A 58,829-nucleotide genomic window follows, 5' to 3' on the forward strand; every position below is an offset into this window, starting at 1 on the left:
GGGGGGGGGGACCGAGACCACGGTGAAGAGGAGGAAGAGCAAAACAAAGTGTCCTCTCACATCATCTCCAGAGAGCGAGTCATTCTTCAGAAACATCGTCGCCCTTTAGACGGCGCACGGCGTCGCTCTCCGCAGACGTTGGTTCCCTTTGTCCCTCTGCAGCGCTGCTACTAGTTACAGTCTAAAGCCATTTAGAGCCAACGAACAGGAACGCTTCGTACCGAAGGAAATTATCTTTCACAAAACGAGTTCGGATAAAAATCTATGCATGGAACAACAATGTTAAGAAGGAAACAAAGAAAAAATAAATAAATTCACAGAATATATTGCTTAGGAACAAATCAGTTATATACACAAGTCATTAATGATATAAACCAGCAAATTAACATCAGAACTACATGAGGTATGTTTCGCCATTTAGACCAAATGAACAGGAATCAAGTAGTGCAGCGTGCGAGCAGCTTCTTTACATTAATCTGCACCGGATTACTCGAAAAAAATAACAAAAACAAAACACAAGGACGAGTCTGACATGGGCTCTGAATGCCACAGACGGGCTCACATCGACATCTTACAGTTAAATCTGAACACGCCACTCACGATTATAAATGGGAAAAAATAAAAAACAAAGACGTTCACATTCCTACGTTGACGGTGAAAGAGCGTTTTTTTTTTTTTTTTAACGAGACGAGAACTCTTAAACAAAAAAAACTTTAAACTACTGGACAAGATGCTCTTAAAGTGCAGTTTGACGCATAAAGAATTCAAGAGGTATGGTTTGAAATTGGCTTCGGTGTCGGCTGGCTGAGATTTCCGCCGCAGATTTACAGCCTATCGCAGATGACGGTCTCGACCACAAAAGTATTTTCGAAGTGACGGATCCGGTGACACTTCTTTGTCTCGCGCCTCTCGATACCTGGAAGAGGAGACGAGACACTTAGAGAAAAAGAAAATATGTATGTACACACACACATAAAAGGAATCCGCACGGCACTGAAACTGCTCGTACTATTTGCTTTGACTGCTGTCCTGCCTACGCGCGGCGCCCGCTTTGAATCAGCGGCAGAGGTTCCCACAGCTTCATCCAAATATGTTCTCAGAGGCGGCGGGGGGGGAGTTTACTGCATCATTTCTGGAGCTCTAGCGCCAATCGAGGACGGCGACGACACCGCTATCATTCATGCGCATCACTACCTCCTCCACAGTGTGTGTGGACTGCGAGTGACTCACACAGGAGGATGTTCCCGGGCTGCACCCACACACACACACACACACAAACAAACAAACGGACGCCACCGTCAAACTGTTACGGCAGCTTCCCCACGCCGAAGCGTTCACCAGGAAGTCCCTATTTGGTTCTAGCTGTCACCGCCGTCCACACGCCGAACCCTGAGCTCACGCTGACACGTCACATGACTCAACTTCTCATGCGGGCTTTGGTGTGAAAGAGAGAGTGACGGTGGGCGGAAGTGACCCAGCTGGAATCGGGGCCGTAAGCGAGCATTATCGCGTGGGGGGGTGGGCGGCGGGCAGGGAGTTGCACTCACGTTGGCGCTGGCTGCGGCGTCTGAGGCGGTACGTTTCCTTGCCGAAGCAGAGCCGGTGGATGAACGGGCCCAGCTGCCTCATGTTCCTCACCCTTCCGGTCACCACCATCTCCTCCTGAACCATGTACGTCTGAGGCAGGTACGTCCCTCTCTGTGACAAAGAGGCACAAATTAATCACCCGGCGAAAGGAGCGCGCCGTCCTCCCACCCCCACCCAGGTGTCTGACTGTTTTAGAGAACGTCCCCGGTGTTATTAAGTGCCTCACCTTGACGTTGATGAGCAGCTCCCACAGGCTCCGCGGGGGCATCACCGAGGTCGTGTTCAGCTCAGTGATGTAGCATTTGTCCAAGGCAATGTCGTGATAGGCTGTGAGGCCCTGGAGCGAACCAATAAAGACGGAGCGTTAGGTCAAACCCTTTAGAACACAAAGGCGGAACAAGAGGACAACGGAGTCAGAGCTTACCCTCTGGAAGTCATGGACGATGTCAGCGGGGTCGGTGCCTCCAAAATGGGGCACGGGCACGCTGATCTGCTCGTAGTTGTCCTCAAGGTAGATGCCGACGTTCTCCTCCAGCTCCTGCCGTCCCCTCAGGGGAGCGTACACGGATTCCTCGAAGACCACCCGGCAGTGGAACAAGCTGTCCTCTGGGATCTGCTTTTTGGGACGAGATGAGAGCAGAGTCAGCGCGCTGTGTTTCGGTTTGCGCGTGCTTAGGGGAGAACGGTGCGCTCAACTAACCTGAGGTATAAAGTGGGAGCGGTAGATGTAGACGGAGGCCAGCACCAGTCCTGCCAAGAAGACCAGGAGGCTGAGGACGAGGCAGCACAGGCCCAGAGGAAAGGGCTTTTTAGGCCTCATGATAGGAACCACCAGCCCCTGTAAGGAAAGGAAAAGCCACTTTGTTAACAATCACATCTGGATCATCACAGTGACCTAAAATAACCTGCATCATTCTGTTCATGGCTCTGACTAGTATTATATGTAAATGCAACTAATTGTTTTGACTGTTCCACTTTAAGGCCCTCGTGTCAATCGAGGCAGCAGCCGTGTCAGAGAGAGAGCCGCGCTTTCCTTCACCAAGCCTGGAAACGTAACAGCGTAAAATCTGACGGTAGGGCCGGCTGCCAGGCTGTTAGTCAGGCGAGGAGATCTGGTAGACGTAGGACGGAGCGGAGCAAGGCGCGCCAGCTGCCCGCCCACAGTCTCTCGGTCGATCCGATGCCTCGCTCTACTATGGTTTCCATGGAGAGCGGAAGCGGGGAGAACAGATTGTGCAGGGGCTCTGACGAAGAATGCTGGCACGTGGCCGTCTGGGGTCTATTCTTGGAGGGCCCACTTCCACGCTCCATATTTGCTCATATTGAATCCCCACCTCTCCGAGTGGGTTGGAACAAGGACAATTGCGTAAAGCAGGAGTCCCTCGGCAGAGGCGGACGTATTAATAGAAATACACACGCGCTGGCTCTGACGCCTCAGATCTCATTTTGGCCAATCAAAATCCACGCAGCCTCTGACAGCCTTCTACTGACGTAGCAAACAGATGAAAATGTATGTTTCTGGAGACGTCATCAAGTGGGTTTTTTAAATTTATTTATTTTTATACTGTGTACGCTACAGTGTCGGAACAAGGATGAAGCTTTGACAGGAGCCCATCTGTTGAGTGACAGATATATAATTAGGTTGTACTCCTGGGAAGTAGATAATCTGATGTGCATCGAATCTACAACCATCACTTCTTTGCATGTGGATATTGGCACAATATATAATATATATCCATATTTTCCTCTTTAAATGTGTCAAATACTACACAGGTGTTTATCCTTGCAGTTCCTGACTGTAACAGCTCATTTTGGGCTCAGATGTCTGTTTCATTGAGCTCATTTGAACTGCCAGTCATGATAACGCGCCCTGACGTCCCCTGCAGGACGCGGGCGGTATTACACCTCAGCTCGTCTTCTCCCCCTAAATGACCCCACATTTCTGCAGGTGAATGCGCACCGACACGGAGAGGCTGGACGAGTTCCTAGTTGTGTCATGATAGCGTTTATTTATTTATATTTTTTTGTGTGAAGTACTTGCAAGCAATAAAATGTACAGAAATCCCAAAGCGCACCTATAGACGGGACCACAATCTGCAGTGGTGCCATCATTGCACAAAACACTTTAATGCAACCTCGCATAAAAGCCAAACCAGCATATTTTTAAAGGACATTTTATAATTCACTTGTATAAAAATGCGTTTAAAGAACAACAAAACAACTTCTGCATTGGAGTAAACCCTATTAGAGGTACACAAAGACACTAAGACGAATGCCACAGCAGAGGGAACAAAGAAATAAGAGGAATAAAAGTGTGCAAACTCACATGATGAGGCTGGGGAACAGTGATCTTGTCCGGGTGCTCGTTGTCTTTTTCGGGCTTCTGCGCCGCCACCGGCTGGAAGGTGATCTTCACCATGTTTGTGAGCTCGGTGTGCGGTTTTTCTCTCTTTCTTTTTGTCTCCTGGCTTCTTCGGGCCGAGCTGCTTTTCGGCCACGGCGCCCGGCAGGGAGACTTTATAGCGGCGCGGCGGCGTCGCCCCCGGGGATGTGTGACCTCAGAGCGGCGTACGCTGTGACGAACGAGCGCTGCGTGGGCCCGAAGGGAAAAGGGGCCTCCCCGGCGCCTTCAAAATAAAAGCGGGGGGAGCTTCGCGAGGGGCTCAAATCCACACACAGGCGGCTCGTCGTGCTTCAGACGGAACCAGCTGAGCTACCGAAGCTTTTCCGTGCGGAGAAAACCATTTAAAAACCCCCTCGTGGGGCTCTTGCCACGCGCCGCGCTCTTATTTTGAAGTCGAGTTCCAAATATGGAAGCGTTTTCCGCATTTTATTTAAAGCTGAAAATCCTCCTCTCAGTCGAGTCCCTAACACTATCATCCGGAAATGTTGGGATGTTTCAAATTGGCTCAGACAGCAGCTACGCTGCATTAAAGTTATCAGCAGGTTACTACCACCAAGGAGAAATTATAATGTTTGGGCCAATCTGTATGAAAACAGTTCAAACTAATAGATAATTTAACAATAGATAATTTAAATTTTCAAAGAAATCTATCCAATTTTTATGCAGTAAATTTAGGCTAGAATGGTGTTTTCTGTTTCCACCTATTTATTTAACCCATGAGCACACGCCCTACAACAGCTCCCTGCAAACTAACAATACAGACATATGATTACAAAAAGCTCTGTCACTGTTTGTGAAAAGGTCTTAAGAGTAATGATATGGTTTATGTTTCATATAGGCCTTATAATGTGTAAGATTTGGATTAGAATATAAATAAATGGCAAACATCGGCTAAAACAGGGAGATCTGTAAAGTGCAAACACTGTTGGGTTGTTTATTTTGTATGCTGCATGTGATTTACACCTTTTAGACATCGGACTGTTCTATTACTCCACCGTGAAGCAAATGTCTGTCTTCATAGAGTTCTTTTAAGTGGTCATTGGTCACTTATCAGAAAGACTTGCAGTTTGTGTCCTTTTCATAAAATCTAAGGAGGACATGTTCTTACAAGAAAAAACTAAGATCTAACACGTAGCTTGAAGGCTGCATCAACTGCATGTTTGCCCCAATACACTGTTTTATGCAAACAGCATTTTCTTTTCAGCAAAATCTAAAACAAACAGTGTTTTGTAGCAAACTAGGTCCAGTAAAGTAGTCTGCATATTGACTACCACTTCTAATAATTTGGCTTCTTGGACAAAAAAAAATGAAATAAAATAAAAACAAATACAGGCTCAGGACTTTTGCACACGGCTAAACTGTGGTACAAGTACCACTGGTGGTACTCGAAAGATACTTGAATAATGCAAATAAATAAAAAGCTAATTAACTAGGTCTTTAAAGACAGAGAGGCAAAAGGGCGAGTGGTTCACGTACATTAGATTCTGAAACGAGCTGAAACAAAATGTGCAGTGGAGGCCATTTTGAGAACCCCCCAAACTGGAAACAGTGGTACTAAAGCAGCGCCAAAAGGTGCAAAACAAGGAGTTTCATTCACACGGGGGTTCTGTGGGTCAAAGACAGAGCTAAACGATAAATGGCCTGTGCTTGTATAGGTGTTTTATCAAGTCATGCTACAATCAGTCATTCACCCGTTCATCCACACATTTACACACTGATTGTGGTGAGCTATGCTGAATGAGGCTGCCGTCCAGTTGGCGCCACCGGGCCCTCCAACCACCACCAGCAGGCACGGCGGGTGAAGTGTCTTGCCCGAGGACACAACGCCGGAGGCGGATGGAATGCCAGCCCACCGGCTACAGGATGAAGCTCCTACCCCACCTGAGACGGTGGTGTCTGTGGTGCATGAAGCCATCACTTCTTCATTAAACTGCGGCCACAGTTCATTCAGTCATATCAGATACGGTGGGGGTTTGTCCAGACTACCACAATAGGCCGTACTTGGACAGCTGAGTACTTTTAATTCACTTGAATTGACATTAGCTCCTGTTTTTAAAGTGGGGAGACCTGGTCCAGATGTGAGCTGATGGTTCCCAATTAAAGCTGAAATGGGAGGAAAAAAAAAAAAAAACAACAACTAATGATCCAATGTGAGAAGAGGCAGATATATGAGCCACAGTGGGGTGATGTTAACCAACTTTACTGGGTGTTTCAGGTTCAGGCCCCCCTCCTCCATTTGTCTGTCATTCACATGTAAATGAGTGGACATATATGTCCCACCCGCCTCAGACCATCTGTCACATCGGTCACAGCCTCCAGCCTGAACCTCGGTCCCGCATGGCTCCAGACAGGACGGAAAGAGGCGGCTCGTGGGTCAGACCCGACCAGAAGGTGAGCCCAGGTGGACGGGGTCCCTGCGCCATGACGGCTCCCGGTTCGACGAGAAAACCTCTGGTCGAGAAGAGGAGGAGGACCCGCATCAACGAGAGCCTGCGGGAACTCAGGGTTCTCATCACGGACTCAGATGTAAGATAACTCGAAATTTATTTATTTATTTTCTTAGACAATAAAACTCGTTAATTGAGGTAAGTTAAGCTTGACGCGTTTCGTCATCCGCCGCAGGTACAGTCGAAGATGGAGAACGCCGAAGTGCTGGAGGTGACGGTGAAGCAAGTAGAGAGCATCCTGCAGAACCGGGCTCAAGGTAATTTTTTAATTCACGTCTGCTTCTGCTACCATTTATGAACGTTTGAAAAAGTGTTTTAACAGAAAAAAGTGTTTAACCACACAAACAGTCCAAAAGTATTCCCTCCGCCTAAAAATATAGTTCTTTAAGACGTCCAGCGGATTAATATTAAACCGCTTAAATGATGCCAGAGCGGGTGCGCTTGGACCGGAGCTCAGCCAATCAGAGCAGAGTTCGGCTACGCGTTGGCTAACGGTTTAGTTTTTAAAATAACGGCGCTTTCTCTTCGTCTCTTCCTCTTCCCCCACCAGAGGTGGACGCCCTGAACCGGGAGGCCAGTGAGCGGTTCGCCGCCGGCTACATCCAGTGCATGCACGACGTGCACACGTTCGTGTCCGGCTGCACGGGAATGGAGCCGGCGGTGGCGGCGGAGCTGCTGAACCAGCTGCTGGAGAGCATGCCCCTCAACGACGAGCTCCGGGCTGACGGCTGCACCGGGCCCGGGCCCCTGTCCCCGCACACGTCCCCGGTGTCCCCGGCGTCCCCGGCCCCGTCTTCCGCCTCCACCGACGAGCTCGCCTCGGACCTGGAGGAGGCGGACTCGGAGCCGAGCCGGGGTTCCTCCTCAGGGGAGTCCGACAGGCAGCCCAGCCTCACTCTGTCTCCGTCACCATGGAGACCCTGGTAGCCTTTTGAGTCCCCAAAGGCCTGAACTCGTTTAATAGTTGAATCAAAATGTGTGGGAAAAGGTCTGCTGACAAGCACCTAGGAAGCTCTTTGTTATAAATCACTGAACTATTATTAAACTATTTAATGAGTAAAATGTGTTTTTGTTTTTAAATAATTCACATACTGAATCTGGCTTCAGTGCAAACAAATCTGTAAATATGTACTTATTGACTAGTCTCAGTTCCACTAGAGATTTGTTTTTGTCTTGTTAGTTGCTTATAAATTATTTCCAGCAGCAATACTTACTACAACCCTGTACTACTACTACAACAGAGTACTTCCTCTATAAGTACCAGGCAGTATTATGGACGTATTGCTCTTATTTTTGTGTTTCGAAGGTGTATTTCTGTATTTATAGATGTTAAAAACTATCAGTGAGCTACCTCGTTTGACTTGTTTGTGCTTCAGCTTTTCAATAAACACCTATCTTTTTATAAACACATAGTTTAAAGTTCTATTTTTTGCTACAATAAATAATAAAACTTCCATTTCGGTGTGCAAGGATCCTACTGGTCACCCACGCTGGCGTGCTCCAAAGATGGTTAGTCTTGTCGTTTGTTAGCACGTCGTAGGCATGTGTGAGGTGTGAGGTGGTGAGTAAGCGCTCCTTTTATAGGCCTCCTTCAGAACTTGCAAAATCTTCCTTTTTTTGCAGCATTTTAAGGCTTTAAAATAATGTGTGGGGCGTTTAAGTTGCTCAGTCATGAGTCTGAGTTTCTCAGATGCACTGGTATGCAGGTACTCACTCAATGTAAACAAAGCCCCCTTCATCTGCATATTTAACTTTAACAAACCTGAGCATAAATGCATATTACATTCATATGGTCAGACTTCTCCTTCTCAAACAGCTCTTTCGTGTCATTTCGGCTGTTTATTTCATTTTTGGTGGAGTTTAAAGACCCATTAACCATCAATGTTAACATAAACCCTGAGCAGATTTTGTTTCTTTTGGATTTTTTTGTTATTTTGGTTGGGTTTTATAACATTGGAATGAGTATCTTTTTAAAGTTGTCTTATACTGAAATAACATCACATCACATGACTGAAAGAGGAAATCAAGCTCTGTCACATATCTAAAGACCTTTTAAACTCTTTATTCTTTGCAGATGGTGTAGTTTTTTTCCCCCCTCGTTGCATATGAAAGAGAAACACGTGTAATTCCTCGGAGCTGCAGTAAACAAACCAAGAAGAAAAGGGGACTTCTCTATAAAGGAGGTCTGCTTTGCAGGAGGTCAGAGATGGAAATGACCGCAGCACGAAGACACTTTGGACTTTGTCCCCTCCGAACCTCACTACATGTGTGAACAGTGGCCGGGACGGGATCCTGCACGACTCTATTTAAATATTAGCTTAGAGATAAACGACCGATTAGATATTTATTGGAGTGACATTTGGGCCAGCTCATCTGAAAGCACTTATAAGTTATCCCTCCGCCGTGAGAAATAGGTCCGCGAACGCGAGCTGTTAATTCGCATTTCGCACCTGTGTGGACGGAGGAAAGGGGTGCGGGGGTCTCTTTGATCCGGATCTGTCTGATCCCCACAGAGAGGATCTCAGCTTCAGACATCATTTGCATCAGGAAGAAAACCACCACTGTCTTGGCTTCACATTTAAATGTAAAACGCGGAAGTTTGACACCCTCCGCCGAATGGCGACGTGCTTTCATGTTTGCGCGTTTGGAGTCGAGTTAGCAAAATATCTCATGAATCGTGATTACATTAAAACTTCCTGCAGGTAATCATTGGATGCACGTCAAACTGATTATCTTTGGCAATTCAAGATGGCCGCCACAGCTAATCAATCTTAGGCTACAACTCAGCAGATTTTACAGGTATTGAGCTCAGATTTGGTGTGGTAGTAGTGTGGTAATATAAAATATATTTGGTGTGGTAATATCTCATGAACCACTGGAAGAAACTTTCAGGATGTAATCGCTGTGCATCTACAAATTTATCCAACACAAAAATGGCTACAGTTTACAGATAATAGGCTAAATATTCGGGTGGTAGTAGCTGAGCGTTGTGCAACTTTTTTTTTTTTTTTAACTAAAACGTTGACATTAAATTTCAGGGACATGCCCATTTGTCTGTTAGCAAAACATCTCATGAACCACTGGACAAAGTGTAATAAAACCCTCAGAACGTCATCACTGGGTGTGTATTTACAACTGATTTTGGAGTCACCCCCATAATCAAGATGGCCGCCTCAGCTTATCAACATTTACAGACACCGAGCTGAAGCGTGGTAGTAGCTGAGGAACTCTAGTTACTGTGAAAATAAAGAACCAGTAACGTAGATGTGAAAATTAGACAGTTTTATTATAATAAATTATCTTCATTAAAATAAGGACAAATAACCAAAGGTGCTTTTTTTTCTCGTCTGAGTGTGCTGGTGCAGAAAGCTGAAAGGACAAAGTGAGGAAATGTTCACAGAAGTGGTGTCGTTTCACATCAAATCACAGCGTAAACTCCAGGCACACGCTGTCTACAACATTCCTCCATCGGCCTTTTTGAATCGGTCACTTTCAAACCACATCGAGCTTCGAAACAAATGTGGATTACATTACAGTGTCCATCACTTCTTTTGGTCCTGTTTGGTTTAAAAGCAAGACTTTTTCTTTAAGCTTTAAAACATATAATCGTTTTTTTTTTTTTTTTACCCCAAAATATAATAAATTTGTAATTACATAAATGGCTACAAACATTACCACAGAAACACAGCAGCTTCTTTAAACACGAGGCAAAAAAAAAAAAAAGAGACGCCTTTTGTTTTTGTTTTTTTCACATTTGACACAAATGCTGCGTTTTTCCAAAAGCTGAAAGAAAATATGACCACATTAAGCTTTATTTGGTAATACGTGGCTCCAGACGGGGGGGAGGGAATTAAATAATAAACAGTTCACTGTGACTCGATGAAACTGTCCGACTGGGTTATCAGGTAAGTGAAGGCAGCACACGTGTGATCAGTTCAGGTGCAGCGGTCTACACCGTCGCTGCATCCCTGTGGGAAACTCTGCACGTTTTTTTCCTCCTCTGCACCCCCTGACAGCTCAGATCAGACGTTTACATTACGACCGCTGTGCACCAGTTCGGCTCCGAGAGGTAAAATGTGCTTCACATGTAGTTTAATAGCGCGCTTTGCTTCCAAAGAAAGCTGGGGTTTAAAACCGGTGACAGACACCTGGAGCCAGAGTGTAATTGGCAGAAATATAAATTAGTTTATGCAAAATGAGGATCCAATTCAGAAGTTTCTAAACTTTTTCCGTTTTCATCCATTTCGGCCCACAAAGTGCACTTGTGCTCATTTGGTACTGATTTGTTCAGTGTGTATAAACGGCAGAACCGACTGAAACTAATCTGTCTTTGTAAACCTCCCCCCTGCTGCCACTGTTCTGATGTAACCGAGGAAACTTCCTAAAGTTCAGACTTTATTAGAGCGCCGTCTGGCCGCTGTTCGAGCGCATGCCGTTCCCTCATCGGCTCCTCCGTCTCCTACTCAGTGCAACTAAATGCTTTCTAGGTGCGACGCTGCGATGTGCTACAAAGAGACAAATGAATAAATATACAAGGTCACCGAGCCCAGCGAGCAACAGAACAATCCTGCTGGGTGGAACGTAGTTTGACGTTCAGCACGTGTATTTACATCTTACAAAAGCACGGACTGTCCTGTGAGACAGAGAAGGCAGCTTCCTCTTTTAAAGTTTGCTCTTCGCAGTTCGGCCGAGACACAACCCCGTTAGAAATCTGCTCCTCGTCTTGTTTCGTCTGCCTGGGCGCCGAAGCTTAGAGGGGAGGCGTGGTGGGAGACGAGGGCCGAGTTCAGGGCCTCCTCTCCAGCTCGTCTCTCTCCTGTCTCCGTATCGCCGAGGTCCAAGTCGGGCTGAGTCTCTGCTGCTCCTCTTCCTCCACCTCCTGCTGCTGTCTCCAAGGGGCTGTCACACCAGGAGCATCCCTGCAAACCACACACAGGAGATAGAGAAACTGCCTTTTCTGCTAAATGACTTTTTTGGAGTTTTCTGAAGAGGCTGAAAGTTATTAAAGCTAAAAGCAGCCAAACAGCAGCTGAAAGTAGCATAAGAAGACAGAAACTGAGCACGTACGCTGAGCCAGATATCAAACTATGTAATTCTATGAGGAAAATATTTGAAAATAAAGTGAAATATGTTGTAAAGTTACAAAAACCAGAAGCTGTAGCACCCATCTCCTCACTGAGTGGAGCAGTTTCATACTAGAATGGCAGTAAATCAAGATTAAGTGTTGCATTGAAGCGAGAGTTGTTGTTTTTTCTTATTCTACCTTGACGTCTATGGCTTTGGGTAAGCCTCCCTTCTTGAACCAGGGGTGGACCTCGCTCAGCTCCTTCTTCTGGTCGTCAGAGAAGCGGGGCTGGCACCCCTGCAGCAGCCGCATCTTCTCGCCGTCCTCCCTGAGCACGCTCTGGATGTCACTGCAACGCACAGACAACACGTTTCAGGAGAGGCTGCAAAAGATGGGCTTCGAATCAACCCCTCGGGGGGAAAAAAACAAAACCTATTTGACTCGTGTTTCATGGTTTTAGACAGAACAAACACCTGTGGGGCGTTGATGTTCCTGTCAGGCTGCTTGTGTTCAGAAAATATTTGAAATGAGGGCGCCACCAAGTGGTAAAAAGATCTCCCTACAGCTGAATCTAGAGCTGTGTCACTGGAGGCCTCAGTGTTTGTGTCATCCAGGCTGAAACTTTTTAGAAAAAGAAAAATCCAGCCTCGACAAGACTAGAACAAAAAGGTGCAAGTCTACTTTTATTACGGGGCTGGGGGGGCATTAGGTAAAGAAAAATCATGTAAGAACTGCCATTTTTGCTAGAACAGCAAAGAATTCTGAACACATTTATAGAAGCTCGGTGTTTCCCAGCGTTAGTGGCTGCAGTGAGTTTATTTCCACATTATATCTTCTTAAAACAACTAACTAAATTGTGGAGATACGGCATGAAATATCAAACGCCCTTCATTTGTGAGGGTAATGTCGTTTTATCGCAGCATTACTGCTTTATTGTTCATTGATAGTCATTTTTAGGACATGCTGTCACACAAATTTGCTGTAATTCCATAAAAAAAGCATTTTTGTCTATTTTTTTATTGTTTAAGCTGAAATTGCATCAGTCATTACATTTTAGGTTGAAACATTAATTCTGTCTACAACAGTAAAACAAGAAAAGTCAGCAGGGAGGATACGCCTCTCCTCTGCACGCCCAGTTTTAAGGAAAGGACATCCTACAGTCTGAAAATCAGCGAGTTACACAGACAGTAAAACTACCACACCAGTAGGATCAGAACATTATTTTAAATGAGACACAACCATGAAAAGAGATTTTTATTTTAGCCCAAACAACAAACGCTGCAGTGCCAGTGCAGGAGGTAATGTGGGCACGGCTGATCGATCAGAGAGTGGTTTATAACACGGAAGCAGAAACAGATACGTCCGTCCTCCTTTAGGACACGCTCAGCAGCTGGAGATTCGCTGCGACTGCAGACTTTGTTTATCAGATGCTTTAGTTCAGATGTGTAGAAGAAGAAGATGGACGGGAGGGGAAACGAAAGCAGACTTTGGGGGTTGTTTACCTTCACACTCGCTTAGCCCCAACCTTTCACAAACAAACATGGCCGCTAACACATGAAGCCACGGCTATCTGTTCCCCTCGTTGGCTGCGTCCGCGCCCTCCCACTCACCGCGACGGCAGCTCGTAGGTCATCATGACCTTCTCGTCGGCGTTGGCCATGAGCAGCCACATCGGGTCCTGCAGGACGCACTTCACGAAGCGCTCGCTCCGCTCCGCCTCCGCGGGGCCTCCCTCGATGCCGCGCGAGTGACCTTTGACCTTCTGGCTGCTCTGAGACGAGTCCACGCTGCCGAAGTATTTACTGCTGTTGTTGCTTCCTGACAAGAGGCAAAGAGCGGACGTTTCTACAGTTAAACATGATGTCGGAGAATATGTAGCTATATATATATATATATCACTTTTTTTATTCAGACAAGCTTATAAATGTCTTCTAGACAGAATTTTAGAAAGCCTGTACCAGTAATCAAGCTATTAAAGCATAACAGAGAGAGAAAATATGCACAAAACCTTAAATCAAGCAGTTTAGAGAAACAGTTTATTATTTCCCTTTAATGTTTTCTCCTGTTTATGCTGTTTTTTAGCAGTCCAGTAAGAATAAACGTGGACGTTTGGGTGATGATGAAGGTTGCGTGCCGACCTGAAAAGCTGCCTGATGTCTGACTGGTCGACGTCCTGCTCTTGGACATGCCGCTGCCCGATGTCCCACAGCCGTTGGACCCCGAGCCCATGGACCCAGAGGTGGCTGAGCCGGTGCCCGAGCAGGAGTCCTCCTGGAGGATGATGTCCAACATGTCGCTGGACGTCGAGTTGGCGTCGCTGTTGTTGGTTCCGTCGTGTGAACTCCTCTGCAGAAACACACACACACACACACACAGGATGGACGTGACATCGTTATCAGTTTTGCTTTTTGGGAATAAATTTCTGTTTGTCCATGAAGTGTCGGCGGCAGCAGAACTGACGGTGCAGGTCCAGTACACACAGTACTGATAAAAGTCTGAGGTCGTTTCTTTACGCTCTCCTGTAACCTGTTAAAACGGTTTTCTGCAGGATTTCTGCTTTTTCGCTCATTCTCTGCATGAGACATGACAAATTTCAGAGGACTATTTTTTATTTTTTTGTTAAGCCACTTCGACTCAGACAACTTAGCAAAAAATATATATACATAAATTAGATTTTTAGGTACGTTGCTACCAGCAGTCTGTCACATTTCTTCAGTTCAATCAATGACAGATACCAAAAATAACACAGTTTGACAGAAAACAAAGCTATTAGCAGAAAACCTGACATGCAGTAGATGATCAGCAGGATGATGCATCTCTCAGCTCCTTTGTCAGGTCTCTGCTGGATTTCTTTTTAATTATTTCAGATACTGCTCATCTGCAGTCATGATCAGGCACAAGTTCTGCCAAATCGATACATTCACAACACTAAGGAACACATACTGTCTGTATTATTGACACAGATATTAATGCTTACTTTTACTGCCATCATTTTAGTTCATGTGTTTTATTTTGCATATTTATTGTGTCATAAGGACAATTATTTAGAAAAGTTCTAGGTAGGAACTAATATGCGGGATGTTGGTTTGCTGGTGCACATAAGGGTGATGCACCCCCTGGTCAGGCATGAAAAAGCTTAACAAGTGGCAGCAGGAAAGGCCTATTTAAGTTCAAAGAGAGTTTGTGAATGTCTAAAATGTTTATAAGAACATCAATTCTACCTCTTAATAAGGGTCAGCCAGCGAGGTATGCTTTCATGTTATGTATATCATTTGTCTTTATTTTATTCATTGCAGTATCTCATTTACGTTTATGTTGTATTTTAGTTCGACAATGGCGTAATGTTGGCAACAACATGGTACTGTAATGATACAAGTCTAATCTTCTACACTCCATAATAAAGCCGACTAAATACCATCAGTGAAAGAACTCCTTACTGATGTCAAGAGGAGGTGGAAACAAAACTTACTGTGTTGACACTGAACACATTGGGGCTAATGAGCATCGAAGAAGTTAAACTGCAGTCATGTGTTTTATATAAAGTCTTATAACTGTGTCGGAGCAAACTACTCAAACAGGCAGCGGAAACTGAATACAGTCTCTGCTCATAGAAGGGCCAGGAGTAAAATGACTGCCAACGCATAAAAACATCATGCCCAATGTCAAGCACGGCAGAGGAAGCATCATGGTGAATGCTCCAGCCTGAGTCCCGACCTCATTTAAGACAGAGGCATGTTGTCTCGTCACCTCAACTAAAAATAAATTAAAATGCTTTGAGACTATTGATGACAAACCTCACTGCTGCCTGTATTTGTAATTTAGATTTAAGACAGATGTTATGAATAATTTCAGTGGCTGTGTGTATTCCTGCAAGTATTCACGCCGAATATTTCCCTTGTTGCCAGCTCCTTAATGTTCCCCAGCCTGGGAGGGTAACGTAAACCCACGCCGGCCTCATCTTAACACTGAAAGTGCAGGTTGAAAATGCAAATCGAAAGGTGAATATAGAAAAGAGAAACGTGTGTTTTTTTGGAAGGAATGGGATTTGACACAGGTGGAGCTTTTCGGGTGATTTGCCTACCTTTTTGCTGCAAGCCCCCGGCCTAGACCACACTTTATCCCAAGACAAACCCTCACAGACACAGGATGTGGGCTTGAAATACAAGGGTCCTGGTGGACCAAGGAGACTGAGAGAGGGCTAAAGGGTGTAAGGGATAACGATATCATTAACACCCAGGGCCACATTTTTACCTAAGGAGTCTTGACTGACTTTAAGTTACACATGGCATTGCAAATCAACAACAAAAGGAACCTGTAGCTTAAAAACGTGCAGATTTGGTTTCAAACCGTGTAATGATGGGACTAAAACCCCAAATGGCTGAGACATTCGACTGAAAGTCCTGGGGAAATATATCCCAACCTGTCTAACCAGGTTCAAACAGCCAGATCGGTACATTTCAGTGTTTTTTGGTCACTGTGGGTGAAGGAGAAGGAGAAGAAGAAGTGAGGGAGGGTTAGTTCATTTCTTTCTTTACCTGCTTAAGTTCCCTTTCCTTGGCCTGGATGCCGCTCGCTCCTTTCTCCCTCTCGGCCATGATGTTCCCTTGTCCTCCTGCAGAGAGCGCCATGCTCTCCTGCCTGTCCACGGACAGCTCCAGCTCCAGCAGGTTGAGGGGCGAGCTGCAGCGCGAATGAAACAGGGGCGGGGACGCCGGGCCTCCGCTCTCACCGGACTGCGGCGTGGAGGAGCGCGAGTGGCTCTCCATGTGGGGCTTCGGGGTTTCAGACGGCGCCGGGAAGTAGAACGGCGGCGGCAGGTAGCTCGCTACAGGAGTAAAATGGTTCTGAGTGCTGAACTGATTCGGACCACTGAAGAAGGAAGGCGGAGACGTGAAAGGACCTTGTTCTGGATCAAAAGGCTGCATTTGGGTGGGGATGCCCCCCAGCTCTGGCACTGACGGCGGTGATGGATGCCCGGGGCTCATTAGAGGATATAAATAATTGGGGAGCACTAACACCACAACGGGGGTGACCATATGAGGGGTGTACGGAGCAGAATGAAGGGACGGGAGGCAAGGAGGGTCTTGGGTACCCGGGTTATCCCTAAAACCTTGTGGAGTGGCTTCTGCCTGGGGGGACGTGGAGTCAGCTCTGGGGGGAACCTGCAGGGGGTAGCCTGGCATCACGACGGGATACGGCATGGGGAACGCGGACTGTGAGGCATCGGAGGGAGACCACAGGCTCTGTTTGAGGCCGGGGTTCGGCTGAGGAGGCGGAGGCGGAGGCGGCTGCTGTCTGTGATGGGGCGTTGCGCTGCTGGCGGACGCGTTGAGCTTCGCCCTCTTTGACTTGGTCTTCCTACTCCGGGACCCTCGACGCGCGGCCGGCTCTGTGCTCGGTTCTTCCTGTTTGCAGGGAGGAGCGGCAGGTGCAGCTGGAACGTCATAAAGAAAAATTAGGAAACGCTGAATAACCTTGATTCTCCTGTACAATGACAGCTACAAAACCAGTGTAATTGCAAAGTAACATATGTGACCTGGAAATTTGCTGAAATATCAGGTAATAAATACAGTTCTGTTCAGGCAGCTCGTACAGAAATTAGGAAGGTTTAGAGTTTAATTGGATCAAACTGTCCGGTAAGAGAGGCCTATCAAGACAGTCAGAGTGTGATAGGTGTCTTAAGTCCTTAATGTGCAGAAATATGAACGTCACATCGCTATTTAGTTCCTGTGGGTTAATAGGGGAGTGGGAAATTAAAGTTGAAGTGATAAGCCAGCAGACTGGCGTGTAGTGGTACCATCGGTGGTGATCTCGTCTCTCTGGTGATCCAGAGTCTGAGAGCAGTTTGCCTGGAAGGCGGCGAGTCCCCGAAGCTCTTTGATGCGATACAGAAAGGCCTGCTCCTCCTTCTGCGTGTGAGCCGCCAACACCTCCTTAGTCAAGCCCAGCTTCTTGTAGGGCTCCCGCTCCTGACTGGGGGGTGACACGGCTCGAGGGGGAGCGCCGAGGTTGTGGATGGACTCCGCCGCCTCGCCCGCGCCCGCCACGTCCTCCGTGATCTCTGCGAGGGACACAGCGAGACAGAGGGCGTCAGCGCGTCGTGACGAGTGACGCAATGCAGGTTAGAGGCTCGCATCGAAAAAAAAAAAACAGGCAGCGGCTCCAGACGCCCCATTTTAGTCATTTAGCAGACGGATGTATCCAAAGTCACAGATGAGGAGCGGCGTTCAAGCAACAGAACAGTAAAAACTCTGCTGTTAGCTGCGAGTCTGCGTGTGTTTCAAAGACAGCGGGTAAGTAGATGCAGGACAGATGCGAGTTAGACAGACGCTAGAGATCGAATGAGCTTGAAACAAGTTTATCCCCACACCCAAACACATTACATTATAATCATTTTCTTATACTGAGTGGAGAAACGTGAGCCAGATGCCACTTTTTTCTAAAAAAATGTATCAAAATCAGACTATAAAGTGAGTACTAATCATTTAATATGCAGCGCCCTGCAATGAGGAGCAGATTTCTGTAGTATTTATATTTTAGATTTAAATTTAATACATTCTGATTTACAAAAATAAATCCATACAGCCATTTGTCTTTCTATCCATCGCTGTCGGAAACCGTTAATAACATGTTGTGGTTTAGTAAAAATGTGAAACTAAATCATTCAGTAGGTATTTCAAGGCTGTGGCTGTTTGACAAACAGTCCATTAAAACACTGATAACTGATGTTTACAGTCCAAAGCCTGCAGCTGCGATCATGTAGTCAGTTTAGTTATTCTACGTAAAAATATTAAGCTTTGCTCCGTATTCTTACAGTTTTAGGTCAAAATTCGAAGCTTATAGGCTAACTCTGGAAATCCTGCAACTGTCTGAGCGCAACAAGTAGAGCTGAAGAAAAAAACAGAAATAAAGGTTTGAGGTACCACTTGCCAAGCAAACAAATATGCAAACATAAAGGCGCAGACACATAAACATGGAAATTACAGCGCTGTGAGAAACCATTTGCCTCTTTTTAAAATTTTTTTTTGGTAATTTCATTCTTTGATATGTTTCACACTGATTTAGGTCCCCAAAATATAGCATGAAGACCGGGAAAAGTACAATTAGGTTTAAAGATCCTTTCCAATGACTTCATTATGAGCAAATAAGAGCCAAAAGGTTTTCAAGTTGCCACATAAGAGCACCTGCATTTTGTTTGCCACCAGTGTTTCAGTATAAATAAAAAAAACATGAAACAGTAGAGAGATTCAGACAGGAGGTCAGTATTTTGCACACCTGACTCTGGCTGAGGTTTCTTGTCCCCAACATGCACTATAGTGCTACTGTAGCTACACTGGCTGGTGATGGACACCACACTTTCTGGTTTGTTCGGAACGGGTAGGGGCATCGAGGTGCCCACTACCGCAGAGGGCGCATCACCGGACTTTTTTTCAGGGTCATCCAAAGCGGAGAGACCAGACTGATCCTTCAATAAGGCTGGTTCTGCCAAAGAGAACAGAGAACAAGAGCTACTGATAAAAAAAAAACTGGCACGTCCAAGTGTGAGAGAGAGAAGTTGAAAAAGGGAAGACTGTGAATGCTTTATGAGACGGTAAGTTTTCTTTGAGAAGATAAAATAAAACAAAAAGGAAAACACGTCTCTGTTTTACTTTAAGCGCGTGATCTGCGGCGTCGCGTACCTTCAGACGCCTGCACGCCGCTCGGGTCTTTCTGTTTGTCCTCGTCCGAGTTAGAGGAGGTGGTGTTGGAGGACGACTGGCACTTCCTCTTCATGATGCCGGGAGTGTTGTAGCTCTCCAAGTACCTACAGGAGCCAGTCACAACACAGACGTCAGCTGAAACTACTACTGCAGTTACACAAAAGAGCGCAAAATAACGCTTTCAGTCAAGTCTACATGTTTCGGATTACTGAGAAAAATTTCCAATAACTTCAAATCTTAGCTCTGCTGCTCAGACAAAGAGGTTTATTCTAATTTTGCTGATCATTTGTCTGATAACCAGGCAAAAAGGTAGTTTTATCCACACAATTAAAACTATAAAAGCTTTTTAAGAGATGCTTTCTAGTTAAAATATACATTCTGGTACTAAAAGTTCTGCTCACATTGATTAAAAAGCAGTAGTGCTTCTCAAAAACAGTTCAGTCTTTATCTGTGTACCTGATAACACTGTCCAGACAGCTGATCTGCTGGTAGGAGTAAACCGTCTGATCATTGAGGGACAGCTCTTCCTGGAAGGAAGCTCTCCTCTCCTCCACAGATGCCTCCCTCCAGTTCAGAAGATGGGCCGAGTCTTTGGGTCGCACCACCGCTTGGCTGTTCTGGACAGACTCTACTGGAAGAAAAGAAAAGATCAGGATTTAAGATCTGAAAACAGAAGCGAATGTCACAATAACAGGGATATTTCAAAAATAAAATAAAGGACTTACTACCGCTGCTTTTCTTGTTTTCTGACTTGATCATCTGCTGCTCCTGGCTCTTCTGCAGGTGGATTCCCTTACAGATTTCCTGAAATGTCCGCTGCGAAACAAAGAAATTCGGGACATTTAGTTGCGAGGTTCAGACAAAGGCGTGCTGCGATTTCGGACGCGTTCCACGTGTTCCCTCACAGGTCTGCTTTTGCCCCTTGGTTCTCCGTCTTCCTGCTGCATGCTGCTCCCGTTGCCATTGTTCAGGCTCTCACTGGAGGAGGTCATTCCCTGAAGGTGGTCGTTGCTGTTCAGACTACTGTAGCCGCTGGAGCCACTGTTATGAACCGGCTGATTGCAGATACAAACAGGGGGGGGAAGGGGTTTAATAATAAAAAAACAGATGGAGACATGTCTATTTCCCACTCAAATGAGTTATTTTACTTTGATTTCTACGTTTATTTTTAAATTCTAATCTCTTTACTGTAAATTAAAGCCTCTCTGACTGATTTATTCGCTCTTCGCTCCTCTATGAGTTGTTTCATTTTGATCTTGTCTGACCTGCAGCAGGAGCCGATGAATCTGCTCGGATATCTCCTGGATGTCAGAGTCCATGGTCTTCATTCGGCCAACGGCTGAGACGGGGGGCATGAAAATGTCTTCATTCATTGGTCCCCTGGTGGGGGGAAAAAAACAAAAGAACACAGGAAGACGCATAAAAAAGTTTCAACGTTTAAAATGCCTTCACTTACTGGATGCTTTAGGTGTTGAACGGAGATATTTTATGTATATAATTAAACTTGAAGGGGTAAGAGCCTGAACTACTGATCCTTAAAATGGTGGATCACTACTCGGTTTTGGTGTTGAAAGTACTCAGGAGTAAAACTCACATGCGGACTTTGTGCCTCCCGATAACAAACGAGACCTTTCGGCTCCAGGGATTCACAAAGCTGGACCAGCTGGTGTCTAGGATGATGTATTCTCCGTTTTGTGCGCAGAAGCGGATGGACGAGTGGTCAAACGGCTGCCCTGCATACTGAAGGACTGCAGAAAACAAATAAAAAGAAAGTGAAACAACAATAACGTGTGATAAACACGGATTTCTCCCCGTTCGATCTGGTCGACTCACGCTTTCTGTGAATGGCCAGCATCACCTGGCGGTCGTTGGGATGCAGGTGAAGGAGGACCGGGGTTCCGATGAGATCCTGGGGCAGATACCCGAGGAGAGGGACCGCCCTGGTGCGTAAAGATCGCATCACGCCCGTTAGCCTCGTGCATGCAGGAAACGAGCGACAACACGAGGAATTGAACGCCTTACCTCTCGTCTACATCCTGGAACACACAGCTCGGAGTGTGTGTGGTGGTGAAAATGCGTTTGTCTGTCGGAATTCTGGGAGCTGTGAGAAAGGTTTTAAAGAAATATTCCTGAATATTTCACATTTCTACTGTTTATATTGGTGCTACTAGTGAGCTACAGTAATTATCATGAAACTGTTTGCAGATTTTTATCAGACAAATAAAACAAATGTTACTAAATAACATTTTTCCTGTTATTTTTAAATAGCCTCACCGTCATATCCAGAATGAACCCTCTCAGCCAGGAGGAGGCAGCAGAACTGGTCCTCAGCGTGAACCGTGTCCTGGACCTTCATCAGGTAAGGTGTCATACGGAAAGGGTAATACCGCAGCTCACCCTCACACTCCTTACCCCCGCTGAAGAACAGACAGGAAGATACATTTAACCCAAGGAAGCCAGAAAAGTACATCTTAACCAAGTGTGTATAAATAGTCTACAAATTGAACAAATAGGGGCACTCTTTAGCTATTTTTTTAAATACTAGATCTGAAGATAATAAAAGAAAGTGATGCATGTTGATGGGTTCTGCTGGGAGAACAAAACAAGCTGAGGCAGATCATTTAATTTTACATTAGGTGACAAAGACAAATAAAATCTGTGTAGCGCCTGAACGAATGCGATGCGTACTTTTAGTTTGTGCTTAAATGTATAACACCGACCTGGAAAAAGCATCCAGTTACAACTTTTACGCTTATGATGTCACAAACCAGTTTAAAAGACCTCAGCGCTGGAGTGAAGGCATGAATATAAACGAGCAGCAGGTGGCCCGACGGCGTGCACGAGGCAACACAGACCCACCTGATGCGACAGAAAAAGGACTTTTCCTGGATGCAGTCGGAGGGCGATGACTCTGAAATGGGAAAAGAAATGTTTTCATTCAAAGGCAGGAAGGCTGTCAGGATCTGGGCTCCTATAAGTGAATGAGGTTTGAATAATTTCATTAACAAAAACATCATTTCAGAGGGTCAGACCTGCACATCCTGTGTAAGCAGTGAATTTAAACAGAGTCAGGTTCCTAATTTGGTGCGTTTGATCGTAGTATTTCCAAGAAGGTCAAGGCAACAAGGGGAAAACGCAGCTCCAGCTGTGTTAAAAAGGTAAATACTGACGATACCGAACATTAGTTGTTATAAATAATTCTTTTCCAGTTGTGTCCATCTGTTCTTTCAGGCTAAACTAAAGAGGTTTTATAAATAAACTGGACGTAATGTGCCGTACTGAAGGCAGGAGGAGACGTGTTTTTAAGCAGATTTTAGAAAATTGATCTAAGTGTCATCTGACTCAGTGCTCACTCTGTGATTTCACACAGTGGGCAACAAAAAGCACTTTTCCTGTTTGTTCTCATATCCCAAAAAGAAAAGAAAAAAAAAAAAGCCATTAGCATTCCTTAAAATAAAAATGCATATCCCCGCCATTTTGCAAGCTAAAGTTTTAAACAGAGTAGGAGCTGAGGATGACTCTCACCTGCTACCACACCAAATTTGAGCTTGTTATCTTTAAAACTAATTGAATTATAACGATTTTCTGTCTGCTTTCCAAGGTCAATTAGCTGCGACGGTCACCTTGAACTGGGTTGAGTCAGTATCTAGTTGTGGTACCTGCTCCGGTGCACATGCTCCAAGAGGGCAGGCGGTAAGGAGTCGTGAAGCTGTAGAAGACGCTGATATCCTGCGGTATCAGAAACTCCACGAACTTCGAGTCCTGGAACACCTCCCGCTTGCAGTTGAGGATGGAGGCGGCCTGGTCAGAGATGTAGACGATCCTTCCGGTGATCAAAGATACCGCTACTGCGAAAATATCCTGTGGATGGCACACGCATTTCGAGTTGAGCACGGATATTTGCTGTGCCTCAGTTCGCCGTTAAATAGAAAAGACGACTCTCACGTTGTTTTTGAGGGTGTATTCAGAAGTGATGCTGTCTATTTCCTCTATCGTGTAGGAAGAAACGTCCAGGCCTGGAGGCTGGCTGTCGTTGATCATCAGCAGCTGGTAATACTCCTCATTGGCTGCAAGAAAGGAGATACGTTTTGTTTCAATTTGGTCAATACACGACACAAAAACAAGGGGTATTTAAAAGAAAATCAATAAGTAATAATCTAACTACAAAGACAACACACTCAGACAAATGTCAAAGACACTTTTAGCTGGAGAAACTGTGTTTTCTGCCAAAATGCAGTGAGTTCTGAGCGCTGAACGACTTTGCTGAAGAAGCTGAAAGGAGCAGAACGCTGCCTAAAAGCTAAAAAAAAAAGAGCCAAGCTTATTCCAAACAGAGCAACGTTTCTGAAGGAACTGAAGAGCTCCTAATGTATTTCTATGGGGGAAATATTTGTAAATGAAGTTAGATATTTTAAAAAGTATAAAAAATACAAAAACCCAAAAGAGTCATCCCCCTGTCTCCTGAATGAGCTGAATGTTTTGATATACAAGTGGCTAAAATAGCATAATGTTTTAGAGGTAATTAGATTGCAAATAATAGAAAAAACAGGAAAGCAACAGTGTCAAAAAACATCTGAGTGACATTAAGATATTCCCCATTTTGTAAAGCCACGTTTTCCTGTAGTACTGAAGCTCCAACCACCTGTTTACATCTGCAACCAACCAGAGAGTCCTAATTAAACATTCAATGTTTCTTCTGGCTCAAGGTTTTTCTGTGAAGCAGCCTTGAAGGAAAAGACACTTTAAGGTGAAGTCAGCTAAATCTGGAAAAGATCGACTAAAAATAGATCGTCAGAAGGCACTACAGACCTTCCACCTGTTTGACGCAGCGGAGGGCATACTTCAGGGTGTTCAGGGTGGTGGACTTGTTGTGTTTCTTGTTAGCCGGCACGTGACGCTTCAGCTCTTTCAGGATTTTAATCACCTCCTTCTGCGTCTTGGCTTTCGCGGACTCCTCGCTGCTGCAGGGCAGACACGTGGACAAGTCAGAGTGTCAGTTTGTGGCGCGGAGGGAGACAAAAGCTGAAACGTGAACGACTGTGACGCGGGCTGACCTGCAGCCGCTGGTGGACGGGTTGTCCTGCTCCGAGCTCAGCAGACTGTAGGCGTTGGAGCTGCTCGGCGGAGACGGACTGTGGGAGTTTGAACTGTGCAAGGAGAGAAGAGAAAAGATGAATGAGCGTCTGCAGTGACGAGTAAAATGGCTTCTATTCCAGGCTAAAAAATAAAAAGAGAGAGCCACAGGTTTTCATTCAGCCAGCCTCCTTTTGAGGCCGTTTTCACCACATTAACCAGCGGTAGAATAAAAAAAGACAAAATGTTCACACCTTTTTTTTTCTTTCTCTGAAGCACAAATCCGTCACATGGGTTTGACATGCATCTGAAATACAGAAGACGACAAGTGTGCCCACTCTTGCACTTTGGAGTGCAGCTAAAAAACAACTAATAATAAGTTGTTCTTTTTGTGTCCCTTTGTGACAGCGGAGTGGGAACAGCGTGTGTGGACGTTTTACGTCTCATTTAGGGGCCGAGTCACAAAAGAAACCCCTGCCTTCAGCCTGAAGTCTGCCTCGCCTTCTTGAAGGGCCGAGGCTCAATGGGCGCGCGGCGTGAACGCATGAAAAAAAAAAAAAACACAAGGCAAGAGCGAGGGGTCAAAACACAACCGGGGGCCAAGGCAGCTGCAGCTCTCAGCTCCCAACTCTCGGATTTAGAAAACAAATTAGCAGCTACTTGACTGCTTTTCCTCCCGTCTGACTCCAACTGCTCGACAGCTCCAGATAACAGGAGATTAATAAAATAAAAACGGCACTGAGTCAGCATAAAAAGTATGGATAGAGTATTTTTAGTAGTAATGGCAGTAATGGTTTGGCCTGTGTCCGTCTGTGTCTGCCGTGTTAGCAAAATATTGATAAACCACTGGACGGATTTTAACATCCTGACCGAATTTTTTCCAAAATCATCAAAACTGAGTCAAAGATTTGCAAGAAAAGTTCATTTTAAACCCGTAGAGATGCTATTTAACCTAACTCCTGGAGTGCCTAAATACCAGCTGCGTGGAAATTCTTACATTTAGGCCATAGTGAGCAACTTGTATCTGCTGGGAAAGTTTTGGAAAAGGCCTTAATGCAGACCAAAACGTTATTAAATTAATAAAACCTTGCAGTAGAGGTTTAAAAGGCCCAGCATGTTTCCGTGTTGGCCCGGTGATCGTAAGAGCGTGTATCTGATCCAAGGCATTACCTAGAAAAGCTCAACACTTCGCTGGAACGCGACAATCATTAGCCTTCAGAAACACTGACTCACTTTAACGCAGCTTAATGTCTATAACAAGCTTACCGGGTCTAAAGAAAACCTAAATAGTCGTTCGTAGCTCAGGTGGGTCTCTCCGGGAACCCCGCAGGTAGCTTCAGGCTGAACAGACTGAACATGTAAAAGAGGCTGAGACGATTTATCAACACCTGACAATACGGGGGAGACGTCTGTCTCAAAAAGAAAGAAGGCGCGTCAGAAAACCCCATTTTTATTGGTGTTTATAATTTTAAATTTTACGTATCTGCCTCAGGGCCACACAGCACTTCCTGTTGTGTACACAGACTATTAGCAGATAGGCTTAGTTAAAGTCTATTAACAGCTGCCTGAGAAAGTGACTCGCCTATGCTACAACTCAAGCTGCTATAATTAACCTCATTACCAGCTAAGAATAGAGGACTGTGTTCACAAATAGCCTCGGAAAGCTCAGGTAGTATCTAAATCTGCTGAGAATAGGCTCCCGTCCCCGCAGAAGGCAACAGCTGCTTTTAGGACTCGACGGTCTGGACGGGTGTTAGTTCAAACTGCAGTGGGGGAGTCTGTAAGTCCCGGAAACGAGTTACATAAAGAGAGGAGGAAGAGAGGACGCTTCTGTCTCCGGCTGAAGCGCGGGGGGAGGATCAGAGCGAGGGGGGTCGGGTGAATGTGCTTCTCACGGTGGGACATGAGGGACATGTGGGACATGAGGGACATGGGGGACGTGAGTGACACAGTTAACCATCTGCATGTAAATATGGCAGAGAGGAGCTCCAACGGGCTTCTTTCACCGGGTCTCTGTGGGCTTCTTTTTGCCGCCCATTCTCTGGGCTGATTACGAACGCAGCGATGAGAAATAACGGGTAAATGTGTCACAAACAAGGCTGTTCAACCAGTGACCAGCTGGGTTTTTGCATGTGCACTACTTCTACTTCTACTTCTACACCCCCCGCTGATTCCTGTTGGAGCTCACTGGCATCTGGGTAAGGAGAAATAATAGTTCAGATTTTGAATCAACTCTTATTATTTGTTTTTTTTTATCAAAATGCCCATAACTTCATAATAAACCAACACCAAAATGAATGAAAAGCCTGTAGATTGGTTTCTTTCAAATAAAACAAAGAAAGTTTGTATTATTTTTGTATTTGGTTTAAAAATATAAAATAAGCTCAGCGAGTAATCGTGAGCAACTGCAGGAAATTGTACTTAGGTTAATAAATAGCTCCAGGTTTGTTTGTATTCAGAATACCACATTCCAGACTCAGTTATACATTTTCAGCCTCACATTATCTGGTTAGGTTTGCATATTTTAGCCCTTGAGTTTATAAAGTGCACAGTACCTGGCTCAGTTCATCCATCTCAGTAATCGGTGCGCTTTAATCAGCAGCACTCATCTGACAGAAATGTACGACCCGACGCAACCAAAGTTACCGTTTTCAGTTTAAACAGCTCACTGATCAGATGGGATGAAAGTTGTGAGTGAACAGTTTTTTGTTGGAAAATTATAAATTTCTCACCTCTAGGTCACATTTGTCGCAAATACGCTGTTTTGAGCTTAATTTCTCTGCATTTGTATTTTTTGCATAAATGTTACCACCTACATTCCTGAAGCGGTTGCTCAGAAACACCTGTTCAGCAGGCAGCGTGGCTTCACGGCGAATATAAATTCATCCTTACACAAAACACTGCCGTCAGGCTGGGAAACACCTGAAACATTCTGTAGGTTGCTGCAAACAAGCAGGGAAACTGATATACATCAAACCCAGGTCCTAAAACAATACATGCATCACGATATGCAGTGATTGTTATTTCAAGCCAGTCTTGTTCCTCTCTGAAAGTGAAAACAGTGACCGTAACCACATCTTATCTGCAAAAGGTGTTTGTCCTTACCACTAATCCTTTCCTCTCAGTTTGACGCAGAGAGCAGAGGGGAAAAAAGAGCCGTAATCGACTGTAATTTGTTTGAAAATGTGGCCCACATCCTTTGTGTGGCCGGTGCTCCCAGGATGTCGCGGACAACTGAGAATGTAGGGAGAAGGTGCGTTCAAAGACACCTTTTTTTGTTTTTCTTTAAAAAGTTTTAAAGTTGACGTAAAAAAAAAGAGGAAATCTAAGCTCAGTTTAAAATACTTTCACACTTAGTGACTCACTATAAATTAACATCATGTAATCACCCGCAGACTTTCATGCCAAAATTCAATTTTAGGATTGATTATTTTATCTTGAGAAATGAATAAGTTGTAGCCACTTTGTTTAAATCCTCTCACCCATGAGTACATGTTGTGAGTGACTCCCAGCTACTAACACATCAGATTTCAGCCCAGTTTCTGTAAAACTGATGGATCCGTTTTGTATTATTTTAAGGTCAGTTAGCTGTAGCAGCTGTCCTGAATCGGGCAGATTTTGTAAAAGTTCATCCACTGATTTCTTTCTGTAGGTTTCATTAAAATTAAATCAAACAATAATGAAGTCTTCTCAAAGACAGCGAACAAAACTGCAGATTAAACCTACAGATCAGTTGTATTTTGAAAATTTCCTCTTAACAAAGAGGATTCTGTATCTACATTAGACTGTAGGCCTACATTGTTTTAATAAAACGTCAGAATGCAGACAGATATATGATCATTATCATATTTATATGATAGTTTTAGGAGCTAAATTATATACAAGAAATAACTTTTCATTTCTGTGCACTGAAAAAACGCCTCATTTTTATTCACGTGAACACCCACATGCCATCAGAAAGTCTGATCCGACCAGCCAGGCCGTGTGCTCGTCAGGCACGCAACCATTGCTCCTCACCTGCGCACATGTTCGCAACACACACCTCACCTCCATCAATACCCCCACACACCCCCACCCCTCTTCATGTGAGCGAGAAAGCGCACCCTCACTCAGCACCTACGATAGTTAGGGTCAATATACAACAATTTTTTACCAAGAGATGAGCTGAAATAGTTCACAAAGTCAAATATACAGTATATAGACAGCGTGCATATTGAGGTTTAGTCCTGAAACATGTGAAAAATGAAAAAGTTTATCTGAACTAAGGGTTAAAGGAGGGTAATCAGCAAGAGGGAAAGGGAGGCGTAAGAAAACGTTATCCTGTCTGCAGATAAGGGAAGCAAGTGGCGAGGCGGAGACCATTAAAACAGGAAGAAGGAGTGGTTTTACAAAGAAAAGGCCTGGATTTAAAGGACCGTCTGAGGCAAGCGAGGCATGGCTGAGAGTGAGGGGAAAGACGTCAGAGCCTGCAACTGGGTTGCTCCACCCAGAGACAAATAGACATAAACAGTGCGGCGCCATGGTAACAAGAGGTTGGAGAGCGTGACACAACCCATCTGGCCTTGAGGTGCAGCCAGCTTCCAGCCTCATGGATGACATCAATTCGTTTTTATTTTTTTTCTACCGCAAGCCGTTGTTTTCCCACTCTTTGCGCCGGTCGTCTCCGGGGCAAGCTGCGCGGCGTGCGAGCCTATTTCTGGCCACCGTGAGGAATTTTGAATCTGCTGTTTAGTCCCGGTCGAGGAACAAATCTGCTCGAACACCTACAATCGAATGACGCAGTTACAAACAACCCTTTGAAAAAAACGCTTTATGCTGTATAAGTGAAGAAGCGTAAACCTAGCACGAGTTTTTAAAAGTGTTTGAGTCGCAGCAGAAAACGGAACATTTCTTCTTAAAAGCAAACAATAGCACTGAAGCCGAGCACCAGTACTGCAGGAGACTAAGTGACCTGTCAGGGTTTAGTATTCATTTTTATTAATGATTATTTTATGCCTCCTCCTAATTTAAACCCCTTCTTGCCAGAAAACCACCAGCTTCAGTCTTGTGTGGCCATGTTTCACGGTTGAGGCCAAACTGCAGCAGATAAAAAGAGATAATGGAAAAATGCAAAGCAAAACTAACAAGTCTGACAAGCATATCTGAGGATTTTTTTTTTTTATGTTGCAGACTTTTTGCTATCAAGATGGAAACACAACGCACGATTGCGTGCAAGATACTCTCTGCCAAAACAAATCAGCCCCAAACTGCCCCCCCCCCCCGGAGACCAGCTCTGACTGATCTACAGATCTACATTACTGAGGGATGCTCTGATGTTTGTCGAAGTGAACGAAGCTCGTTTAATTACAACTCTGTTAACGTCGATGTGTTGATGCGTAGGCTTACTTTTGATGGCATTTGTATGAAACGTTCACCCGGCACTGAGGGTGCGTCATTAAAAGCGTCGACATTTACAAGCGGACGTTTAGTATTTAAATTTGCACGGGGACACTTGTGGCGAGAGCAAACGATCAAAGCGCGTTCGTTATTTATTTCAAGGGAACATCCAGGCCAAGAGCTTGTTGGCCACCACTGAAGCTTCGGCTAACCCATCTGCTGACGTTAGTCAGCGCTGATAAAGACGTCCGGCCCTCGTAGCTACATTTGTTATGACCTAAAATGGTTTAAAAAAAGACAGAATTGTTTATTTTTATGCGGTCCATATGAAAATACCGGCGTTAAGCATGAGGGAGGATGAAAGAAAGCATAACAATTATAACTTTTCCAACCGTGAATGCTGACTTCCTTTGAAATGCATGATTTTAGATTTTCATTTCAGTGACTCAGACCAAGAACTGGGCTGACTTTAATGAGGTTCTGGTCCTGATTTCTAACCCATGACTGCTGCTTTGATTTTTCTGCTGACCTGGCAGGCAGATGTCTACAGCTTCAAATGGCGGCTTGCCTTTGGCCCTGCGTCCCAATCGCTGCCCAGCATATTGGAGGCGAATGACTGTGAGGATTAATCAGCACGCCTAATTATCACCTGCCGCCAAAAGGCCAAGGCGAGCGGTCATGTTTTGACTCTCTGTCTGTTCTCAAAATACCTCATGAAGCACTCGACGAATTTTAATGAAACTCGCAGATTGTAATGATCTGATGCACATCTATGATAACTTTTAGAGTCAACCCAATTCAAGATGGCTGCCATGGCCAACTGACCTTTAAAAAACACAGAAACGACTACAGCTCAGCCAGTTTCATAGATATTGGCCACCCACAACTAATCAACGTTAGGAAACATAAAAATTCCCATAATCTACTCAAATTTACAGATACTGAACCTGAGAGTCATCCCCAACACATACTCTGAGTGGGACATTTTAGGGGATTGCATGAGGTTATGTAGAACATTCTTTTTAAGGTTTGACCAAGATGGCTCAAAGTCCATCCCTTCTCAATAAAAGATGACCTTAGTCTAAAACTCTGGCATGAAAGATGACGGGCAATATGCATTTCCTTAAGGAATGACCTTACATTTTTTGGAAAGCTTCGGTTCAGGAGAACAGGGCTGAATCAAAGTGTAGATTTGATGCCATCCATACCTGAACTGAATAACTTTTCCTGCCTGAATTATTGGATGAATCGCAACAAACTAAATGGTAAAACCCTGGCCTACCTCTTATTGCTCTCAGAAGACTCCAATAGGGCCGAGTCCTTGCTGTTGCCATTGGAGCTGCCCACCGACTCGTGGCCGTGACTCTCGTTCCCGTGGCTCTCGTTGCCGTGGCTCTCGTTGCCGTGCGATTCGGTCCCACTGCCGCTGGACCCGCTGCTCTTCATTTCCACGTCCTCCTCCGGGAGCAGGCGGGAGCGCGCGTTCTTGCGCATGTTGCGCGGCGAGCCGGCGGGGTCCTGGCCGCTGCTGTCGCTGCCCTCCGAAGGCAGGCCGAGGTCGGGCCCGCCTTGGCCGTAGCCTCCCACCCAGTGCAGCTGGGCCATGGAGCTGCAGCCCGAGGCGCCACTTGAGATGGAGCTGCTTGACGTGGAGGCTCTGCACCCCGACGCTCCATCCTGGTCCTCCTGCACCGGGAAGCAGTAGGGCTTGGAGTCTGAATCCTCGGACATCAGGAGGAGCGTGGTCCTGGACTTGCTCCAAGGTAGTTAGCAGGAAAGGGAGCAATCACTCCATTTTCACAGGGGCAACAGTGAAAAAAGGGCAAAACGACTGATCTGTGGATAGAAGATAATATATGTTAGTAATAAGTGATCCTTTTATATATTTAGAAAATAAAACCTAACATATGCATAATCAAATCCAGTGAATGTATTTCAGTGAAAACAGATTTAACTATAAACACATTGATGTCATTACAGCTTTGAAAATACAGCTTCTTTGTGGACATGTTTGTTAGGAAAGTGAATTTTAAAGCCTCATTAGGTAATTCAGTAATTCAATTTCTGTCTGTTTATAGATGACACAACTTCGACGTGGCTGAAACCCAAGTCAAAAATTTCTTCCTTTTGTCTGGCTTCAAATCGGAGCACATCAAAAGGTTTGACCCCTGACCTCCGAGGAGCCCTGCAGATATCTCTCTGATGCCCTTTAAAAGCAGCGGCTCGGTCCCTTTGACCATTTCAAAGGACTTCTCTCACCTAGGAGCACAGAGAAAACTAGACAAGATTTATCTGGCCGTCACCAGCGGACAGCGTGGATCCTTGTCCCATTATCTGCAGCCTTGAATGAACACGTGTCGCGGCAAAGCGAGGTTTCAGAAACGGGAAAACGCCGGATTTCCAAAGAGTGTCCACCCGAAATGGGTGATGCATCGAGCCGTTACGTTTGGAGCACCGACACTGGTGTGTTTGGAATAAAACAAAAGGAACGCTGGCTGGCAATCACGTCATGAGATCTGAGATGTAAAATAGTTCCTGACGTGACGGGAATTAAATGGACTTGGAAATAAAGAGAAGTGTGAATTTACACCTGTGGTTAACAAACAAACAGACAAACAACCTGCTGAGGAGGTGAAGCAGGAGCGATTTGGAGATTTAACAACTTATAATGGAACTAAAATAGACCACCCTGACAGCAGCATGTTCTGAAAAGGGTTTACTAGATCTGCAAATCCCAGTAGCTCAAACGAACAGGCAGTAAGCACCGGTCTGGTTCATAATGACGTGTTATTATACTAATTATACCAAAGTTATGTAACCAGCAGACATGTAGTAAAGTAGCCGAGTTCAGTCACTGCAAATTACATCTGAACTCTGTTCATTCTATTCAGAAATTATCTGGAGTAACAAGCAAGTAAGTGATCGCTCTCACAGTCGTGTTTCTAAGCAACACAAGTGCTCGTATTTGACCTGGAGTTAGGTGAAAAGGGCCCCGGCGCACCTTTAACTCGCCTTTGTAACGGGGATAGGCGGATTTTTTCGATTCACCTGAGCGTAACGGAAACGTGCTCTTAGTCCCACGAGTTTGTTTTAAGCATCGAGCCCGTACACGCAGAAGCTTTCGTCTGTGCGTCACTCGTGGCAGCCTGTGCGATGAAGCGTTACGGATTTGGCGGCGGCAAACCTCGACGCCGTGGCTCCAGCTTGAAAACAACGAGGTGAATTAACAGTAGCGAGGCAAAGAAATCAATAATTAACAGTCCTGTAGGTCTTATCAGGTGACAGATAGCAGTGATACGCATTCGCCTGTCTGCTTATCACTGACCTGCAAAAAAAAAAACTTATTTTAACAGCCAGCGCTGCCAAGTGAACTGGGTCAGCGTACAGTCTGTGAGCGAATGATCAATGAGAGACAATCAGAAGTGGGTCCTGCAGTTTGGAGACTAAACAGGAAGAAAAAGTTTACGATGACTCATCACTTGTGCCACTTTATGAGATGCCATCTACCGTGTAACTTTCTGATAGGACATCGCCGAGGGAACGTGCTGCACAAAAAAGGTGCTGCCCACAACTTTTATTAAGGAGACTTTTTTAAATTCTTTTATTCTCCTATTTACTTAGTCGAAAGTGCTGCAGAGGCAACGAATGCAAGCCCGGTCCAAAGATTAAGAGCTGCCTGACAATGTGTCCAGTTGCTAAAGTCCAAGAGTTCGCGCCGGTTACCAACCTGCCAGACTGTCACCTCGTTTGCTCGCAGTCACTCCAGATCTGCTGACTCAGCACCAGGAGACAGAAAGAGAAAGAGGCAGACAGCGGAGCTGCAAGAGAGGCAGAGAAAGAAAAAAAAACGTCAATGTGCGTGATAAAGTTCTGCAGAGAGGCAGACGGTAACCGGATATTTGCACAGTCAGCAGTTTAAAGAAGCGAACCGTGGGGAGTATGCATTATTATTATTGTTTCAAAATAGAAAAAGACATGGATCAAGTGTTTTAAAGCCACAGATTCCACATAACTTAATTAATAAAGAGGCGCATGTAGCTTTTATAGGGTGTTTGACTACCTGCATGGTACCTATTTGTTTTGTGCCAATAAATAGTTCAAACACAAGCAGACAGTTGGGAAAAGTCCAAATGAAATTCCAAGCTGTAGAAAGCCCCAGCATTAATAACCAGGAATCAAATATTTAGTCTGCAACACGGAAATGTTTATGAGAAACTCTAACGTGCGACGCAGATTTCATTAATTTGTTTGGAGAAGCTAAAAGTGATTTTAATTCATCTGCGAGTCATTCAATTACAGAATGAAAGTGTCGATTTGACCACATATTGATTTTCTCCTCCACCCCTGCCGTCTGATAAGACCCTATAGACGTCCACCTCTGCAGTGAGGGTTTCTGAGGTTAATTCGACCGACTTCTTCTCAGTCAATAAATCCATCCCACTCAGCTGAGCAGCTGCTGGAAAAGAAAGCGGAGGAGACAATAACATGGATTTCCTATTTCTCTGTGGGGAAACTGCCTTTCAGGTCAAACCAAATCACATCACAGAGGACCTCGCCTCTCAGATTAAAGATTTCTGCAGAGTCCCTTCTCAGCTGTCTGACTCCAACTGGCTTTGGATAATGATACGAACACAGGCACAGCTAAGACACTATATTACCAAAAGTATTCACTCCCCCATACAGGTCAGTGAATTTAGGTGTTCCAATCCCTTCCATGGCCACAGGTGTACAAATTTAAACAACTAGTCATGCAGACTGCTTCTACAAATATTTGTGAAAGAATGGATCACTTTCAGGAGCTCAGTGAATTCCAGGGTGGTACCATGATAGGATGCCAGCTGTTGAATAAGTCTACTAAATATTCCACAGTCAGCTGTTAGTGGGATTATAACAAAGTGGAAGCCATTGGGAATGACAGTAACTTAGTAGTAGGCCTCGTAAAATCACAGAGCGGGAACAGCAGATTCTGAGGCTCATGGTGCACAGAGGTCACTTACGTTCTGAGCCAAGTGTAAAGTTTGGTGGAGTGAGGATTATGGTGTGGAGTTGTTTTTCAGGAGTTGGACTCAGCTGCTTAGTTACAGTAAAAATAAATTTTAATGCTTAATACCAGGACATTTTGGACAGTTTCATGCTCCCAACTTTGTGGGAACAGTTAGGGGATGGCCCCCTCCCGTACCAACATGACCAGTGCACAAAGCAAGGTCCACAAAGACGTAGAGTTTGGTGTGGAAGAACTTGACTGGCCTGCACAGAGTCCTGACTTCAACCTGACAGAACACCTATGGGATGAATTAGAGTGGAGACTGAGAGTGGAGATGAGCTCCAGAAAGAATGGTCCAAAACTCCCAGAAACACTCCTAAACCTGTGGAAAGCCTTCCCAGAAGAGCTGAAGCTGTTATTGCTGCAAAAAGTGGGCCAACATCACATTAAACCTTATGGATTAGGAATGGGATGTCACTCAAGTTCATATATATGTGAAGGGAGTGAATACTTTTGGCAACATCCCCTGGTCAAAGTACACAGCGTCTGGCAACCAGCCTGGAAACTAAATAACTGCATTAAGGCGAGAAAGGGAAAAACAAATGTCTAACAAGATAAGAAACATAATACAATTAAAGGCTATAATTTGCTCTTTTATGTTCATTTTGATGCAATCAAGCTGCTAATGAGAACACTGCTGACGCTTTGCTTATATTTCACAATCTTTATGGACATTGATGGAGCGTTTAAAATAAATCACTTTATCGTTAAGTGGTGCTATATTAAGGCGCGACATGAAACCACTGGAGGTAATGTCGTCACCAAGGTGGCACGTTAAAACAGTCTTTGTTATAAACAGCAGTCTGTAAAATGCTTTGCATTATCCCTGTTCTGCAAGAGACAGATCTTCTGTGTGCAAAGATAACTTATTTAGTCAAATCAATACATCCAACTTAAACACATCGCAATACAGCCCGTGCTTGTGCTTTTTAATAATCTTTGAAGTATCAGAGAGCAGGTCAGGGGTAATTTCCTTCCAACTAATTTAGAGAAAAAATATCCTTTTTGTGCATTCAGAAGAGTCCAAAACACCTGATTTAGGACAGTTAAAATGAAGAAGAATCCACATGAATGACATTTTGTGCATAAGTAGGGTAAAAACAAGTCCTCCCAACCTGTGATGAATCATTTCCTGCAGCTTTGAAAAGTGACAAACATATTTTTTAAGCTTTTGTCTCTCCTGTTATTTAGTAACAACTAACTATATCCTGACTGGGCGTGCAGCACAGCAGTGAAAACTCCTAAATGTCAGAATCTCTTCTTATTAATTATTAATTAAGCTGACTTCCCACAGAGCTGATCAGCAGAGTCCATCTTCATCTCCTTTACGAGCTCCAGACTCTGTTCGTGTTGATGTTTTGGCTCTGGAACCCCAGACTGAGGGCTGCTCAGACGTGTTTCACAGTGGGGGGTGGGAAAGTTTCCGCTCTGCAGGACTTTAGTGTCACAGGCAGAGCTGTGACGTCACTCCTAAGTTGGCATTGGGTGGAACTGAATTGTTCCCACAGGGCCGTCTTGTGCTGCAGCTGTGGGTGGGTGAAAATCAACAAAATAAAGAGCTCTAAATGTGTTGTTCCCCTGCCAGCCCTTCGCGTGCGTCAAGCATCTCCTCCTCCCCTCCCTCCCATCTAGATAACAGATCTTTTTTCACCTCCTCTCCAGTTTTGCTTCACTAGTTTTTCTCTACATCCAGCCGTCCTGTATAAGGTGGCTTTAAATGAATGAATGGATGGATGGAAGGATGGACGGGTGAATTCTGTGGCTCCACATACCAAGAGTCGGCTGCCACGCGCTGCTGCAGCAGGCTTTATGTAAGGGGCTCGTGTCGGAGTTTGCGTACGACTCTCGGACAGCACAGACCACGCGCCGTGCTTCAGAAGTCACTCTGACGTCACCGTCCCGGTAACGCCGTGACGGACTTTCATTCATGCAGCGCCACCACCCCCCAAGTTAACTCACGAGCGCCCGTCCCGGGTGGACCGGTCTGGAGCGCACCGTTACATCTCACGCGCACGAGTTAAAACTTCACCCACCTCAGCGCCGCCACTTCCTGCGAAGTAAATAAAAATCCTCCTTCTTCTTCTTCCTCTTCTTCTCCGCGCTGTCCCGACGAGCTCCGCGCTGACAAACTCCTGCTCCGGTATCCACACACACTCTGCCCCAGAGAGACAGCAACGCAAGCGATGACCTCATAACGAGCCCCCATTCACAGGCTCCTCCCACCGCCGAGCGACGATTGGCCCACACGGCCTCCCCGGCGAGTCGGACCAATCGGCGCGTAGGTGGCGGTCAAAGGCGGGGTGACGGGGCTGCCGCTCCGCGCCGTGATTGGCTCTCACCGCTGTCAGTCGTTTTATGTAAGGGTGGCGGAGCTTTCACATGGAAACCCATGGCTACTGCGGGAGAGAGCAAATCACTACGGCGGAGATGCCGGCGAACGAGTCTGTGGCAGCGGTTGGCTCAGAGAAGCTCAGCGCTGCCCTGCTGTTATCTAAAAGGTTATACAAGTGTCTGTGTGGCAATGTGGACGAACTGTTAGTGCGCAGCCACTGGCGTCAGCACCAAATAACCCCCCCCCCCAAAACTTTCTGCTCTGCAGATGTGATAAAATTCAAGGTCTCCTCAGACGGTTATCTAATTTACAGCCATCATTACGTAAAAAACGTAATCACATCAGTGATATTGCACTTACATTGTTTGTGGTATATGTTACAAGACACGGAGCTCTGCAGAGGTGTTTTGACCACAAGTGAAATGATAAAGCTGTTGTTGTTGGTAGTTTAGGGTGATCTTAAAAAACATTAACAGAGGCTAATGTTGAGCTCAAGGTCCTGCAGGGAAACATGTGCAGTACTTCAGACACGAGCCTATTGATTTATTTTTATTTATTTAGATGCTTTTTCATCATTTAGCCTCCTGGCCTGCTCCATACTTGCAGAGGGTCTCATTGTGCAGCTTTTTGTTCTGTTTCTGCTCTGTTGCCCAGTCTTCTACTTTGTTTACTTTATTCTACCAGTTCAGGCTTTTCTTTATTTCATGAGACAGGTTGCAGAAAGATTTCATCATGTGACACTGTCTCCAGCACATGTAACAATGAACTTCAAACCTAAAAAATTATTTTAATCTTTTTTGAGGGGTGGGGGAATCACTCCTATCAGACTACTCCTCACAGGAGCTCACTTTTACGCGTGTTTGTTTTTAGGTCAGCCATTTGACCTTTGACCTCTAAATCACACAAAAAGGCAGCTGAATTCAGAAGATGAAGCTCTTTTCTGTCAACACGAAACCATAAAGAATCACTTTATTTCCATTTCTGTTAAGCTACAAAAGTAATGTTTGCTGTCACAGATAGATTAGGTGAACAATGATGCATATTTTTGGCCTCACGTCAAATATTTGCTCAACATTTTCTTATTTTTAAGGACATTCCTTTCAGTGTTTATCTGCTATATTTTTCATACAGCGGTTTTGTGAAGCTTTTGTCATTGCAAACACTGACAACAGATCCCCATTTCTTTCCAAGGTTGTGGCTTGAAAACAAGTAAATAAGAAGCCAAAGTTGGAAGTCTCTCTTGAAAAGCTTGAAGTGGTTTTTGATCAAGATCACTTCAGAAATAGCAACAACTTCTGGCTCCTTATAAGCAAAATATAACAGGAGGTGGCTCAAGACTTTCGCACATTAATGTATGCACACAAGTAATTCTAAAATCTGCCAAAATGTATAAAATTAAACACAAAAGTCTAAATCCACATATTGTTAAGATTTTATATATTTACTAAAAACTGGGATTTCTTTTTTACACTAAAGTGTCAAAGAAAATCAAAGACTTGCTGAATCAGAATTCATGATAATGTCTTTTCATATTGAGTTCTTAATCATCTGAACTCACAGAGTTGATCATGTGAGCTGTTATTTTACAGAAAAGCTGGTTTCCTGACAAGAAGTGGAGCACCAGATGGTAGATGTGGGTCTGAACCAAGGCAAAGGTTAGCATGAATCTACCTGACACATTAATGTCTATATTTATGAATCCATTGTGAAACATTTTCACTTCATACATTTATCCTACGGCTTCAAAATGGAAAGAAAAACACTCAATAAGTCATTTGCTGTTGTTATTTTGACCAGTCCAGTCAAAGAAAAGGGAGTCTGTGCCAAAAGCACAAGAAGGGGATGTGATTTTAAAACAATTTTGAAGGTTGCTCTGCCTCTGAGGCCAATTTATGCATTAACATAAAAAGAGCAGAGCTGTTTCTGATAAAAAAAATTAACATTTCTTATCAATCCTTTACATAAAAGCTGGAATACTAACTTAAATGAACCATGAGAAATTTAAATAATCATATATTTTTTTTAAGTTATGGCGTTAAAGAGACATGACATTTGCATTGTTATCTCCTGGCCTTGCAATGCCAGTATCAGACACAAGCCCACAGTATGTAACAAATTCAACTTAACATAAAATACATTTTAAGAATGCACATTTTTTCCCACGCTGGAGGAAAGAGGCTTAAAAAACTGAAACGCTGATACACCCTTAGGTAGTCAGTGACGCAGGGTTCACTGATCGAGGATGAATAATGTCCACGTAAGCCCGTTGTGGCTGCCAAACACGGTGAAACCTCGTGATTCAGCGGAAGATTTTCCTTTTTTGGTGCCTGAAGGCACTAGTGTGAGAGTGACGCAAAAAGTGGCCCGGCGGTCCGGGCTGCTGTCAAGTTCTCCTTTGGAAAAAAAGGGCATCCCTGTGGAGGTGGAGTGAGACAGCAGCCACGTCTGATCATCAGCATCACTAGTAATGCTTCGACAGCTTGCTGAAGGGGACAAACAGTCTATTAAGATCAAGCAGCTTTACTAAAAAACTGTCACTGAACGCTGATATAAATCACAGATTAAAGGTTTAAAGCAAGGCCTGGGAACGGTGGTAAAATCCCAGGACCGCATGCTGCAGCCAGAAAACCTAATTAAAAAACAAAAACTTCCATTTATGGCTTCCTCGGTACCAAAACGCCACTAGAATCTTTCATTTTCAGGCTTTTAAACTGATAAGCAAGGCAAAAACTGTGCCTCATCGTGGGCTATCTTTGCTTTTTTCAAAAAAGAAAAGAAAAAAACAAAAGACAAACCTGCTTCAAACAACATAAAGCCCCCACTGTGTGCTCAGATCTGAACATACAGTCTGCTGTTAGCGACCCATAAATAACTCGTTGAGTTGGTGTGTGGGCAGTGGGAGGAAAAAAAAAGCTGCCTTTTACACGCCCACACAATAAAACACACTGCAGCTCTGACCTGAAGAGGTTTTATTTTTCATTGTTTGAACGATGCAGGGAGAAGGGGAGGAAGAAGTGGGACGGTTTCCCATCAGGTTACCAAACTGCATCCTGGGACGGGATGCCAGCTCATATTCTGAGCATAAAAAAAGTAAAATTAGATATATAAACAGAACATGATCTTTTTTGTTTTAAAGCATTAACTGCACGTTCCCATCCTAATACAAAACAAATAAAATAATTAAAAGAAACAACCATCTTGGGGTGACGCTCTTGTGTCCTCTAATGCTGAAAAACATTGTGATCTGGTTGTAAAAGTTTAAATTAAAAAAAAACAAAAATAAATACTAAGTCAAAAGTTTACTTTTTGAAACAGAAAACAGCAGATCTTCTCATCAGGAGCAGTTTTGTTGGAAATCCTTAATTATGCAAACATACAGGTTGGTTGTTTTCATGTTTTTTTGTCTTTTCTATACTTGATGCAAATCTCTCAGATCTGGATGTTTCTGAAATATTCTGAAGAAGATGGTCTATGTTAGCTGGAAAACCTTCAGCTCTGTCATAAAATGTGTCCCTTAGACAGCACTAACACTAAAGAGCCTCATGCAGGAGGTAAAGATACATTATGTCTAACATTTTATTTAATATATTCATCATAACCCACCAGATGTCTGCTGGTTACAGTTTTAATCATGTTAAAAAGTAATTATTTGGATTCAGTTGCCAATAAATCTACATATTCAGACACCTAGACCAGTTTTTTTATATATATATAAAACCATACAAACCATTTTCCCTTTTTAACATAACAGTAGTACAATTATCCGTTACACATCTTTATTAATGTCCATAAAATATATATTTTTTTATTTCATTCCTGACAGTTCTTCACACTTTTTTTTTTTTTTTGCAGCTCTCCATCTTATTGCCAGTGAGTCAGCCTGTACCTCCACAGTGTGGGAGGAATCCTCTTCAATCAACGTCCACCACTGCAGAAATAAGAGAACCGTCTTCCGTCCAAACGGGACAAAGTTGGACACGAGCGCAGGACACTCTCTTGACAGCGGCCGTTGTGTCCTCTCATGTGGAGCTCGAATCGCCTTCAGCTGTCAGGCTTTACAGGCTGGCCTCGGCACACAGAAATAAAAAAAAAAAAAAAAAAAAAAAAGAGGAAATCAGGCGCAAACGTGACGTAAGCCACAGATAGATGTGTCTCTTGGTGATCAGGAGACAACACAATCTGTGCGCCGGTGAGAAAATTGCATCAGCCAGGTTATCTTCTCATGTCAAGCTCAGCTGTGTGGATATGTTAAAGCTGAAATGTCAGCACAAAGATGGGTCAAAAAAGTTTGGAAATCACAACTCATCTTTGATGTTTTCTCCTCATCGAGCCCTGCAGGACTCTTGGCTCCAATGAAACCAAACCTTTTTGGTTTCTCACTGTTTATTTGAGAGAAAACACCTGGACGTATTCACCTAGCAGCCATAAAAGTGCCTCCCTCATCATCTCCTTCAGCATATTGGAAACAATGGACCCGCTCTTTAGAAATGATCATTCTGCCTCTGGCAGTTTGACCGGGAACGTGGTTTCCCCTTATAACGCTCGGAGCTCGATTTGCCTCCGTCTGTGAACACACTCCCTCCTACTTACAGTTTGTCAGAGAGGTGTAGGCTGGCGACAGTACACGTAAAATGTTCAATTATGGCACAAATGTGACGCAAGCTGCAGATGGAAGTGGAATCAGGCAATGCATTCCGGTTAAAACCTGCATGCCAGTGCAGCAGGAACGGGGTACATCTCGCAGCTCATTGTCCTCACAGTGAAGCTGCTTTATCTTAAGCGTTTTGGGAGTCTCAGTAAAATACCTTTCTGGATTCTGTTGGCATCCAGTAATCCTTATAAAAGAGAAACGCCTTTGACTCAAAGATGTTGGCATTTGAAAACCTTGATGTCAGTTCAAATGAAACACCCATAACTCCTAAATACTTCTGTTTTAAATGTGTAGTTTTTAACTTTTATTTGTCTAATTAGTTCATATAAACAAAACAAGGACTAACAGAAGTCAGATTTTTGCATTTTGATAATTTAAAAATCTGTTTTGCTGATCTCAGATTCTGAAATACCAATAAGACAAGCCAAGTTCTTCCCTTTTCTCTTTCCTGTCATCCTCCATCTTTCCACTTGTTGGCCCTGCAGGTGGAGGTCGTGAGCATTCAGCACCCGCCCAAACTGAGCAGTCACAAGCGACCAGCTGCCCGTTTAGGATTTCCAAAAAGTTTTTTTTTTCCCCTCTAATACGAAGCAGTTCACATCTCCAGCTCCCATGTTTCTTGTTTGGAGCCAAACCTGCCTCCATCTGGGAATCCACTCCCTCCCACAGGCGGTTTGTCAGTGACGTGTGGGCGGGTGTCAGTACTCCATCAGCATGAACTCATGGGGATTCACTCAAATCAAACGTGACATCTGCAGCAGACGGCTCACATTCTTCATCTGTGGGCACTCCCGTCTTCATCAACATCCTTAAAGAGCCGTGGAAGGCAGCCCTCACTTCATTCAGTTCTCCTAAAACAAAAGTGGCACAACTAGGAACTATTAAACTATCCTTTTAATACTATTTTTTGTTTGCCATCTATGGTGTGAAGCATTATCACACAGAAGACAGGAGCTGAAATATGGCTCATTGCAGCACGAAACCAGTCAGAACCAAGTCATCCATGCTGTTATGAATGTGCTGTGCCAGCAGATTGTGTCCAAAGCTGCGTTCCAAACTTCATTGGCATGTGTGGTTTCTTTTATTTATTTATTTTTGTTTAAGTACATTTAGAGCCATTCAAAAGTTATTGTTTTAAAGCCATGGGAAGTGTAAACTATTCCTGGCTCCTTTCAAGGCAAACACTTGTTTGTACTTCCGTCTTGCCACAGAAGCAAGGATTTAAGAATGGCTGCGACAAATAGGCCTTTTTTATTAAACAAGTTATTTCTGTCTACTTTGTGTCCAAGAAGCAAACAGTCTTGTAATCTTTTAAAATACTCCTGACCAATTATTCTTTATGCTTTCTGAAGGTCCTTCAAAGCTTCTCTTTTAACTTCTGCTGCTTTAATTCATTTTCCTGCCCAGTTCTTGTACCCGACCACAGCAGCAAATTGGGCCAAGTGTGTTTAAGTAAAGACAAAAAGGAAAAAGGGTGTAAAAACAAAATACTTCAGGAGACTGAACGGTATTTAAACATCAAGTTCTCAGCTATTTAGCTCCCAGGGAATCACCAGATTACTCGATTATTAATGGGCCATTTGCCAAAGTGTCTGTTGTGATCACATCACTGCTTCAGCTGTTCAGTTTAGGAGGCTTTTTATGCTTCAGTGACTCCTGATCAGAATTATGTGGCCAAACTGTAACAAAGACCATCTAAAAATGATTAGGCAGTGGACTGAAAATGAGAGAAAAGCAGCTGAAGTGCAAAGATTTTCTAAAAGGTGTGAAGAAATGCTGATTAGACCCATTTAATAATAAAAAAGAAGTTACAGGAAAATTTTGCTGGAAGTAAAATTTGAATAATTTAGCAATATTTACCTTTTCTAATAAGACAAGATGTTTTTATTATTACAATTTATTTATCTTACTATAAACATACAAAAAAAAATAATCAAATATATTAAGAAAATATACCAAGAACATCTTCCCATGGTGGCAGCATTTTACCAAAACGTTAAAATGTAAGAGCACAAGCCCATCATAAATCCTCCAAGTGAAAAGCACAAAGACCACTAGGATGTTAAAATGTGAAACAGAACATTTCTGTGTAATGGTTTCAATTTACAAGAACGCAAACTTTCCAAGAGCCTCGAAAACCAAGAAGACCTTTCATAAATGTCATATTTGGGCTTGACTCTAGAGTAAAAGAGGAGTTCTGGTTTTTATCAGCGTTCTGCTTCAATGTGAAGTGAATAATTTGCTGCTAAAATGGTATTAAGGTATTTAATTCTAGTTGATAAATGAGGATCTGCAGTTGTTAGTAAAATGTTACAAGTCTGTTGTGACTACAGGAGTAATTCCATGAACGAGCAGCGTTGGACCAAGATCCCTGCTCAACAGGTCCATCTGATGCAGGTAGGTGTGATAACAGCTCGTGTCTGTGGGGGGGTGGGGCAAATACAGGAAACGCACGGCTGGTTTGGGAGAGCCGTGTCGGCGAATCAGACTGTTAACAGCGCTGATAAATTCATCCGTCAAATGAGATGTAATGTGGGGGAACAGCTGAATCCCATCGTCCTCCTCACCGTCTTGTCTCAACCTCTGATCACCATCGTCATCATCAGCTCGTGAACTCTCCCCCAGGCTTCCTCGCCCCCTCCGCCCTCGTCTCTGCCAGTGCAGCGCCACCACCTGGTCCCAAGCCACTACTTGTACCTGAGCGGATATCCTGAGTTCCTTCAGCATCCTCTGGACCTTCTTCATCTCGTCCTTCTGCAGACTGCAGCCGGCCTCCACGCACAGGAAGAGGCGAAGCCTTGCCTGGTTCCAGGCCCGGGTCTCATGCAGCACACAGGCCAGCTGCAGCAGGAACAACGAGCAGACGTTCACGTACCCGTGGCTGTTCGGATTGAGCAGATTCAGAGGCCACACGTCCACGAATAACCCCGGGACGCTCTGTTGGTCGCAAAGCTTTTTCCTCAACCCTAAAATTTCCTTGCGATTGAACTGGTTGAAGTAGCGAGCCAGAGCCACATTCTTTCCCATTTTCACAGCATCAGCAATTATTGACACATATTCCTCTTCCTGCAGGTCTTTGGAGTCCTCAGCCCCCCGTACAGCAGGGAAGGAAGAGGAGTCCATGGCTGGGCAGGCTTTATCCGAGCCAAGGGCTGCAGATGGAAGAGTTTGATTGGAGAGGTTGTCTTCAGGTGTGCAGTCATCGTAGAAACCCAAGATGAGGGTGTTTGGCCTCATTCCACCTGGAAGCAGCAGAGTTACTGAATAAGAACGGCATTTGTAAAAGGGATTCAGAATCGATGTTCAGGAACAGAATGAAGTCAAACTATCCTACCAAAGCCTGAGATGAAAAGCAGGTTCTGGACTCCGTGTCGGACGGAGTCGGCCAGAGTTAAGTTAACAAACGCTTTGATCTTTAGATGATCTACTAAGGACAGCCAGGAGTCGTAACAGCTCTGCAGCGGATAAGACGGCAAACCATCTGCACAACCAAACAATGAGAGAGTTAAAAACATCATTACAGACTTTACTACTTCTGTGTAAGAGTCATGAATCAAACTGTTTCAGGTTAATTTAAAAAATGGAGACACTAAAAAAAAAAAAAACAGAACTAATGACCAGAGTTGTGTTTTAGTTTTTGAGCTGTTTAGTGATTTCATCCATCCAAATATAAAAAGTACATATTTTTACCCTTGTAACAAAACTATAGATGACTGGAATAAGACAAGCAAAAGACAGGACAGTAAAGATGTGGTTTATTTTAAAAACAAGCTTGTCTAACCAAAAAAAACCAAGACTGGAACTTGTGTTTGCTTGAAACAGCATTATAGGTAATCAATAAGTCACGGGGAAGCTTAATTGCAAGTGTCCCAGCAGCTGGTTGTGTGGAGCTGAAAGCTACTCGATTCAGCCGCCGTCAGGATGTTTAAAATGCTAATAAAAACAAGCGCTGCACACTTATTAAAGCCTAAAGAAAGCAACACAGCAACCAGAAGTTAGATTTTCTCTTACTGTGAAATCTTGTTTGAATTTCTCAGCTGCTGCAGATGTCTAATATTCAGGGGCTGGGTTTATATTTTCTTTTTAAAAAAGACAAAACTTTGATCCTTGTTTAAATATTCCTTACCAAGCAATCCCAGCTTTACATGTCCCAGCACGTAGAGGCCACTCTTCTTCAAGTCGTTGATGAAAGTCATTAGACCCGTACAGGTGCGAGGGTTTTGAACCATCAGCAACACCTGCGGCCTCCAGAACTTCACATGGTCTTTACGCACATCCAGCATCAACAGGTACTTGCGTACCTAAGCAATTAGAAACCATTTAGATGAACAAAAACTAAAAATGAAAAAGTGCTGACTCAAGTCATGTTGCTGAAAGTGATGAGTGTACCTGATGGAAGATGAGGGCCTGGCTGATGTAGCCCCAGTTGCTGATGGGTCCCAGGTAATGTATGAGCATCAGGAGCAGCAGCATGAACGCCATGCTGGCGAAAGCATGAATGGAGCTGATCAAGAACATCATGACCAGGCAGCCGAAGAAGCCCAGAGTGCAGGTGTGCCAGGTAAAGCACTGGAAGGAGGGCCTGAAACACGAGACGTAAAAACTTGGTTTAATGTTTGAATTGATTAAATGCAAAACAAAAACCAACCTCCTGCCTGAAACCATACCTGAAGTTCGGAGCAGAAGCCCATTCAAGAGCTAAACAGGCCAGATTTACAGCAGCATAGACCAACAAGAAGAAGATGGTCACAATGCCAGCAATGGTGTTCAATTTACCAGCAAACAGCACCACCTAGTGGAAGAAAAACAAAACTGCAACTTGTGATTTCTACCAAAAAAAAAAATAAATGAATAAAACAAAAACCCTATGCAATGAATGAATAAATCACCACTTCGAGATTTTTTTTTGTTTTCTGAAGTCATCAAGTGAAGAAAACCAAAAAGATTTCGAGGTATGTTTTACAACGCTGCAATTTTAAGCAGTTTTGAAGCTTAATGTCATTTCTGTCATCCTAAAAGAGTTTGTTCCTATATTTAAAGCAGGTGCTGTAGGGTTTCAGTCAAGAGAAATAAGATACCAGACAAATGTAAATATGTCATTTAAAAAACATGAGTGAAATTAAGAATATAAGCAATATAGTTAATTTTACTATTTAAACTACAACAGCTTCACTTGACTCAAATAAAAACATCCATCCATCCATTTCCCATTAAATTACTGTTACACTGGTCATGCACAAAAACAAATACCTGTGCCAAGTTTTACACAACCACTCATTTTATGATTTGTGCTTAATCTACATTTATCTACAAATTACTGATATCTAGCGACAATACTGACAAAATTAATTTTCCCTCACCGTCACTATATGAGCAAAAACAAGCCACATTTATTAAGTCAACAGCAATCTGACTGTTTTTATCTCTCAAATCAGTACGTAAAATAGAAATTAGAGGCCTTCCCTGGGTAAAACCGTAGTTTGATGTGGTATTCATCATTTAAATATTATTAATTTAGGGTTGCATCTTAAATTCTGAACTGGGGTAATAACGCTTAATGCAAAACAAGTTTAAGTGTGAGGGAAGTGACTGTTTAGGAGTAGCTTTAGCAGATTACTTTTCTTCATTTGTTCATCATCGTTATGTTTTTGTTTGGAGGAATTTTACCTGAACAAGCAACCAGGAGATGAGCACAGAGACCCAGGGGTTCCCGGTTCGAGACGTCCTCTTGGCCAGAGCCAGGGCACCGCCTGTAGAAATTTATAACACTGAGAAAAAGTCTGTTACTGCTAATCGTCCAAAAATCAAATCAACAACTGAGTCATCCTGCACTCAGTAACCCAAATGCACAATGAGGGTTGGTTTTTTTTTCTTCTTTTCTTTCTTTTGAGAAAATCAGCACCAGAAGCCATCTGTTGTCAAACTAAGCCTTCCAGAAGAAAATGGTTTCATGAGAAAAAAAAAAAAAAAAAAGGGGGTGAAAATCAGAAGGCAGCCAATTATAACAGATGGGTGATTAGGTGATTAATAAAATAGTTTCAAGGAAGATAAGCTAACCTGCATATGCTTTTATTTTCTACAAATCAGCCGTTAAGCCCTGATGAGACTGAATGGAGAAATCATCTTCACTGCAGGAAGAGTTCACTTCAATTCTACAGAACATTTCCTCGTGTTTGCAGATTTATTGTCGCTCACTGCTGAAAGGCAAAGGTGGATGATAATGATTTGAGTCTGTTACCCGAATATCTCATGAATCAGTGGACAAATTTTAATGAAGATTGCAGAAAGTAATCGCAGCTGATTAATTTCTGGAGTTAATGCGATTCAAGTGACGTGAAAACAAAAATGGCTCCAATTCAGTCAGTTTTACAGACACTGACCTAAACTTCGGTGTGGTCGTAGCGGAGAATGATCCCAAAACATATCCTGAGTGCAAACAGATTGTGCAAGATCTTTGTTTGAAACTTTGACTTAAAATGGTTATTAGCAGTTCTGTCCATTAGACAAATATTTCATGAACCACAGCACAGATTTTAATCAAACTTCCAGGAAGTGTTAATATCTACAACTGATTAACTTTTGGAGCCAACCCAATTCAAGATGGCCACCACAGCTAATCAACGTTTGCCTATAACACAGTAATAATTGATGGAGGTAAGAGCTGAGTCATTCATAACATTGTCTGAGCGTCACAATATCGCATGAGATCACGCAAACTTCAAGGTTTAACCAAAATGGCTACAACTCCATCATTCCTCACCATAACATGATCTCAGTCCAAAATCCCGGCATTGAAGACGGCGGGAGATACGCCTTTAAGGAATTCAATGCCTTTATTATCTCTGACATTTTCAGAAAACGTAAAACACGATACAAGAAACAAGTGATTCAATTTTGGTGCCGATCCGGTCAAAGGTCAAGGTCAGAGGTGATCATGGGATCTAATTGTAAAACAGGGTAATGTCGGAAGGTCTAACTGCACAGCTGGACACCTCGTGGGTCAAAGAGGATGCCTGTTGATTTCCAGGTCAAAAGGTCAAAGTCACAGGTGACTCCTTTGTTACCTCTGCCGAGGTGGTTATGTTTTCAGTCATCTTTGTTGGCAAGATTACATAAAAACTAATAATGAACAGGTTTAGATGACATTTAAATAAATAAGATTAAATTCTGACGGTGATCTAGGTCAAAACGGTTTTATTAACGCTGTGACCTTGGCAGTGGTTTGCGCTCTGAGTGCTCCTAGCTCAGTTCTTGCATTTGAAATGTAGATCGTATTCTCGTATACGTTTAAGCGTTACTTATACATTTATCTTTACTATACTTAAAGAGAATATTTGTCCCCTTATGGATGCCATCCTGTTGCACTGATCATTTATTCCACTGCATGATTGTAAACATGCCGAACACCAGGCCGTGGGTCACATCGCAGGTTCTCACCCAGCAGGTTATCTTTGGACAGAGCGTACAGGATCCTGGAGGCTCCTATGAGGTTGCTCATTGCTGCAGACATGGCGGAGGAGTAGATGCCGACTGTCACCATAGGAGGCCATACGTTAATGTCCCCAAGAAAACTGTAGTCCCTTTGGAGAAGGTAACTAGGTGGGACAATCAGAAAAGAAATGTTTTACTTAAGCATGTTAATCATTTTGTGTCATAAATATTGCCATAAACTATAATCCATTTTCCAGCAGCCAAACATCTGAAGCCAGTGGTGGTCTTACCTTCTAACATTTATAGAAACAAAGTTTAATTGTGTGAGGGCTGTGTGTATTTTAAGATGTGCGTCTAACCGGTCGCAGGTCCAGGCAGCCAGCAAACTGAGCAGGCCGTATGTGATGAAAGTTATAAAAACAGCTGCGAGCGTTCCTTTGGGGATGGAATAGCTGGGGTTTTTCAGATCACCTGAACGACACAAGCAAAAAGGGTCTGAAAATAAATATTATATTAATCTTTCCAAAAAAATGAGTCAGGAGCTGGACCCAACAAAAGCTCAACATGATAGAATCTGCTCAGATTGGGAAAAATACACAAAGCAACGATCAGTATCCAAAAATCCACAAGTTATTTCATACTTTCATTTTTGAAATCTCATGGTTCTTTAATTTTGACATATTTGATAAGTCTCAACTTTAAGACCTTGGGGAGTTCAAAGTATGTAGGTTGCCAAAATTAGTTTGGTTCAATCAGAGGCAGCAGCCTGAACAAGGTTATAAACAAACTGGAACAACATCAATGCCCGATTCAGTCCAGTGGGACTGAGTGGGTCTTTATGCAACAACTCAACATGATTTAGGAGAGAATCGAGTCCCAGTTATCTGATATTTACAGGTAATTATCAGGAGAATCTTGAGTGACGGAACTAAACATTTACCCCATTATAACAACGATGACCTTAGCTCCGGAAATAACCCTGCTACGCTTTTAAAGAAATATTTCTGGAATAATTTGTTTGAAAAGTTTCCCTGGACTGCAGCTCAAAAAGGTGGGGATGGAGGGGTCGTGCTTCCAGCAAAACAAAACAAACCTGAAACCAATTTTAGACTTCACAGGTTGTATATTTGAGATTTAAAGGATCCAACCCATGAATAAGAACGAGTTAGGCCTCCGGAGCTGATAGCCATCTTTAACCTTTGAACTTTGTTGTACCTGACATGTTGGAGCCCGCCATGATCCCTGTGCAGCCGTTGAACATGACCGCAAACACTGTGGCAAAAGTCATCATGCTGCTGGTGGTGTAGTCCATTGTGTAATCAGCTACAGGGAATAAAATCACACCTTTAAAGAGTCAGACACAGAGGAGGCCTAATTTTGAGATGAACTACATTTACCGGCCACCCATCAGGTCTGGCACCACACCCAGCACTCACAGAACAGGTTGGCCCTTAATGTGCCGAGCCAGAGGCCGGTGTAGTTCGCAGTCCGGCTGCTGGTGTCGTTCATCAGAGAGGTTTCTGGGAGAGTCACCACCGTGGGCTCCACGATGAAAAAACTGACGAAGATGGAAGCCAGGACCGTCACCACGATGATGAAAATAACAAACGTGGCTTTGGCATAAATGTGGGCGCCCACCTGTAATGGCACGGCAGCTTCATTTGGTACCAACATTTAATCACCCGTCTGTTGATCTGCGTTACTATTATTGTCCACTAATTAGAAGACATTTACCTGTCCAATGTTTAATTAGCCAAATATTCAAGATCCCTACAGGACTTAATACTTTTACTTTTAAAAGCTTTGAAGTGTGAAGACTTTAGTTTGTGCCGTTTTTACAAAATTGTTGATTTTTTAGTTCCCATAATTATTTTGAATGAGAGTCCAGAAGAAAAACTTACCCTGCTTTAGTTTTAGCATGCATATTTAACCCCCACACACCTTCCATACACCCCCTCTGTGCAGCTTTGAAACAAATACTTCATACTTAAATATGCAGAGAATTTTATCTAATTTATTTACCATCTTTTGCACCAAGACAGTTGGAAACAATTCAGTTTCAATGAGTTCATTATAAAACCAAAACACATTTACTCCATTATTACTTCTCTCCTAAAGTGCATGCATTCTGTTCCTCAATTTGAGTTTTAATAATTGATATTTACAACCAAGTTGCAGCAAACTTAAAAAAGTTATCTAACAACATTAAACGTTTTGCCCGGCCTCCAGTGGAATCACTTATGGATTTACTGATTTTTAATAAATACACATATATAATATCAAAGGTTGTCATCCTCTGTGTGTGACTGAAGAAGTAAAAATGGGAGCATCTTACCAGACAGACAATGAGACACAAAAAGAGGAGGATGGTGCCGTACAGCAGACACCACCAGTATCCTGACGGCAGCGCCTGATGGAAGCCTGCAGCCGCCGCAGAGCTCTCTGAAAGTACAGACAAGCTTTTAGTCAAACTCACAGAAGAAGCCTCACCATATCCGAACGGACGTTACCTTCTGGCTCTCCGAAGGTCGACAAGATGGCTTCGACCAAGCCCAAAACGTACAGAGCACAGCCGCACACGTTGGCGAGGAAAAACATGATGCCAATGCTGCCGCCAAACTCGGGGCCCAGGGCTCGGCTGATCATGTCTGCGAAGCCGGATTAAAGAAGCGACCCGTGTTCAAGAGCCGCGAACGCCGAATCCCTCAGCAGCGGGGGGAAAAAAAGGATACAGTAGGCACCGCCAGCATCTAAAGCCCCGTTGGTGGAGATGGCACAAATTGAAAAGACTGTCATTGTGATGATGAAATAAGCCACCAGGAGCATGGCGATGGAGTGGTACAGTCCTGCCTGACCCACAACAAACCCTGCAAGGAGAGAGAGGGAAGTTATCCAGCGAGAACTCCAACAAGGCCCAACGATTCAGTCTTACACACAACTCAGTCAGTTCTTTAAAATCTAATCTTATCTGATTGCCTTACAAGCCTGCTTAAATTAAAAAAAGAATAAAAGTGTTGAGCTGCAGCTGAAAACAATGACAGGTTTGATTCAGTTTGAGAGAACTGTGCACCTTTAAACAATTAGGTGAATCTAAAAGATAACAAACACGCTCATCTTTTTAAGAAACAGAATTTTGCTCCACCCGTTTTGTCACATTAAGTGGTGTGAAAAATAAAAATCATTTCCTCAAACCTTTAGGGGACACTCCCAATTTGCAGATTGAGCTTTTTCCAGGAAGTTAAACAGATATTTGTACTCCATGATATTACTCAGCTGCCATTTGGGATCCAAACAAATTAATTTGTGATTTTTTTTATCCCCCACCACCAGACAGGGCAGTCCACCAATTTAAAAAAAATAAATGTAAAAAGTACTTTTTTCTTGGCTAGTTGGTTGGAATAACAGGGATCTGTATTGATCATAAACAGGAAAAGTACCCACAATTCCATTCATCTTAACTGAGATAACCAGGGCATCATTTTGAAATTTTTATTTTTATTTTAGGCTTAATTTTCCTGAAGGTGCAAAAAGACACTTCAACAACCTAAAAGACTTCAGCTGCTACCCATCTGATTCAACAGCACTTTTCTTTTTCTTTTCCCCACCAGCAAAAATGTTGTAAATTTCTACAGGACCAAACTCATTCTTTGAGATGAATAAAACTTGTTCTTTAATAAAATTTAAAATTCTCCTGAACATTTCATCACATAAAACATTTGCTGAAGGTTTCTTGACAAGCTCTAAAAATATGTAGAACTTATGCCGTTTGAAAATCCAGGACGATTATCCACAAATTTTGAATTTTACAACTTTTTTTTTTTACCCAGACACATGCTCGTGGTATTAATGGGAATATCTTTGTCGGCCTCTTCACACTCACCGACTCGCAGGAACACAACGACGCTGAACATGGACAGCAACGTGGGAATGACCACCCCGAACATCACTCCCAGCTTCCGGGTCGGGTTCTGCCTGGGACCCGACTGCGGCCCGGTCGGTTCGGACACACCCCTGGGCCTCGGACCGGTGCTGGTGGTCAGCCGGTAATGTAGTAAGGGAGTCCTCTCTGACATTTTACCGATTCGTTTTTTTGGATAGTTGTGTCAGAATGTAGATATAAATATATTAAGATGCAACTTAAAGCCAAGGAGCTCAGTTATTCAGGAGGTTTAAAGCTGAAATCTGACAAAGTGCCTGAAGACGTCCGCAGCACCTGCAGGTAATTATCTGCTAATTGGAGACGTGACGTCACTTCCTGTGATCGTCCTAATGCAGTTTAGGTTAGTTTTTCTGTTCGTGGGTCTGTAGTTCGCCAAATATCTCATGAAAACAGCTGGAGGAACTTTAATTAAACTTGCAGAAATCATCAGATGGACTTCTACAACCGATTAACCTTTGGAGGCGACCCAATTCAAGATGGCTGCCACAGCCATCATTATAACTCAGTCAGCTCTACATATGTTGTGCTAAAACCCGAATTGGTAGTAGCTGAGACTGATCCCCAACACGTACTATGAGCACTAACAGATGGCACAAGATCTGCAATGAACTGTTGGAGTCAACTCTGTCCGTCTGTTAGCAAAATATCTCATAACCCACTGGACGGATTCTTATAAAACTTTCAGAAATCATTCATTGGGTACATATCTACAGCTGTTTAACTTTTGGGGTCACTACAAATCAAGCCAGTTGTGACAGGCAGCTGACCTTAGAAAACACAAAAATGGCAGTAACTCTGTCAGATTTACAGACATGGAGGTCAAATTAGGTGTGGTTGTAGCTGAAAGTTATTCACAACACATACTCCAAGTGCCGCTCATTGTGCAAGATCTTTGCTTCAAGGTTGAGCATTAACTACTGGAGTCAACCCTGTTCGTCTGTTAGCAAAATATCTCATGAACAAATGAATGGATTTTAATGAAACTCTAAGACAGTAATCATTAGATGTACATCTACAACTCATTAACTATTGGAGTCAAACCAATTCAAGATGAACGCCACAGCCAATCGACTTTAGAAAACACAGAACAGCTATAACTCAGTCAATTTTACAAATACTGAGCTAAAATCTGATGAGGTAGTAGCTGAGACTCATCCCCAACCTGTACTCTGAGCGTGACATCTTGCAGGATTGCATGAGATTTGGGTTAACGTTGTTTTCAGGGATTGACAAAAGCAGCAACAACTCCGTCATTTCTCCACATAAAGATAAGTCTAAAACTCTGGCATGAAAGGCGGCGGAGGCGGCGGGCAACATGCATTCCTTCAAGAAATGCTAGGCTTTTTAAAATTTTTGTTCTGCAATTCACAGGCAGAAAAACATAAAAAATTGCTCAGAAAACTAGATCATTTAGAAGCACAAACCTTCTCCAAGGCGTCATTAGTTACAGCCCCAACATTTCCTTCAACTTTCATCAAAATCTGTTTATAGATTTTAAGTAATCTTGGTAACAGACACAAAAACAACTCAAACAACATTACTAAAAACATGACCTCCTGAGCGGAGGCATTAAATGAGGAATGAAATGATGTGAAGACATGGGAAGTTTATTGAATTCAAGCTTTATTGCAAACAATTTGTTTCATAAAAGTTTTTATCTTACACCATCTTTCCAAAATGTCCTTTTTTTTAAAATGCAAAACGTTGCTACGTATTTGCATACAGGATCTCCCAAAGAGACGACGGGCCACGCTTCATATTTAAGGTGCACGCACGCACACACACACACACCTGGAGATTTACTTCTAAAGTAAACATGTACACCGAAACAAGATCAGAAAGTGCAGCAAGAACAAACAAAATTTGCCCTTTTTTTAAAAAAAAGAAGAAAAAAACTCCCAGAAAGGTGATGCAAAACAGCACGATGCTATTTTCTCTTAAGTGCATTATTTTAAGTGCATAGAATGTTTTCTGTGTTTTTGCCAAGGCTTAAATATTTTGAATACTGACTCTACTGAGAGATAATATAATCACGCATTAAAACATGACTCCACACAAATCGGCTCATTACGGACTAGATGCCTGGTTAGGATTTTAATTGTTTCACATAAAGAGTGTAGGATTTTATAAAACATATGAGACATTAAAGACAACAAACTTACCCCTTTGTTCTGCCATCTTATGGGTTAGAACTTTAGGTCTTAACTTTCATTCAGGATGAGCGGATGAAAGTATATCCACCTGTGTTTAACAGTTCACGGGTGCAAAAGGGATTCCTACACATTTGGAAAAAGAGTGAGGAGGAAATTCAGCTCCACCCCTCCTGCCCCTTTGCTTAATGTCCACACACGTCTCCGTTTATTGACCTGGAGCTCCTGCCCCCCCTCCGAGCCAAGAAGCGTCACCGAGAGGCGCATCTGTCCTCCAGCTTAACAACGAAGCGCTCCAGTTTGCCCAAAATCAGACGGCTGTAGCTCCGCAGGACCGCGCTCAGGCTCTGAGTGCTCCGGGGGACACAAGACAGGGACGGAGACAGGTCGGGACCCTGTTGGTCCAAACAGAAAGCAAGAGGGTGACGATGAGGACGGTGAAGGCGAACCAAGAAAACCTGGATGCAAGTTGCACCATCGTAAGGTTGAAAGTTTGAAGGACTTTTTTTATCCCCAGTCCTCTTACTGACCTGCTGCCAATTCACCTAATTAGTTGCAAAATGCTTCTCTACTTGTTTCTTAATTATACCACTTACTTTTCCAGCCTTTTGCTGCCCTGTTCCAAAGTTTTGAGCCGTGTTGTTGCCATGAAGTTCAAAATTTCCCCCCAAAATTGTACATTTTCTTAGTTTAAACATTTGATATGTTTACTGCGTTCCACTGTGAATAAAATATGGGTTTATGACATTTGCAAATCATTGCGTACTGTTTTTATTTGCGTTTTACACAACGTCTCAACTTTTTCAGAATTGGGGGTAAACAACAGATCCATGCACTTTTGAGAAGGAGCGTTTCACTTGGAAAGTATGCACCGTTATCTCCTTCTTGTCCTGAGGAAGGAAGGCTTTGAGCCACAAAACATGACATCATCGCTTCCGGGGCATGGATCTTCCCGAAAGCCACAGATTTATGGGAAACCAGGATATACCGATAACACGTTAAATCGAATGCGTAGCCAGTGAGCGTAAAGAAAAGCCCATTAACACGTGTTTGCTCAAACTTTAAGAGTTTTCATTGGCACACTGCATGTTGCATGTCCAAATGTCGGCACTTTGACCTAAAAAAAGAGTGCTTTAGATATTGTTAGCATGCGGTTTGTCGCTGTGTCTGCTTCTTACACTCAGCTGGAGGTGTGTGAGTATGAGCAGGTAGTTCTCGATGTTGTTCTCCAGTCTCTGCAGCAGCGAAGTGCCACACTCTGCCTGGGCCGTTATCCTTAACATCTTCACGCCTCCACGGAGAAGCCCCAGCGAGGCGACCACATCCGCTTTCCTCTCCTGGTCCTGCGGTTTGCACAGACAGAAAGAGAAGAGCTTGGAGCCGCATGTTTCACCTAAGACAGATCACTTAAGGAAGGCAAAGAGAGGGGACGTGCGTGTTTGCCGCACGTGCCGACGCGTACTGATTTATTCTCCCAAGTTGCCACGTGTAGCTCGGTGCAGGGCAGCTGAACAGGTGCGGAGAGGTTGGCGGAGCCAAAACACTCACCCTGCGGCGAACGAAGCAAACGTGTGCGTTCAAATGGGAAAAAACAAAAAATAAAGATTAGATTCAGCATCCAAGGTTGGTGTTGTGAGACAAAGTTTACCTCAAAGCTTAAAAGAAAAGAAAGAATCCTTACCAGCGCGGTTTGAATTTGTGGAACTACATTCAAAGCCTTCCTGGCAACTCTGCTGCACACAAACACTTCGGGGTTGGTCTCCGCGTCCCACATCACCTCGGAGGCTAGCACGCAGAGCAGCAGGAGTCCTGGATGGACCCATAATAACACACTGAAGCTGCGGAGCCACAAGACAGCTTATTACAAGTCCATTAAAAGCCTCAGACTCAGTGTACTCACTGCTTAAAGCCATGCCCTGCTTGGCTGCTCCTGGTGAGTCCACGTTAGTTCCATTAAGAGACGTGTCAGGTGGAAAATACCCTCTCCACCCGCTCCAGCGCCTCAAAGAAAAAAAAAAGAAAGGAAAGGAGCTGCGTGTCCTGTTTGTCTTCACACCACTCGATTTCCCACCTTCTCATTTGGTGGTGGGAAGTGTTATCTGGACTAAGAGGACAATGCTGTCCAACTTCACTGCTGCTCAGCTTGGCAGGATGTCACAGACTGAAAAATGGCATTTAATAGATTTTTTTTCTCTCTCTCTCTCTCTCTTGTTTGGCATTTGCTGTTTTTTAAGAAACAGGGTGAGTTAATGATTTGTGGTTGTGAAAGAATCCATTTGCACAGCTGCCTACACATTCAGTCACTACGAGCGGAGGATATTTACTTTAGCGATACGGTTTGTGCCGCCCATTATGGGCTGAAATACTACACAGAGCTGTCAGAAGGAGCAGCACAGGTCACCACGTGGGTGTAAGTACTACCTGGATTAACCACAGGGACCTTCTGCAAGTAATTGGAACTCTGAGTCAGAATTCGCACTTTTGTTTGCCTGTTTGGTTTTTCTTTTATTTTTGTACACTGCTTGCAATTCAACTACTTCCGCACACCTTGGGCTATTTTAGACAATCATTTATCATTTATCACAACACTCAGCTCATTCAGGAAATGGGTTCTTTGCTATGATGTGTTTTTTGTTATTTTTATACTTTTCAATATATTTCACTGGATTGACTGCTACCACTATAATAAGAAAAAAAAACTTCTTTTAGCTTTGAGCTACCGTTCTCCTGCTTTTGCTACTTTTAGCGATCATTCTGCTGCTTTTAGGTTTTAGCTAACCTTTTGATCCTTTAGCTTTTTGCCAGCCTTTTGCTACTTTTAACTTCTAGTCTGCCTTTTGTTACTTTCAGTTTTGGGATAGCTTTTTGCTACTTTTTGCTTGCACTTTGCTGCTTGTAGCTTTTAGCTAGCATTTTCCTTCTCCTACCTTCTTTTAGCCTTTTTTAACATTTTGCTACTTTTAGCTATTCTTTTGCTACTTTTCACTTTTTCTAGCATTTTGCTACGTTTAGCGACTATTCTGCTGCTTTTAGTTAGCTTTATGCTACTTTAAGGTTTAAATTAGCATTTAGCATCTTTAGCTTTTAGCTAGTATTTTGATGCTTTTAGCTATTCTTTTGCTACTTTTAACTTTTTGTAGCCTTTTGCTACTTTTAGCTGCTAGCTAGAATGTTCCTACTCTTACCTTCTAGCTAGTCTTTTGCTACTTTTTGTAGTCTTTTGTTACTTTTAGCTTTTTCTAGCCTTTTTCTACTTGTAGCAATTATTCTGCTGCATTTAGTTAGCTTTATGGTGCTTTAAGGTTTTAACTAGCATTTTTCATCTTTAGCTTTTAGCTGGTCTTTTGCTATTTTTAGCTTTTTCTAGGCTTTTGCTGCTTTTAACTGTTAGCTGGCATTTGGCTTTTTTTTTTTTTTTAGCTTATAGCAAATTCTTTGCTTCAACAAGTGTTTTAGCTTCTTCAGCCAACATCATCAGTCATTCAGCTCACATCAATCAGTTTCTCCAGCTGCACATGTATTCTCTGAATGTAAGCAGACCAATAAAAGCCTTTTTTTTCTGTTGCAAGATTATTTTCATGCACCCGATCACTCTTTGCACGCAGGACAAGGTGACATCACTGCCGACG

General features: G+C 43.6%; 5 protein-coding genes across 10 annotated transcripts; 1 reads left to right on the forward strand and 4 right to left on the reverse strand.

The window, feature by feature from the left end:
• Positions 1 to 648: 648 nt before the first annotated feature.
• On the reverse strand, positions 649 to 4,150 carry itm2cb (integral membrane protein 2Cb). 2 transcript variants are annotated; one of them, XM_017422388.3, is made up of 6 exons: positions 3,914 to 4,150; positions 2,288 to 2,425; positions 2,012 to 2,200; positions 1,814 to 1,924; positions 1,548 to 1,698; positions 649 to 916 (listed from the first exon to the last, which is right to left on the reverse strand). In XM_017422388.3, the coding sequence occupies exons 1-6, from the start codon at positions 4,004 to 4,006 to the stop codon at positions 825 to 827; spliced, it is 774 nt and encodes a 257-aa protein (XP_017277877.1). In that variant the 5' UTR covers positions 4,007 to 4,150; the 3' UTR covers positions 649 to 824. The 2 variants fall into 2 exon arrangements, with proteins under 2 accessions (XP_017277877.1, XP_017277876.1); XM_017422387.3 differs by having other exon boundaries at positions 2,012 to 2,203; positions 3,914 to 4,147.
• A 1,958-nt stretch (positions 4,151 to 6,108) lies between these two features.
• hes6 (hes family bHLH transcription factor 6) lies at positions 6,109 to 7,824 on the forward strand. Its single transcript, XM_017422431.3, has 3 exons — positions 6,109 to 6,517; positions 6,614 to 6,695; positions 6,989 to 7,824. The coding sequence occupies exons 1-3, from the start codon at positions 6,263 to 6,265 to the stop codon at positions 7,363 to 7,365; spliced, it is 714 nt and encodes a 237-aa protein (XP_017277920.2). The 5' UTR covers positions 6,109 to 6,262; the 3' UTR covers positions 7,366 to 7,824.
• A 2,329-nt stretch (positions 7,825 to 10,153) lies between these two features.
• On the reverse strand, positions 10,154 to 36,860 carry per2 (period circadian clock 2). Of its 4 annotated transcripts, none has more exons than XM_017422542.3 (25): positions 36,730 to 36,860; positions 33,380 to 33,470; positions 30,935 to 31,488; positions 24,258 to 24,350; positions 24,013 to 24,164; positions 23,149 to 23,270; positions 22,863 to 23,064; positions 22,063 to 22,114; positions 21,478 to 21,620; positions 21,226 to 21,304; positions 21,037 to 21,143; positions 20,798 to 20,951; positions 20,469 to 20,583; positions 20,109 to 20,258; positions 19,929 to 20,019; positions 19,660 to 19,831; positions 19,183 to 19,307; positions 18,779 to 18,985; positions 17,301 to 17,564; positions 16,039 to 16,937; positions 15,585 to 15,701; positions 13,642 to 13,849; positions 13,114 to 13,321; positions 11,702 to 11,852; positions 10,154 to 11,357 (listed from the first exon to the last, which is right to left on the reverse strand). In XM_017422542.3, the coding sequence occupies exons 3-25, from the start codon at positions 31,381 to 31,383 to the stop codon at positions 11,142 to 11,144; spliced, it is 4,476 nt and encodes a 1,491-aa protein (XP_017278031.1). In that variant the 5' UTR covers positions 31,384 to 31,488; positions 33,380 to 33,470; positions 36,730 to 36,860; the 3' UTR covers positions 10,154 to 11,141. The 4 variants fall into 4 exon arrangements, with proteins under 4 accessions (XP_017278031.1, XP_017278030.1, XP_017278033.1 ...); XM_017422541.3 differs by having other exon boundaries at positions 19,660 to 19,834; XM_017422544.3 differs by lacking the exon at positions 18,779 to 18,985 and having other exon boundaries at positions 19,660 to 19,834.
• Positions 36,861 to 43,540: 6,680 nt separating this feature from the next.
• Positions 43,541 to 53,320, reverse strand: LOC108239616 (solute carrier family 12 member 9). 2 transcript variants are annotated; one of them, XM_017422421.3, is made up of 14 exons: positions 52,991 to 53,320; positions 51,843 to 51,977; positions 51,621 to 51,758; positions 51,446 to 51,552; positions 50,547 to 50,748; positions 50,326 to 50,433; positions 49,470 to 49,581; positions 49,117 to 49,274; positions 47,347 to 47,429; positions 46,347 to 46,471; positions 46,069 to 46,261; positions 45,806 to 45,980; positions 45,014 to 45,160; positions 43,541 to 44,921 (listed from the first exon to the last, which is right to left on the reverse strand). In XM_017422421.3, the coding sequence occupies exons 1-14, from the start codon at positions 53,181 to 53,183 to the stop codon at positions 43,990 to 43,992; spliced, it is 2,808 nt and encodes a 935-aa protein (XP_017277910.1). In that variant the 5' UTR covers positions 53,184 to 53,320; the 3' UTR covers positions 43,541 to 43,989. The 2 variants fall into 2 exon arrangements, with proteins under 2 accessions (XP_017277910.1, XP_024863029.1); XM_025007261.2 differs by having other exon boundaries at positions 49,401 to 49,581.
• Positions 53,321 to 54,707: 1,387 nt separating this feature from the next.
• On the reverse strand, positions 54,708 to 57,949 carry thpo (thrombopoietin). Its single transcript, XM_037981817.1, has 5 exons — positions 57,101 to 57,949; positions 56,882 to 57,009; positions 56,663 to 56,749; positions 56,379 to 56,543; positions 54,708 to 55,595 (listed from the first exon to the last, which is right to left on the reverse strand). The coding sequence occupies exons 1-5, from the start codon at positions 57,111 to 57,113 to the stop codon at positions 55,452 to 55,454; spliced, it is 537 nt and encodes a 178-aa protein (XP_037837745.1). The 5' UTR covers positions 57,114 to 57,949; the 3' UTR covers positions 54,708 to 55,451.
• Positions 57,950 to 58,829: the final 880 nt, after the last annotated feature.

The sequence above is a fragment of the Kryptolebias marmoratus genome, linkage group LG20 (assembly GCF_001649575.2).
Source record: "Kryptolebias marmoratus isolate JLee-2015 linkage group LG20, ASM164957v2, whole genome shotgun sequence".
Lineage (NCBI taxonomy): Eukaryota > Metazoa > Chordata > Actinopteri > Cyprinodontiformes > Rivulidae > Kryptolebias > Kryptolebias marmoratus.

What these genes read in the sequence shown, in the direction of transcription:
- itm2cb (XM_017422387.3), bottom strand. Translation starts at nt 4,006, where the DNA reads ATGGTGAAGATCACCTTCCAGCCGGTGGCGGCGCAGAAGCCCGAAAAA. An exon ending in GCTCCCACTTTATACCTCAG is followed by an intron (nt 2,204 to 2,287) that starts GTTAGTTGAGCG and finishes CGTCCCAAAAAG; the next exon opens with CAGATCCCAGAGGACAGCTT. An exon ending in TCGTCCATGACTTCCAGAGG is followed by an intron (nt 1,925 to 2,011) that starts GTAAGCTCTGAC and finishes GGTTCGCTCCAG; the next exon opens with GGCCTCACAGCCTATCACGA.
- hes6 (XM_017422431.3), top strand. Translation starts at nt 6,263, where the DNA reads ATGTCCCACCCGCCTCAGACCATCTGTCACATCGGTCACAGCCTCCAG. An exon ending in TTCTCATCACGGACTCAGAT is followed by an intron (nt 6,518 to 6,613) that starts GTAAGATAACTC and finishes CATCCGCCGCAG; the next exon opens with GTACAGTCGAAGATGGAGAA. An exon ending in CCTGCAGAACCGGGCTCAAG is followed by an intron (nt 6,696 to 6,988) that starts GTAATTTTTTAA and finishes TTCCCCCACCAG; the next exon opens with AGGTGGACGCCCTGAACCGG.
- per2 (XM_017422541.3), bottom strand. Translation starts at nt 31,383, where the DNA reads ATGTCCGAGGATTCAGACTCCAAGCCCTACTGCTTCCCGGTGCAGGAG. An exon ending in GACATCAGGCAGCTTTTCAG is followed by an intron (nt 13,322 to 13,641) that starts GTCGGCACGCAA and finishes GCCTCTTGTCAG; the next exon opens with GAAGCAACAACAGCAGTAAA. An exon ending in CCAAAGCCATAGACGTCAAG is followed by an intron (nt 11,358 to 11,701) that starts GTAGAATAAGAA and finishes TGTGGTTTGCAG; the next exon opens with GGATGCTCCTGGTGTGACAG.
- LOC108239616 (XM_025007261.2), bottom strand. Translation starts at nt 53,183, where the DNA reads ATGTCAGAGAGGACTCCCTTACTACATTACCGGCTGACCACCAGCACC. An exon ending in GTTTCTATAAATGTTAGAAG is followed by an intron (nt 49,275 to 49,400) that starts GTAAGACCACCA and finishes TGTCCCACCTAG; the next exon opens with TTACCTTCTCCAAAGGGACT. An exon ending in TGTAAAGCTGGGATTGCTTG is followed by an intron (nt 45,161 to 45,805) that starts GTAAGGAATATT and finishes TTGGTTGTGCAG; the next exon opens with ATGGTTTGCCGTCTTATCCG.
- thpo (XM_037981817.1), bottom strand. An exon ending in CACAAATTCAAACCGCGCTG is followed by an intron (nt 56,750 to 56,881) that starts GTAAGGATTCTT and finishes CGTTCGCCGCAG; the next exon opens with GGTGAGTGTTTTGGCTCCGC. An exon ending in CAACTTGGGAGAATAAATCA is followed by an intron (nt 56,544 to 56,662) that starts GTACGCGTCGGC and finishes TGCAAACCGCAG; the next exon opens with GACCAGGAGAGGAAAGCGGA.